The 60,948-nt window shown below is 47.7% G+C and overlaps 5 protein-coding genes and 1 long non-coding RNA gene across 6 annotated transcripts; 5 read left to right on the top strand and 1 right to left on the bottom strand.

The window, feature by feature from the left end:
- Window positions 1–5,502: 5,502 nt before the first annotated feature.
- On the top strand, window positions 5,503–7,070 carry LOC149343258 (domesticated amidase effector 2-like; the record flags this gene model as incomplete). The annotated part of the gene is made up of 2 exons (XM_089546921.1): window positions 5,503–5,784; window positions 6,864–7,070. Coding segments are annotated over 2 exons (390 nt in total), but the record flags the coding sequence as incomplete, so codon positions are not given.
- A 323-nt stretch (window positions 7,071–7,393) lies between these two features.
- On the bottom strand, window positions 7,394–38,543 carry LOC149343259 (uncharacterized). Its single transcript, XM_089542342.1, has 4 exons — window positions 38,171–38,543; window positions 12,010–12,127; window positions 9,576–9,719; window positions 7,394–8,198 (listed from the first exon to the last, which is right to left on the bottom strand). Exons 1-4 carry the CDS (start codon window positions 38,255–38,257, stop codon window positions 7,858–7,860), a joined length of 690 nt encoding a protein of 229 aa, XP_089398468.1. The 5' UTR covers window positions 38,258–38,543; the 3' UTR covers window positions 7,394–7,857.
- On the top strand, window positions 27,132–29,955 carry LOC149343260 (uncharacterized). Its single transcript, XR_016283112.1, has 2 exons — window positions 27,132–27,483; window positions 28,259–29,955. It is a non-coding gene; the product is annotated as an uncharacterized LOC149343260 (long non-coding RNA).
- Window positions 38,544–44,587: 6,044 nt separating the features above from the next.
- LOC149343261 (uncharacterized) lies at window positions 44,588–46,065 on the top strand. Its single transcript, XM_089542343.1, has 2 exons — window positions 44,588–45,013; window positions 45,895–46,065. The coding sequence occupies exons 1-2, from the start codon at window positions 44,588–44,590 to the stop codon at window positions 46,063–46,065; spliced, it is 597 nt and encodes a 198-aa protein (XP_089398469.1).
- Window positions 46,066–52,517: 6,452 nt separating this feature from the next.
- Window positions 52,518–57,870, top strand: LOC149343262 (uncharacterized). Its single transcript, XM_089542344.1, has 3 exons — window positions 52,518–53,054; window positions 55,257–55,469; window positions 57,568–57,870. Exons 1-3 carry the CDS (start codon window positions 52,518–52,520, stop codon window positions 57,868–57,870), a joined length of 1,053 nt encoding a protein of 350 aa, XP_089398470.1.
- A 1,725-nt stretch (window positions 57,871–59,595) lies between these two features.
- On the top strand, window positions 59,596–60,612 carry LOC149343263 (uncharacterized). The gene has a single exon (XM_089546922.1). It carries the CDS (start codon window positions 59,596–59,598, stop codon window positions 60,610–60,612), a length of 1,017 nt encoding a protein of 338 aa, XP_089403048.1.
- The last annotated feature ends 336 nt before the right edge of the window (window positions 60,613–60,948 follow it).

Below are 60,948 nucleotides of genomic sequence, written 5' to 3' on the forward strand. Positions count from 1 at the left end.
GAATATCGCGAAATTCTCAAAAAAGTGCTGCAGTTGCCCTTTACGTCTGTGGGCGGCTGTACCGTAAGCATGCTTCGCCTTTACTGTATCATCAGGATGGGGAAGCCTCTACACTTTTCGCAGGGGAAGAAAGGTAGAAGCAGCAATGTAAAAGCAACGGCATAGGGTCAATGCGAAAAGACCTTTGAATGGGACTGTGGAGGGCTTGAGTAGAACAGTCGACACGATATTGTTTCGTAAGTTAGCTACACCGTTATAAAATTAATGTATGTCATTGTTGACATAAAGATGTGTGCGTGTGTGAGTGCCTGCAGGTGTGGGGATCTATAACGTGCACTGACATCCCACAGCACACGAGCGTGTATTCTGTTTCCCCTCGATAGAAATGCCAGAGATAAATAAAACATCCTCAGGCGCGGAGTGAGAAGGAGGGGACGTCGTTGTTTGTACATATTCATTCCAGGGATTTCTTTTTCCGGAAAGGAACTGATAAGTGGCTGCCAGCATGCCCGTCACTGATAGAAAAAGCGAAAGAAGCTGCAGCGCCCAAGAACGCATATCTCTTTTGTGGTTTTTACCACTTATATAGTCTTCCATGGTTTTCTCTACATTTATCGAAAGTGCCCTAACGAGATACACTACACGCAACAAAAACCATGACTAGATGAAAAAGCCCCCATTTGAAAAACTCGTCCGCAACGTGCGCACTCAGCCTTCCGGGTAACAAAAGCTCAGGCGGATAAGGAAGTCCCGCAGAATTTCCCGGCAGTACTGCCACTCGTTTCAGTCGGTTACACCGTCAGGCCGGCTGCAGCTGCAGGCGGGCACAGGTTATGAATCATTCCGAGCCCTGCGCAGCTTTCCTCATCCTCGGCTTGGCTGTCAATAGAACGGACCTTTTACGGCGATTGCTGCATGTGAAAATACCTCCTGGGAGATAGCGTCCCTATCGTTATGGTGCTCGGCTGCTGACCCGAAAGAGGCGGGTTCGACCCCGGCCGCGGCGGCTCAATATCGATGGAGGCGAAATTCTAGAGGCCCGTGTACTGTGCGATGTCAGTGCACGTTGAAGAACCCCAGGTGGTCGAAATTTCTGGAGCCCTCCACTACGGCGTCTCTCATAGCCTGAGTCGCTTTGGGACGTTAAAAACCCATAAACCAATCCAAACCGTATTCCATCGCTGCAAATTCTGGCTGTCGCCTGTTTTTATAGGCCTATACATTGTTATACGCCTATACGCTAAATGTGAATTTGGGGAATGCGTCATTTGTTGCCAGGTGTTTTTCTTTTTTGTGAATGGATGTCATCGTGAGAATCCGGCTTTTTTTACTAGATGTGGTGCCCTCTGGGGAGTGGCGAAAGTTCGTCTGCTACTGGTTGAAAACGAACGCATGTGGGAGACGCCGGCGTGATCCGGTCCCACAAGGCGCCAGCGGAGAGGCAGGTGTGTGCTTGACGACTGTCGCCATCTGCCGCATGTGCCTGTCACTAACATGAGCTGCGCATGCGCAGTAGGAGCTAGTAGTTTTGTTTGCAACCAGTGGAGCTAATGTAAAACAGGCACGCATGCACAGAGCGGCATGTGAAAAAGGCAAATTATGCTGCAGCCATCGTTGTTACTTCTGCGTCTCGTGTGAAGGTAGGACGGTAAGAAATTAGGACAGGTTTTTGTTATTGCTTTTAGGGAGCGCTTAAATCATCGAAAACAAAGCTGAAACCACGTGGGAACAACCCTAGTAGCAAATTCAGGTTGTGAAAGGCCTCTTATTATGGCATGTAAATAAAACAAAAACACTCTACTTACGCAGTGCTATTGCCAGCCAGACTCTTCTCTATTCCACGTCGTTAGAAAAAATAACGTGTTTAGAAGAGTAGAAAGTTGGGCAAGTTGGTTGAACGGCAGAGTTGAAAAAAAGCGTGAAAGGTAGCACGTGCGGTACTTACGACCAAATGCAAAGGAAACAGTGCACACTGGTGTTTGGTACCACAACCGTCCTTTAGGGTCAAGCTCAAATGTCAAGGTACGGTACCCAATACCTTGGGCCAATACCTCCACGCAGTGATGTTCGGTTTGACCTTGTGAGGCAGTGAAGGTCATCGTCTCAAGCACATCGAAATCGGAAGTTTTACCCCGAGGAGTAGAGCTCTCGCTATAAAACAAAAAAGTTAGTGAAATGTTTAGGGGAATCCCCCAAGGTGGAGTAGATTTCTAATAAGAGAGTAATTACTCATTGACATCCACCCAAGCGCAGCCAAGCGGCTACAAAGGAAAGCTAAACAGCTTTCTCAGAAGCTTCGTAGTTAAATAAAAATTCGTCCTGGTCCGGGGTTCGAACACGGGACCATCGCTTTCCTTTGTGGCCGCTTGGCTGCGCTTGGGTGGATGTCAATGAGTAATTACTCCCTTATTAAAACAAAAAAGTGCGGCGACCTTTTCCATTCTCCCGATTTGCTCGGTAAGTCGATGAAAAGCAGGATGCATTTAATTGCCCAAATTGCTGCAATACATTATTTTATCGCAAGTTTTCAACGCACTACGCTTTTCTTGTTGGTACACTGCACCAGATCCTTCGTTTAAACAGCCGACTTCTTTCGAACCAACTGGCTCGGCTGCTTTTTGCGCTTTTGGTGTATTAGCTCCGTTCTTCCACGGCTGTCATTTCGTGGGACTCGAAACGTTCAATCCTGCGTGTGCACTAGCTTCTGTGACACTGCCTAGGAAAAGATTTGCATGACGAGTTACCGAGTGAATAAATTAGCAGGGAATCAGGAAGCAGCTTGCCAGTTGAAGCCGAAATAAATAAAAAATGTGCCGTTGCCTACTGCTACGCAATAGGAAGAAATGCCGCCGCATTCTCCGTTACCCCGTGATAGATCTCTCCCTGGCTACCTCACCGGCGCACGTGCTGCCAATCTGGTGAGCAAAACACTGGCCGCTGACAGCTTGGGTGCACCAGGTGCGACGTGCAATGTGGCGGCTCATATCGGGGCAATATAGGCAGCGGAGCACAGAGCGACACGTGCAAAACCGCTACAGTTGGCAGGCGATTTTGCCTATCTCGCCTTTGACGTCACGGTGTTCACAACAGGGAGACGCCTATTCAACTCGAAGCGTATCCCATGCTAAAATAAAAATAAATCGCAGTGCCGACGTACCAGAAAAAATCTCCCCATTTAAAAAACTCGGCCGCCCCCTACCCTCTAGAAAAAGCTCAGGCGGATAAGGGAGTCGTATAAAATGACCCCGCAAGACTGACGCACTCATTGGACTCGGTTAAACCGTCTGGGCGACTGCAGCTGCAGGACAGGCGGGCAGCGAATATGAACGGTTCCGTACTCTGCACGGCTTTCCTTATCCTCGGCATGGTCGTCGGTGAGTGTAAAGCGGCCCTTTTACGGCTATTGCTGCCTGCGAAAATACCTCCGGGAGATAGCGTCCCTCTCGAATGCCGGCACTGAAAATTCTGGCTTTCGCCTTTTAGCCTATAACATTGTTATAGGCATATAGGCTATAATCGTAATTTATCCTGAAATGCGTCACCTGTTGCAATGCGTTTGTTTGTGAGTGGATGTTGTCATGAAAATTTCGCTATAGCCATTGCCGTCACTTCCGCGTCTAGGGTGGAGAGGGGGACGGCATAAAAATAAGGCAGGTTTTAGATTTTCTGGCTAAATAACCGAAGGCAAAGCTGAAACCCCGAGTGAACAACCCCAGTAGAGATTTCAATTTCTCACAGGCCTCTTATTACGGCATGTAAATTTTAAAAAAAATCTGTCTACGTACGCAGTTCTTGGCAGCCTGACTCTTCGCTATTCCCCATCGTTAGACACAATGACATGTGCTTAATTTTTTGGAGAGGAAGGGCGTAGTTAAATTAAGTGGCAAAGCAGTTTATTTTTATGTTAACATGCGACACACTTCAGGCTCAATAGACCTCTCTCTGATGTATTAATGGGACGCCAAAGGCAAAACGGGCAAAATCGCCCACCACCTTCACTGGTTTTGTGCATGTCGCTCTTTGCTCCGCTGTCTATCTTATTCCGAATAGAGCAGCCCCGTTACACGTTGCACCTGCTGTATCAAGCTGTCTGAAACCTCATGTTATGCCCACCAGACCGACGGCACGTGCACCGATCACTTGCGCCGAGAGAGGTCTATTACGAGTAAACGGGGAATGTGGCATTTCCTGCTATTGCCGAGTATTATGCAACTGCACTTTGTTTCTTTTTGGCTGCAACTCACAAGCTGCTTCCTGGTACACATTTTTGATCTGTTCACTCAGCCACTTGTAGTGTAAATATTTTTTTAGACAGTGTCACAAAAGCTAGTGCACACGCAGTATGGAACGTTTCGAATATCACGGAATGACGGCCGGGGAAGAACAGAGGTAATGCTGCAAAGGCGCAACAAGCAGCATAGAAAGGAGTCAGGGGTTTAAACGAGGGCTCTGGTGCACTGGACCATCAAGAAAAGCGTAGTGCGTTGAAATCATAAGATAAAATTATATATAGCATCAACTCGGGTAATTAAATATATCCTGTACTTTTCGTCGGCGGTACGATTACGAGAACTGAAGAGGTCGTCGCGCTTTTTTGTTTCTGTTTCTTCTGTGCGAATAACTTTGCGTGATTCGGTGAGCGTGAAGATGCAATACCTACCGATATCTGGTTCAATGTTCAAGAGTATTTATGGTCCGGCCGTGAAGCTCCGAAGATCCGTAGGAGAGAGGAATAGAGTTCTACTCTTCCTTCAGAGATTTGAAGGTCTTAGGAGTACGGCAAGTTCCCTGCTATATTCCTGAACAGCAAATCTTGTGGCCTGACGTCTTTTGCCAGAATCTGTCCAGCCGGCACTTTGCAGGACAGCATGCAGAACAACTTTCCAAAGCGAATGCGCAGCATGAAATGTCTCGTTACATTTTTTTAAGTATTGAGCTGCAATTCCTGATAAAAACGTTTTGAATAACTAGAATAAAAGTTCATCCAATACGCATGTTTCTAGAAAAGCCTCTTTTCAGGGAGAGAGGGGGGTAATGTTTAATTCATTAAATCAGTCATTTTATCAGGCACTTTAAATCAGTCATTTTTATCGGTCATTTTAAATCAGTCTCCTCTGCAGCCTCGCACCAAACCGCGCTCAACCGCGTATGAAAAAACTGCGCCCGCCTCACGAACACCGTGGCTCTTGTCCAAACGGAAAACATTGTTTGGGGACTTCCATGCATGGACAGGACCATATTAGTCCTGCCCATGCCTCAAACATTCACTACGCCCCCTTCCCCGCATACTCCATAGCAGATTATATTCTCTCTTTCTGGGACAGGCAGCACGCTCCGCAAGATGCCATATATAACCATTCTTGGTGGCCCACATCAACTATCTACAAGGGCATCCATCCCACCACCACGATCTCTATTCCTTGTTGATTTGCCTGTTCAATCCCACGACGCAGACGTGCGATTGAGAGTACCGAATAACGTTTTCGATCTCTTCCTCTCTGGCTAACCCTGCTCGCAGTGAGCGATGCCATCAGCTGCGCCGACCCGCGGCCCTTCAAGGGAAACTGGGTGATCGGCGTGGACGGCAAGGAGTGCGTGGCCCTGGTCAAGGAGAAGTGCTCCGGAATGCGCCAGTACACCACGCACAGCTGGCGCCGAGGCAGGCAGGTGCGCAGCAACTGCGCCAACATACCTCGCTGGACGGCCATCGCCACCTTCCTGGACGGCAGCAAGTACCGGGGACACGCGGCCATCTTCGAGTCCTGTGCCCCCGACGGCATCTGGGTGAGCGGAGCCTCTCTTCTCTCCTCATCGTTCGCCTGTCTATACCCTCTTTGTCTGCCCTTCCTCCTTCCGCGGGTCAGAGTGCCAGGTCGACCCTTTCTTTTTCCCTGAGCACGCGGAAAAGAAGCAAAAAAGACGTAACGAGCTCCTTGTGGTGGATAAGATCATACATACGTACAGGAACTTGCGGAGACGAAATTACAAGTCTTCACTTTCATCACCGATTTGTAAGCTTCTTACCGCGTGATGTAACGGGGGCCATTTTGGCGCACAGCGCTCTGCTTCAGCGGTGCAGGCCGGCTCAGGTGACGACAAGCCGATCAGAAGTGCTGTGCTATTTTTGGTCGTGCCCCTTTACGCCAAAATGGCTGCCCCCGCTCCCCCCGCAGTTTGAGCACATAGCCCCCGTAGTATATAGTATACATATTTCTCCACTGGGAAGGCTGCTGAGCTTGCGTCACAGCTTTGCACAGTGGTTAAAAAAAAAAACGTTTTTTTCTTGTTTTCTTCTTTTTTTCCTGCGCAAAACTTTTTATATATTTGTGATTTTTCTACTGCTAATTGATTTGAACCCGTTATACTTAATTGCATGGGTCGGGACACATTTTTTTATCTTTCTGTTAGCCCAGCCATAGTATTTGTGGTTTTTACTCTCTTAAATTACAGCCGAAATTCCTAAGTCCGTTCACAATGTGTGGTTTGCCATTGGTCACTTCAGAAAGAATATAGAAACAATCTCTGACGTTCTACGCTTAAACATTGCGCCGGAGGGCCCAGATCGCTGAAAATAACGGAGTATTTTACTTTTGTTCCTTGCTACAACGTGTCGTCACAAACAGTGTGCCGCGAACGGAGAAAAAAGTAGAGAGGCCATGTTTTGGACTTGCGTTACAGACTCAATGAGCATGTGTGGAGCGAAGCCTTGCCGTCTCTGCTGCGACAATAGAGGCAACCGGAAGAAATTATCAGAATCATTAACACAAAAAAGTTACGTTGTATTCAGCTCCAAGTTAGTTCTTTTCTTAAGACGTTCCTGATGTACAATTTGTTTTTCTTTTATCTCACTTATATGTGCTCAGGTATACGACCAGTGGAACACAGCACCCGTCGACAGACGCAAGATTCGCTACGGAAACACTAATAAGCCCAACTACAACGGCGACAACTTCTACGTTATTGAACTGTGAACAGGCTATAAGGATGTCCAGAAGGGGTCCAGCACTCAGGCCGCTTTAGGCTGACTTTAGGCTATGGACTTACTTGACTGACCTGGATGGAAGCAAGTACTTGGCACATTAGCCCACAATAAATTCTTGCGACTAACCCACCTGTTAAAAGTTTCTGAATTTGCCCACTCTGCAATTGCTTTTCAACTGTTGGTGCATGGTCAGAGGAGAAATTATACGCCAATAAGAGCGGTGATCTTTAGAGACGACTGTGAATGAAGTATATGAATTCGTCAACAAGAAGCTAACTGCTTAAGAGAGCTTTCTGTACAAAAACAACTTTCGCTTCAAAGTGTAGCGTGATGCTTAGACACCGCACGTTACTATACGGTGGCTTGAAAGAGGACGAGAAATATCTTTTATTCAACTTGTTTATTTCTGATTTGCTCAAAACGAGTCTCCTTCAGCTTCTGTAACTCGGAACCAACTCTGCTGGAGAAGACAAAATAGGAGACGTTTTTTTTTTTCTCTCCAGATCTAACAAGAAGCAGACCCTCGCACGCAGTCTGTCAACACTGCGGTGCGAATCCAAACTCCCATACAGTAACACCCACTGTTCAGCGTTAACTCAAAAGATATTCTCAACTTAACTTTGCTCCGGCTTCGCGCACAAAGAAACACTGGAGCACCACGTTGGATTTGGTTAAGCACGTGTTAACGTGAGAAAAGTTGTCGGCAGCGCAGCAAAACGCATTGCATCGTCACAAGCGGCTCCACCGCCTTCTCAAATGCATCTTGCACATATATGTGTTCCCGAGGAGAGTGCGTTGGAGTGGGCAGTCCAGTGGCGTTTCAGCTGGCTTCGCTCCGTGCAGCTTGTGATGGACGATGGAGAAGCGGGCTGCTTTCACGTGGCGTCCGCCCCTTCCTCGTCCTGCTCCTCGATGGAGATCCTCTCCTCGCGTATGGTGCGGCACCCGTGGCTCCCTTCCTCGCTGCTCGGGTTGGTGCCTCCCGAGTGGCTGGCCCCGTCCGCCCTCGAGTCGTCGGCCGAGTTGCTCTCCGAACCGGCCTCGTCTCCGGAAGAGGGCGCCGGGGGAGCAGCGGCCGGCTTCGGCTTGAGCGAGCGGAGCAGCTTCCGCAGCCTCTGGCGCAGCGTCAGGTCCTCGCATTCGGCCAGCGAGTCCCAGGAACCGCGGCTCCGCTTCTCCTGTTCGTGCTCGTAGAGCGCTTTGACTTTGTCTAAGGCTGGTGAGCGGAAATGGGAGGAGAGAAACAAGTATTCTTTAAAATACAAGGAATCCTTGCAAAAGCAGACGAGACACCCTGGAAGACTATTGTTCCTGATTGCAAAGTGAACAAGAAACGAAAGAAAAATTAAAAAAAAAATGACTGGCTGTTTAGCATTGCTAAGCATGAAATACTCCGCGAATTTTTTTTGCAAGTAAACACCACCGCCACGTACTTGAAACCGTGTTTGTGGCCTCCACTGACCCAGGCAGCCAGTTATGTGCGTCTACAACTTTTTCATCGTCAATTCCAATTTACCCAGTGTACGCCGGCGGCCTATGCTCCAGTACCGCGTTTCTGCAGCAATACTGTCAACTCCAAAGCGTATTGTCGGCCACAACGCTCTCCACGCAAGGAATGCAACGCACATCTCTCTGTCACAACCGCCGCATAGCTCAAAGCGCGCATATTAGTTTGATGGTAGTATTGTTTGACGAAGAAGACGATGTGCAATACACTGCGCGAGGGCGTGTTGCAGTTTAACACTTTTTAAATTTATAATTCCATCTTTAATTCCTCTGAATTCTTACCCACAGTTAGGCTTTTCAATCGAAGTTAAACCATTAGCTTGGCACCAATTTACCTCCTTTTGGCTCTCCTCACTGAACCCTGGCCTATCCCCGGTCGTAGGTATGTGCCATGCCACTAAGGCAAGAACAACACGACGCGTGATCGGGTGCGGCGATAGCCTAGTGCTCTCTTGCAGTGGCCAGCTAAGCTGATCTGTTCGCGCCACCGTGGGTTCGAATTGCAGTCGCGGCACTATTTATTTATTTATTTATGGTTTGCCTAAGATAACCCTCAAGGTCACCCTCAAAGTCAAGCTTCATACAAACCGGTGAGCCGGTTTGAACTTGAAAAATGATGCTTTCGCGCTGAAACAAAAACGGCCTCTAGTCACTATCGCTTTGAAGAAAAACTTGTCAGTTGCCCCATGGCCGTTGTTCTAAGGGTTGTTTTTTTTTTGGTCAGTAAATGGAGACAGCAGTGGCTTATGATAGCTGCTTTCAATATTTTCGAAGAAAGTGCTCTTTTAGAAATAGAAAGCAACCATACGTCCTGAAAAATTCACTCAAAAGTGAACGAAAGGTCTCATTTCTCATCAGTGCCATCAGCTTCCAATCAAAGTTAGCAAACCGTGCAGGAAATGAACACGCGTGTGGACGCAGTATGTGCATGACCTATGTTTCACTTCGGCCCTTTAGTTTTGGTGCAGACTAAACGATGATCGCTGCCAGCTCGACCACTTGGTCGCGGTTGTAAAAGAACTACCGTCACTTACAGCACAGCAGACGCTTTCACACAGTGCAGGGGTCAATGTCTGTGCATGCTTACCTATCTGAAATTCTACGTCTTCGACGGGAACTTTGTTCAGATGCTTCCTAAAAACTTGCGTGAGCTTTTTTCTGTGGAAGTCGGCCTCGATCTCTTGCTTCGTTCTTGGAATGCGGCACTTCATAAAGCAGCACATCACCACCACTGGAAGAGAGAAAGGTGACGTCAGGGGAGAAGGCATTCCTCTTTCTTGTTACTCCCAGATTACCAGAGCATAAACCACGGAAAGAACAGTGGTTGATTGGACAATTGCTGGTCATCGCCTCTCTTTCTCGTTCTTTCTCTGATTCATCTTCGTGTCACCTGGTGAAAATCTGAGAGGGGAATATTTTCCCAGCTTCACTTCCCATCAGTCGATTTCTGCCCATTAAGGTTATTTTAGGTCATTTCAGGTTCCCTACAATTTAAGGTCTTTTTATCATATGTGAAATGCAGTGCGATAAACTCCAGACTTTTGCTTAGCTGTGCCGTAAGCATGTTTTGCCGTTAACGAATATTTCAAAGGAGAGGTCACTAGATTTCTCACAGAGGCAAAAAGGCAGAACCAGCAATATAAAACAAATGGTATAGAGATCTATGCAAAACGAATTCTTTACATTCGGAATTTAAAGGAGTACAGTAGAAGAGACGAGGTGACATTCTTATATAGATTGGCTACTCTTTTCTGATATTTACCATATATCCCGCTGTTGCCATAAAGTTGTGTGCGCGTGTGCGTGTAAGAGAGATAGCGCTTAGGAGTTTGCTATCTTTTCTTTTAGTAATTTATTTTGTTTGTTTAATTAACGCACTTTTCTTTAGCGTGGTTAATGCTTGTAAGTGACCTAGTGAGGGTTTCCGTGCGTTGCCACTCGCAAGTGAATGTACGCACAGATGTTTTTTTCTGCAAGTTCAAAGGGCCCTCGGTAATGATTTGTTGGCAGTTCAGCGAAAGCCAGCGAAGGATTTTGTAAGCCACTGATGCTTGTTCCTTCTATCCACTGCCTCTGTACACACGAGGTCAGATCCATCCCTTTTTCATTATAACTTCCGTGCGAAGTCGAACTTACCGCTCCTAAAAGCGAACCAAGTAGTAAAAACTTCCTAAAGAAATTAAGCAAATGATTGATTCGTGCCCTCTGTACCCAATCATGTCTGTCTAATTCCTAGTGTAGCATGTTAATTCCATCAAAAATTGCTTCTTATCAACCTTACTTATTCTAGCCTGCTAAATCGATTTCTTTCGCAATTACTGGTGATGCTCGCAGCATCGCTTCCAGAAAGAAATGAACCATTGCAAAGCCATTTCAAGTGTACTTGCATGATATAAACAGCTAGGTTGTGTGCCTCCAAAACAGCTAGAGCACACTAGGGCACAATTTGTCGTCCTCGTGATCTATACACTCCAATATACTGTAGTGGCTATAGGTGAAATTTTAAGGTAATTTCTTCACTCAATCGACCAACATCTTAGATCAAGACTCTCACCCAGAATTCCTCGTCATCTGTAAACACTTTATCATCGACTTCGTCTGAATGCTGCATATACAAACGGCTTGCGATACCGTTTTGGACAAATGAACAGTCCGCATTGCGACAACTGTGCCTCGATAGAAACTGTGGAACATATCTTGCTTGAGTGCCCTGCGTATGCTAACGAGCGTGCGTACTATGAACATTGCATGCAGAAGCTCTGCCCAGTGCCCCTAACAATGGACAAAGTTTTAGGTCCCTTAGCCTGCCTTAGGCAACAGAGACTTGCAATGAACTTTCTATTTACATATTTAAAAGACATTGGACATCTCGATAAGCTTTAAATTCACTTGCACGTTACCTTCATGCATTCTTCATGCAGTGAACTTCGTCAGCCCATTTATCGGACTAAGCACTCCATCATTCAATAGGTTACATCAATACTCGCCATTGCATCCTTAGTACCCATTTCATGGCCGCATTTTATCTTCGTTTTTTTTTTCCTTTTACCTCTTCCACTCTGCTCTCCTTCTGTCTTTATCTCCCAAATTCCCCTCCCTACGCAGAGTAGCATGCCAGCGGTTTTTAAACGCCGGCTAAATTCTCTGTATTTCATCTTCGTTTTTTTTTTTAACTTCATTAAAGAGTCTGTCTCCCTCTCTCTCTACATTTTAAAGAGCTTGAATGCGCAACACACACTAGATCTTATAGAAAAGAGCCTCTAACAGTAGCGTTTCGAAGTTTTCTGAAGTCAATTCTAAAGCGTGGCATTCCATTACATTTACAAGCGTAGGCTACGGGTTGTGGAGCAGATACAAGCGCGATTGCAATGCACGGCGACATATGGCAGGATTTCTTCTGTTGGCTGCACTGCAAGTGTTGCACCTGCTCGTCACATTCGATGAATAGACTCTGTATACCGCGGTTAAGCGGCTATATGTTAGCAGCGGGGCAGGTGGAGAGGGCGCATTAATTCCCTCACCGACGACGATGAGGCCGCCCAGCGAGAGGAACATGAGCTGCCATACTCGGAAGCCGGCGATGACGTCCTGCTCCAGCCAGTCTGCCGTGTCCTCCACGTGCAAAGCGGGCACGCACTCCTGTGGGGGGAGGAAGACAAATCACCACTCTCGTCACACACGTAGGCAGGACGATGTTTCAAGAGAGGCCCAAGGTAATTTATCCTAACTGGCAGGGGGAGGGGATGGGGGGGGGGGGGGGGTGACCTTGATTTTGGAATTTAGGGTGGAGAGGTCTGGACCCCCTGGGGCCCCTCCCAACACCCTCCCCCCCCCCTACCCCCCTTGGATACTTGCCTGAATCTTAATTGTGAATTCACCCAGATACTGGATAAGGGGATTGAGATAACAGAGGCTAACTCTAGAACATGCAAATCACGGAGCACTTCTCAGCTCCTGAGGAATCAAATGTGACATCAGAAAATTAAAAAAGTGTGAGAGGCGCTTTATTAGAGCAGGAGATGTGGCCCGCATTCCTAAACCTAGTATTTCTTAATCGCAGAAAGCAGAGCTCATTTTGTTTTATGGTGTTACTATTGTGCGTGGCGTTGTGTGTATTTCTTTATTTAGCCTTCCCATGTGCAGCCACGCTGGACCACCTGTCCGCCTCTGCATCAAGCGTGGAGCGAACCTGCGGCGAGTAGGATGCGAAATAAGCAACTGCAATAGGAGCTGAATTGAGCAGACACTCTCAAGTACGTGCCAGGAAAGAAAAAAGGGAGGGGGGAGGGGGGTTATCTCACGTATGCGGAGAAAATTAAAGAAAGGAACCCCGAATGAGATGACGTCACATACTGCGTCATCCTTGTGCGAGCCACTCGCACGAGAAAATAAAAATTCAAATTACGTAGTAGCCAGTGGATCACGAGCAACGCTTTTGTGCACGCCTGACTTGACGGTCTATAAGGCTATACTTCCACGGTAGCTTTGTCTCCAGAACCTTGCGACTGAAGCAACGGAGTCTGTGAGCGGAAGCAATAGATGGGATCGTCCTGCTCTTCGCCTTCATGTGCCGAGTCGCTTCATACAGCCAGTAGAACGTAGTTTCGCCGCTCACATGACCTTAATGGAATGCGGCTTAGCAAAGTTGTCTGCTGCGCCAGTTGGTATAGCATACCGAAATGCGAGTAGCGCCTGTCGCATCCCCTTCTCTTGTCATTTGTGTTTACCTGCGCTATCTAAATTCGGTGTTATGGAATGTGTCGATATTTTATTTAGGCTATTTGTCTGTAGTGCAGTACAACCACCTTCAATTTACCACGGGCGTTATTTCTCTTTTTTAATACATGATGGCTGGCGAGTTTATTGCGCATACTCAGGACTATAGCAGGTCGTACACGGATGAGACAAGAAGTAAGCGGACAACGCAGGCGCTGACTAACAAATACGTTTATTGCTTCGGACTGGCCTGTATACGCACAACGCTCGTGATAACACAAAGAAAACAATTTCACACATTTTTTTTTTTTTTGCTTAGGTGCTCTTTTTCTTTTTTACCATGCCATAAAGCTTCCACGCTAAAACACGTCGGAACGTCGAAATGCAAATGCCATTGGCAAAGAAGTTTAGAAAATGAAAGCTAGGACGGTGTAATCACGTGATATTGGACGCTCTGTAGAAAGCTGCACCATTAGTACTTTCATAGTTTTGTGTACTGACAACTGTACTCTTACACAGCGAGGTTTCTGCAAAGAAATGAGTGCTTATAATTAACCTTTAAAGAGAAATATGGCGCAGAAAAACAATTAAAATCGAGGGTTGGGGTAGCTAATTAGCATTGTTAATCGTCGCGAAATTTAAACCAGCGCGAAAAATTCAAGGGCGACGAAGAAACAACTACATCAATCAACGTTACTAGATTACTGTGTTACTTTTGTAATAATAAGCGCTATACATCAACAGCAATACTGCTGTCGTTTATCTATATCTTTTCATCATCCTCGTATTCTTCACTCTGCTTTATATTTAACAGGAAAACAAGCTACGCAAACATACATACGCTTCCGCACGCAAAGGCAAAACAACACGCGGTATGGCGCAGCTTGCGAGGGAAAACTGGGCAAAGCCCGGTGGCGTTGGGCGGTGGCCATTCTGCTGCACCTTAACGCATCGTGCCTCTCTATCCTTGATCAGCTCGGCGGCGCGGTCACATTCATTTCTATTGGATGTGCCAGGCGCTCTTCCGGATGAAACAGGGACAACGGCCCGGTGGCCTCGGGCGTCCCTCGCCCAAATGGCGGAGGTCAGCGCGCCAGTCGGCCAGCTTAGTTTCAGGGCCGATTGCGTCGATGGGTGTGGCACCCACGCGCTGTACGCTAGCACACATGAGTCTTCACCGAGTCTCACTACACACGATAAGGGGGAAAAAACTGAGCGCAACCCAGAGATAAGAGTGGCGGCGTGTTTAGGAGGGGAAAGCGCGACCTCCAGGGGCTTGGCATTTGCAGTTGGCCGTGTAAAATTGGCAGAGAGGGCGCGAGGTTTTCGGTGTTCCTCGTTAAAGCTGAATGCAGGAGCATGAAGTGGCACTCCACTGATGTGCACGTCGAAGTCGCAGATAAGAGGGATGTCACGAAGGGGAGAAAAGAGGAAGAAGGGGTGCGTTAAATTGTTGAAGACTGGGCGGGAGGCGTGACGTAACCATGCGCATTTCAAACCCCTGACGGTTCATCTTGTGGGCTTTCTTTCCCCATAGGCAAGGTGAGAAATTGGGGAACATTCATTTGTGCAAATTCGTCAGCTTGAAGCAAAAAAAAAAGAAAGCAAAAAAAGCGCCTCGAAACCACCATGAATAATTCTTGTCTCCTTTGCCTTCTTTTTACTATTTTTCTTCATAGTAGTAATCATTGCCATTTCTTCGCACTTTTGTCATTATCTCTTCCTCTCAGAAACACTTGTGCATGTCCCTCCCTTCCATCAACTTCTAATAAGAGCGCCGGTGTTCCGAAAAGATGTCTTTCTTCACCGAGAAGTTAAAACCCCGGTGATTCTTTTCGGGGTTCTTACTTCAATCACGAACCGATTTTCATGAAACCTTCACCCTTCAGCTATATGTTTATGTAGTCAAAGGGTGACGGTACAATAGGCGCTACGAATTTTTCGAGATAAAAAAAAATGGCGAACCGTAAAATATTTTCAGTTTCGCCCACAACGGAGTAGGCTGTCCTCTAGTGCACTTCCTTTTATGAAAGGAAATGCACTACAGGACAGATTGCTCCTTTTTTAATCCCATACAGGCGTATCCGTGTTTAGAGGGTGTAGTTCAGTGAAGTTTCACGCCTCTGAACTGACAGCACCAAAAAATCTTCGTGCGAGGAAGAAAAAGGTTCCCGCGAGTCTACAGCAGACGCTCAAGGCTTTCAGAGTAATTACAAAAAGACTTTAAATCATATAAAGCAATCTCAAGAAAGTGCTCTTACAGGCACCATTGCTGACGGCGAACAAAATAGCAAGCAGACTGCAACAAGTTTATAGTCCGGTCAGGAGCAGGGATAACCTCAAATAGGTGAAACTGGAATCAGAAAGGGGGTGCCCGGACCGTGTTTCTTGCAAGCGAAACAGTCGATAGTTACATAGTCTGTCTTAAAATTTTCTCAATATCCCTCGTATTTCGCCTGATATAACAGTGTGGACAAAAGAAACATCCGCGTCCCGTTGTACAGAACATCCACCACAAATCAGTTACCACTGCGCAGCACCTACCATGCAAAGTCTAATAGAAAGTTTTAGCATAACGCTAGCTTGCACATACGACAGGGTGCAGTGTAGCGTGCGTTGCTAAAACCTCATAATCTGGTGGGTACCCACTCCCAAGAAGTGCATCCTACCTCGTAAATTACTCACGGTGGCATTATTCGTTGCACGGAAATTCCACTGGACACAATAAGGAAAGGGGCGCCTCAAGGAGTGAAGAGGCTCCTTTATAATGCGGACTTCCTAAGCCGCTCTTTCTCTATATGTCGAAACAGTCGTCTCTTGAATTGTGCATCTCAATGCATTTGTGTCTGTATAGTTGTACTTGGCTACATTCCTGTCACATGGACAAATCACCTGTTGTCCGCGCAAGCCCCTGCAACTGACCAAAAACTAGCCCTATTTGTTATTTGCACATTATGCGCGTTGTAATAAACGTCATCTCTAACATTTGCGTATCGAATGAGCACATCAAATCATCATTGTACTGAGGAAAAACATCAAGTTTATGACGTTAGAGGAACAACCTAAAATTTCTTCAAGTTAGCGTACTGAAAATAAATGCATGTGCGCACGGTGAGGTAGGCAGAAAATATGTTTTTTTTTTTTTTTACCAGACAGCGAGTTCGATCCTGGCCGCAGCGGAAGCATTTTTTGCGCAGACCGAATGTGGAAAAATGTTTAGTGAGATTTTGGTGCGTTTTGAAGAATCACAATCGGTGGACATTAACCGTTCGTTCGTTCGTTTATGGGGTTTAATGTCCCAAAGCGACTAATGCTATGAGAGACGCCGTAGTGGAGGGCTCCGGAAATTTCGACCACCTGGGGTTCTTTAACGTGCACTGACATCGCACAGTACACGGGCCTCTAGAATTTCTCCTCCAAAGAAATTCAACCGCCGCGGCCGGGATCGAACCAGCGTCTTTCGGGTCAGCAGCCGAGCACCATAACCACTGAGCCACCGCGGCGTCCTGTGAACATTAACCGCGGCTCCACCACAACAGCTTGTTCATAGTTCTGGTATAAGCTTGTCCCGTGAAAATACTTTGCTTTTGAACAGAAAAACTATCAATTTCAGCGAAGAACGGGAAAGCACCCGCCGCAGTGGCTCAGTGGTAAGGCGCTCGTCTACCGAGCCGGAGTACCCGGGTTCGTTCGAACCCGACCGCGGCGGCCGCGTTCCGATGGATGCGAAACGCAAGAGGCGCCCGTGAGCTGTGCGATGTCAGTGCACGTTAAAGATCCCCAGGTGGTCGAAATTATTCCGGAGACCTCCACTACGGCACCTCTTTCTCTTTTTCTTCTTTCACTCCTACCTTCCTCCCTTCCCTTACGCCGTGGTTCAGGTGTCCGCCGAGGTATGTGAGACAGATACTGAGCCATTTTCTTTCCTCAAAAACCAATTTACCAATTTACCAACGCCAAAGCACCACCTCCTTCTACATCCGAAGAGCGCAACAAAATTGCTAGACGTGTATGTAGTACATGCAATAACAAAGTCAGACTTTGCTCCAGAACACACATGAGCAGGATAATCCGTGTCGGAGGCCGAAAACAAAAATAGAGGTAAGAGGGTGAGTGCACATCAAAGCAGATTGTTACACCGCAGTGGGTCATTACACAGGCGATCGCACGGTACTCCGCCGGAAGACTGCAGGCGGAGGAGTGCGGTTCGAGCGAGTTCCGATGCGGCGACACGCCCACGTTTACGCCGATAGCGGCCGCGTGTCGAAAGGCACGGGCGTGGGGGCACAGCTCGGAGCTCGAAGTCACCCGAGGGCGCCCCGCGTAACGCTGATAGATGCGCTGGGCTTTCCCGCCGTCCACCTAACGAGCCACGTGCATGATTAATAAGGGCCAAAAATTTACGGCGCAGACGTCATGGCATTGAGCATATTCGAACAGCGGACCAGAAGTGCATTGGAGAGCACTATACTCCTATGGACAGTCGTCTACTGGAAATCTTGTTGGTGAAGTAGGTACGGTGGTCTACGATATATGACCAGGCGGACGGGTTCTGTACTTGCTGCTGGTACTCAAGGTTATCCAAGATATACCGAGGTCCCAATAAAAGTGCGTCGCGGAGTTCAGGCATGTCACAGAGCTGCGGCAGCGTGCACACATTTACGATCTACACCGTGGTACACCAGCGGCAAACAGCTAATGCCACTCTGCTATACGGTTGCTCATGCTTCGAGATATGAAGCATGCTAAAGTGTGCCGGAGTTTACACAATCAATGAATTCATAAAGGGAGTATGTCGCGACAATTTGTTTAAGGGAATGCTTAAGCGTTGACACGCCGCCTTGCGTGGGCATGACGACAACTCTATAGAGCCTCCCAACACAGCCTTGGGGCGCTAAACCCTAGACGCCAAATTATGCCTTGTCTATTGGCTTCTAGAAACAGCGTCTCCTTTATCTCACTGACGGCTTTTTATTTCTGTTTTTATTTAACTAATAAAGGTGCCTTCAATGAAGCCGTTAGCATTCCCCGCACACTTCATGGGCGACAGGCGATGATATTTCTTATGTGATAAAGGTATCGTCTTGGCTCCACATCGTAATTGGTTACGTTGGCCAAGCTAACGGCTGTACCAACATGACCAAAATAATCTACAAATGTAATGTCCGCACAGTAGTTTCGTTGTGGCCATTTTAATCGAGACGTGTTCGCTTTACTTAGCATATTCTAAAAAAAAAAAAAGATAGAAATTTTTGAAGCAGGGCTGAGAGGTCAGATTTTTCTCATATACTTCAGTCCCTAACATGACACATGGCCAAAACTGGCATTAATATCACTTTAAGCAAGCAGCTAGCCTGACATCACAGTGATGACATCACAGTGACAGTGATCGAATAATTTAAGCGAGAAACTCGCCTCTGCAGAGAGGGTACACTCGTTAAAAAAGAAAAAAAAAAGGCTTTTACAGAACATGAACTAACCGCACCTGCGTTAATGTTAGGAGAGCTAGTTTAAATGAAGAGCTTTTTATTATAGTGTAGATGCTTTGTTAAAACACACTGTCACAGCTCAAGCAATGGCGGAGCTAGGTCACCGGGGCCAAGTTCCTTCAAACTGCCCGTGCTCTAAAATGACTGCAACTCGCTCGCTCACTCACTCGCACGCTCACTCACTCACTGCACACTCACACATTCGCACTATCACTCACTCGCACACTCGCACGCTCACTCACTCGCACACTCACCCCACTCACCTAGCTCATCTCACTCACTCACTCACTCACTCACTCACTCACTCACTCACTCACTCACTCACTCACTCACTCACTCACTCACTCACTCACTCACTCACTCACCCCATACACTTGCATATCGACCTACCGGTTACTACGGAGCAGCGATGAAGAAAAAAAAATACTAAGACTCATAAGGAATGCCTTTGTCAGCGTTTGGTGGGGATAGCAGGTACAGAACATGAAAGACAGAACGGGTGCACTGTGTACGAATGTTTCCACTGCTGGTCGAAGAGTTTCCGATCTGCCAAAGTTTTTATGTCCCGTGCGACTAATACTACACCGTTCGCCTCCATAAACGTTGGGCCGCTAACCGTGACTTTCTTTTCTGACACATTGAGGACAGGGTGGGAAAGGATTACATGAAGTAGAAAGGAGGCTGTTGTGCGAAAAGCACTGACAAAGTAGTGGCCAGGTGAATCCTCAATCTGTAAAAGTAGAAATGCCCCGTACCTGTGACAGCTTTTAAGGATTCTCTGCATTTCTATGCACTGGAGGACTCGCAGGCAATGGCGTCGCGAGGAACCACCTCTAAATAATGTGTAAGCGACGGAATTAACTCTCGTTATTGATAACTTGGCAGTTGGTCGAATAAGCCTAGAAGTATAGCTCGATAATCTCTCTGCAAACGGGTATTTCACTTCGCATATTACACATTGTGGTCGTAGAGATCGCGAGAGGTTACTACATCAGGGTACGCGAGAAGGTTTTCTAGAAATGCAACCGAATTCACGCCCACGTGGTGATATGCCTGGTGGTATAGAGCGTGGTAATCACCCATACGATTCAGGGTCGGCCGTAAAGAACCAAGAAAACTTTTGCAGCCGTTCCAAGTGCCGAATAGAAGAAAAATTACGCATAATATGTGTCCTTCTTTAAATTTGTTTATGTCTGTAGAACCAGAGTATTGAAGAACTCTGGTATAACGTAGGTTTGGTTGGAGGGCCATTCGTGACTAGATAGTCTTGGAGATTGATTGCACTGAACTCTGAGCTTTGTCTCCTTGCACAGACTGAGGCATGTGCATTTTTTAGATGTGGGTTACCACAATTTCCACTGTATAGTCCGCACCCGGAGGAACTCCACAGGGCCCAGTCTGTGCTGCAAAAAAAAAAAAAATGTCCTAGACTGTCCGCACCCGGCACATAACTTACAAGAGATTGGCGTACAACCAGCGCATAACAATGTATATGCACGCATCGCGCAAGTATCATGAATCATCGCAATAAAATAAGCTTAGGGAAGTTCATGCAATGTTCGGGGATAATGAAAGAGCACTTACATGTTAGCATCCACTCAACCGTAGCGACAGGGCTATTAACAGAAGCTTCGCAGTTCAACAAAAATTCGTCCTGGTCCGGAGTTCGAACCCGGGACCATACGAGGCCGTCGCTCTGCAAGCTGGAAGACGAGCATATGGCAGGACGAAGCCAAACTGATCAACAACTCGAAGCCGGAACGATGTTATATCCGAGCCCGGATATGTTCTAGGTCAATCCCATGATGGAGTAAATTTGTACACGGAAACGCTAATGAGTAATTCCTCCTTTATTATAGACTTACTTAACCTTGAGGTATTTGTGTAAACCGTACTTGATATATTCTGAGACATTGGAAAAAAAATCTATATTTCCCGCAGCCATGGATAGTCCGCAAAGTGATAAATTTCAGCTTTTCAACATGTTTAGTTCGCGATCTGTATGCTGGAATTATACGGTATATGTTTTATCTAAACACATCGAATGACCCACTCGCAGAGGCCCGATAACGCTCCTTGAGGAGGCGTGCACAAGAAGCGCTTTCCTTCATCGTTAGGGACCCTTTACGCAGAAAGAGGTCACTAATGATGAGAGTCGACCCTTTTCGCCGTAACGCTGTCGTGCGCGCCATCTCACGCACGGCGTAAACAACGACCGAAGTTCCCAGAATCTCCCCTTCCCTACCACAGTCAGGGCAGCGCTGCAGATAGTTACTTAGAGGGCTGGCTGTTTACCTCTTTCTAGGAATTTCGAACACCACACACGCCCCGCACATTTTAATAGGCAGGAAAATTATGTTAAAAAATGCAAGAAAACATTGACCTCGTCTTTGTAAGCATTTTTTTTTTACTAACAACAGACTACAAACTTTACGTCGCAGCTAATGACCTGACTGACCAGTCGTCTTAGATCAACATCGTGTTGATAAAGAACAGCTTAGGCGAGAAATAAGGGTTGCACCTTAATAAAAAACAAGTCGCAATATAAACACTAGGCTGTCCGGCCATGAGACACGAAAAAGATTGCCCTTTCAGCTGATCTTAGGTGCGTAAATGCTCCACAGGCGTGCAAACTTTGCTTGCATTTCACCTGACGTCACGTCAAGGTTGTGAAAGAAACACAGCATGAGCGGCTGAATAATACTGGGCCCCAAACAGCGTCATCTGATCGAAAACTGCGAGTTATGTCCACGGTTCCAACTGGAAAGACAGCGGTAGGGGCACATCAGCGCAGGCAGCTGGCTGTGGTTTCCCCATCCCACGAGGGCCGCGTAACCAGCCAAGGCCGTCGATCGATCTCCCCAAGGTTCAGGAGCGGGGCAGTAAGCGGGTCACCGCTCGAAATTTTTACCGTCGCCTTGGCGCGCCTAAAACGCGCGTTCGAGGGGAAATAAATAATTTACATTCCGTTGGTGCCGACGGACTTGCGTTGAAATCTTTCTCGGGGCTTGGAATGCTGAGCAAAGTCCGGTGTATTCTGTTTCAAGCATTATGTACGCTTACCACATGCCTCGTTTGCCACCCAGTATTTGTTCAGTGTGCAGCACGGCAGACGCTGCGAGAGCCAATAAAGAGAAAATAATAGCGTGTATTCTTACGTCCCAGGGGTGCTGCCCGGGCTTTGAGAAGCACTGTCGGTTCAACGTAGCAAATTAATTTTGACCCTGTTAGTTTCTATAACGTGCACTGAAACCTTAGTGCACGGGCATTTCACTCCCTTCTAAATGCGTCCTAGTATCCAGCCCACAATTTTGTGCTCGTCAAGGCAACTCAAGCTCCGATGAACCACTGTCGTGGATTTTAGCACCAAACTACCACAACAGTGCAGGGAATAAAATTAACCCTTTTACTAAGCTAAAGTAAGTACTAATAGTAAGTACGAAATGTAAGGGTTTTTTACGAGATGTTGTGCGAAAGTGCGAGACAGAGAATAACAGAACTTCAGTAAATGTACGCATTAATGTTGTATGTGTTTTCTTCTTTAACCCCCCAAAGTTAAAGACCGAAAGAAATAGTGGGCAACGAAGAAAACGCAAAGCAAGCGCCTACAGAGACGCCTCTGTTGTTCCGCCGGGAGGCAAGAAAAGAGGAGGGGAGGAGCGAGGTACACGGCGAAAGAGAAAGGAGGTCACCACCCCTCATTTCCCGAAAGGAAGAACCCACCGCGCCTCTCCCTCCGCTTCCCCAATGCCCCGGGCTGCATTATTGATGACCCGAGTTTTCCCATCCCACAAATCCGAGACGTTCCGTCTGTTGTAGGTCCAGCCGCCTCTTATCATTATTATCGTCCCTCGCCGGGGCCTCCTCCTTGCTCTCTTTCCTCTCTTTTTTTTCTTTTTTTTCTTCTTTTTCTAATCCACCCCTTTCGCGCGACCTGTCAACCCGGTCTCCGGACTCGTAACGAATGGGCATTCCCCATTACGGCTGCAGGTATGCGGCTGGGCTCGGGGCGTCAGCGGGGCTGGCCACGTGTATCGCGTCGCATGATAGATGTACCCGGGAACCGCGAGCGGTGCTTGTTGGCGTTGGTCCCGGATAGGTCGATCGCTTGTGCTTTTTTGGAGCGGCGCATATTTTTTTTTTCTTTTACTCGTGACCTGTTTCATTCGATGAAAGTTATGGCCAGAGAATTTATGCTTATATTTGCGCGCGATTACTCCCATATTTCCTATATATTGGGCAATACCTGAGCGCTTCAGTCCCGGCTTTTCATTTTGACTTTGATGCATATATGCAGACGCCTAGGCGCATTAATGAAAGCCTGTCTCTATGCGCAAGGCAGACAGCGGGAATTGGGGGTGTCATAGGCTTGCACCTTTCCCTCTTGCGACAGCTTTGGCGAGAGGTCGGCTCGTGGCCATTTATTGCTTTCGTTGGCAAGGTAAAACTCGCAAGCACTCAGTTCAGACAGTTCGTTATGTATCATATTTACCTGTATTTCTTCTTTGAAGTGTTCTTGAGACTAGTAAAATTCCTTATGAACAGCTTTTTTTTTATTTTTCCCCACAGCCTCCTGTACCTTGCTTGTAGAAATAAACTCACTTTATATGCGTGGCATTTACCTATGTCGCTTGTTTCAAGTTCTGTGTTTTTATCACCCGCAGAGATCTCCACAGCCCCAGGCACAAGCCGCAGTACTGTGACACCTGTCTTCCTTTGTGCAACTAACACCACGAAAGACACCAAGGCTGTCAGTGACGGTCCACACAGGCGTGCAATAGGACCGAACAGACAGAGATTGAGGGCCCCTATATGGCTAATGGGCGCAAGCTCTTCCTTACTTGGAGATGCATGCAGCCTCGGATAAAAAGAATGCAGCACTGAGCGTTACTCTATCCTCCTCCCCTTCCCGCCTCTGCACAGATTCATATTCACTAAACACAGGGGCGAACAGTGCGGTGACATATGGCCATGCATACTTGCATGTAGGTACGCGCGAGCTGTACCTGGAACGCTAATTTGCAAGGGCCTGCTTCGCGGAAAGAGCGGAGATATATTATGCAGAACTGCGTAGCGTGGCAAATTTGGTGAATAGCGCGAGTTTTGTCGAAACATTATGCTGATCCAGATGTTTTCTTGGACGACCTCTGCGACAATATCAGCCCAAACGTAGCAGTACGGGCATTTCCAAAATATCGCGCATTCAACTCAAGGGAATGTTTTTGAATATAGAAAGCTCCAATTCGTCTGGCTTCTCAAAGATGCATGAAAAATTGTGGCTGGCATCGAAATAAACAGCTATGGAGGTAGGCAAAAACTTGAAGAATTTGTTTGTATTGTTCATTTTGGCCATCAAACGTTGCAAGCTTAACCAACACCTTATCTCTGAAAGTTAAAAATTTACGTACAGTACTTAACTTTAAAAAGATATTAAGTCAACACCTAAAAGCCGTTAGTTAACTATTAGTTTCTTTTCGTTTTCAAAGTTCGTGTTCAATGTGTCCGATTGTGTGTATTATGTTTCATTTAAGTGTCGGATTTCATTGCAAAAATGCTGGGCATTGTTTTATTCATTAAGGCGGAAACTTGGGCTAGTTGGAAAGCGTTTGGAATCATATTGGCTAGCGTCTGTCCTGTGTATTTGTGTTCTTGTCCCATGTGTTCACTAAGCGCTAGCAAATATGATTCCAATTGTTTTGTTGATCACAAGTTTATTCTGTACAGGAGGTCCCCTTTCATTCATCGACTATGGGACCTCCATCTGCAGATCAATCTGCACTCATCAACTAAATGGCTAATAAATTCTGATTCTGAACCCTTGTATCGTAGTTGTCGCGCTGGTGAAATCCCTATAAGAACGGCACTGGCCGCTTCCTCAGGTTCCCTTGATGATGATGATGATGTCCTCGGGCTGAATGGCCCTTCGTTTCCTGCCAAACGCTTTGTCCTTTTCACAACCTTACGTTCAAGCTCGTGCCTGAAGAAACGACTGTTATGTAGAGGAGGAGCCTCACAACGTAATATTTTTTTATCCTACTTCGACCGCTTTTCCTTGCAGTCATTTTGCGAATATCAGTGTGTATACACTTCTGTGGTCTCACCTCATTATACACACACAATGCTGATACGCGTGATCGTCTCTTTTCTCTTTACTACCACGACCAATATTCTGAAGAAGTTAGCGCAAAAAACGAACAAGGGACAGAAAGGGGTCACGTGAAGCGACTTGTGTACATTATGCGCTCAGAACTGTGGCGACAGATCCGTCTTACGTGAATGGCTTTTGTGTCCTTTCTTTCTGTCCCTTGTTCGTTTTTTGTGCTAACTTCTTCAGAAAATGCATCACAAATAAGCCCAGCAGCTTGCTCTCCTGGGCCAATATTCTCGGACAAAATTTTTGAAAATTAGAAAATATAAGATACTCTTATGGAAATATTGATGGTAATGGCTCTTTCTTCGGATATGTAGCAAAATATTTCTTTTAAAATGTTTGCATCGATCGCATAGAACAGTTAAGACAGCCATAGAAAACCAATAGGGAACGCTTTTGACGATAGCAAAAGCGCGAATAGAAAAAAAAATCCAAGACTGCCGTCGGGTGATATGCAGATATATGGCCGCAACTGGCAAAAGACAGGGCAATTTGGAGAGGCATGGGAGAGGCCTTTGCAGTAACTCCAGTGGGCGCAGTCAGGCTGATAATGATGATGGTGGCGGGGGTGAAATCTATGAAAAAAAATTGCGTTCATAGACGGTTTCCCGTTCAAAAATAATTTTGTCCAGATTTGTTAGGTAAGATTAGGTCACTTTATAGAGTTTCTCGCTTGAAGAGCTCTCTGAGCCAAACGTTTTATTAGGTGCAAGCTTGTTCTGGCAGCTTTTGGTGCCAGGGGTGGCCTTGGAGACGAGAACTATAGGACCGAAACAAACAAGACGGCAGAGAGTGAAACTGACAAGACGAAAACGAGCTCTTGGAGTACTTATTGCTGACCCAGAAAAACCAAGCAACAAACATATTACATTGCAGCCTCAAGTTAGCTTATATTCATAGAAGAAACATGGCAACTACAGGACGAAAAAGTACGGAACAAGAATCCTGAACGTCGGAACTCTCAAAAAGCCGACGCCTATACAGCCAACTAGAGATATCTTCTTCCCTTTTTTGCATTATAGTAGCTTTCTGCGCACAACGGAGACCTCACATGGCTTCCGCCGCCACCCAGAAAAGAAATTAATAAGCCATAACTCTGCCAGCTTGTAGTACTACAAACCAAGTTTCAATCATGCTTTATCCTCAATTAACCAAGTTGAATTGAATTGAATTGAATTGAATCCAAACTTTATTTCACAAATGTGCACATTTTTTAGAATGAGCCACAGGCCAAAAGCTAAAGAAAATAGCTTGAAAATGTCTGTGGCTCATCTAAGAGCCATTACAAAATAATAAATAAGATGAACACATACATACAACGGTGGCAGGTCGCATACGAGCACACTATAGAAAGAATTTATAATATTTCGATAAACCCTTGACCGTTTTCGCACTCTTGGCGCACCAACATATGTGCGGTCTTCCAGCGTGTTTGGGTTTGTCAATTAGAACTTAAATACTTGCTCGATGGACCATGACGATTTGTGTTGTTTTCACTGAGCTTCAAAAGATATGAAGGTATGTCTCTAAATTTGCTTTTATGGAGGCTAAAGCGACAGTAAACCTTCAAGCCAGTAACAACACTAAGCAATAACAAATCTAGTTTAGCGCGAAGACTCGGTGCAGGAGGCTTTGCGGACCGAGTATTCTCCCCGAAACCGGAAAACACCTGGAGGCTAAATGACTACAGTGCGACATCGTAGTTCTTCCCTTGAGAACCGCTGAGGGCAACCTCTTCTAGGAGCAAGTTTTTGTGGATGTTTTTGTGGATATATGCGACAATTCCCGGAATGTGTCATAAATTATGACGCTGAGTCGCAATGAATGTATACAGACTAGCTTTCACGCGGCAGTTCTCAGGGTTTTTTGTAAAGAGCCGGCACCTAAATCTCATTTTTCTGCCGATAAACCTAACAAGAGACAGATAGCGATTGTGTCTTGAAGCTTCGAAAATAAATATTTTATTTCTCGAGAGTATGGACGTTTTGTTGTCCTACAAAGTGATGCGTTATTAATCAAGGTGTTGTATCTATGAAGCAATGCGTCCACGTGTGCTTAGCGCGAGAAAAGATGTGGAGTAATTAATTTTCTGGTCAGTGGGCTAGCAGGGGTCTGCTGGCATAGAACTCACCTCTCCTTGACTTTCAAAGTTCAAAGACTACAAAAAGCCTGTACAGGTGACGCAATGCTTTGTATTTTAAATAATGTACAGCCTACTGTAGAGGGCGCTGGTTCGGCTCTATAAATAGAGACGCTGGCAAGAACAAAGGGTCTTTGGCTTCCGGCCTTGAGAGCGTTCACTGCTGCGGCTCCGTCCGCTAGCATGGGTCCAGGCTAGGCCTAGTAGCCGGCCCAACTCTGCAACCCTGCCATCTCGGCAATCTCTACATGGTGTCAGAAGTGTTTGGATTCTGATTTTTCCTTTTTTTTTTAAATCTTTAGGCTATCTCAAGACCAAGACCATCTGCAGCGCCATGGACGCGTCGCCTTCGACTGAGACGCAACCTCGATTCGCGGGTTTGTCTGGCCTAGCGCCGCCACCAGCGTTCGACTTCGATGACCCGGCCTCCTGGTCATCGTGGGTGGATCAATTTGAAGATTTTGCTGTCGCCACGGGTGCGTCTTCAGCAACGGATGAAGTAAGGATTCGCACACTTCTTTATTGCATGGGTGTTCAAGCGCGCCGCATCCTCTCTTCTCTTGGGCTCACCGAGCTGGAAAGCGCGTCGTATGCAGAAGTTAAACAACGTTTCACGGCTCACTTCATACATCCTGTGAACGAAGTTCATGAAAGCTTTCGCTTCCATAAGCGTGTACAACAACCATCCGAGAGCGTGGACGCGTTCTATTCCACCCTGCGTTCGATGGTAAAGAAATGCAATTACGGCTCTTCCAGCGTCGAAGACAGGCTGGTTCGTGACCGCTTCGTTGTTGGCCTGTTCGACACTAAGCTTTCGGAACAGCTTTGCCGAACGCCGGATTTGACTCTCGAGAAGGCGCTTTTACATGCACGCATGTATGAGGACGCGCAGAAGGAAAGCCAGGAACGAGCGCACAACGGTACTTTGCCTGTGCATGTGGACGCCACCGCGCGTCGCAAATCCATAAGGAGAGACGCTCGTCGAAACGCTTCGGAAAAACCCTGCAACTTCTGCGGACGCGAAGCTCATACACGTGATAATTGCCCTGCGCGGAACGCTGCATGCAGATTCTGCAAAAAGGGTCATTTTGAGAGCGTCTGCGTCTCCAAGCAACGCTCATCCGCAAGACACTCGCACTCCATTTCTGTGCATCCTATCAAGAAGGAGAAGACGGAGAACGCCAAGTTCGTGTGTGTCAAGGTCAACGGACTTCCTCTTGAATTTAAAGTGGACTCTGGTGCAGAAGTGACTGTGGTTCCCGCCACTTTTCCAGGTATTCCGTCGCGGCTGGACGCGCCGGAGGGTCGCCTCACCGGTCCAGACAACCGGCAGTTGAGGGTTGCTGGTCAATTTTTAGCTACCCTCGAATGGAAAGGTCGCACTTCGCAGCAGATAGTCTACGTCCTGCCATCGCAGTCGACGCCACTTCTGGGTTATCCAGCCATCACAGCTCTTGGAGTTGTTCATTTCGTTGATGCGCTGGCACGTTCGCAAGTAAGTCGGGCTCCTCCTTCTCATTCTCCTGGTCAGTTGCCGACGCAGGAAATTTTTGAAGGCTTAGGGACTTTTGGTGCGGAGTACACTATCCGACTTAAACCGAACGCTGTACCTTTTGCTCTGAGCGTCCCACGTAGGATTCCCCTGCCCCTCCATAACGTGGTTAAAGATGAACTTGACTCGCTTGAAAGACAGGGAGTTATTAGGCGTATTGACAAGCCAACGGCATGGTGTGCAGGCTTGGTGGTAGTTCCAAAAGTTTCAGGTGGATACCGCCTCTGTGTGGATCTGACTAAACTTAACAAGGAAGTTCTCAGGGAAAGGCACGTTTTACCTACGGTTGAATGGGTGTTAGGACAACTAGGTGATGCCAAAGTTTTCTCAAAGCTGGACGCTACTGCCGGATTTCATCAAATCCGTCTTTCGGAAGATTGTCAGGAATTCACTACATTCATCACGCCTTTTGGTCGTTACTGCTACTGTCGTTTACCGTTTGGAATAACATCTGCTCCCGAATTCTTTCAAAGGGAAATGGCTAGAATCTTGGAAGGCCAATCTAATGTTGTTAATATGGTTGATGACATTCTTGTTTTTGGGAAAGATAAAGAGGAACACGACCAGAAGTTATCTGAAGTTCTGGATCGTCTAAGCAAAGCAGGTGTAAAGCTTAACAAAAACAAATGTTGTTTTGGCCAACGGCAAATAGAGTTCCTAGGCGTAGTTGTAAGTGAAAATGGTATTTCTCCCAGTCCTGACAAGCTTGAAGCTATCCGTTCTTTACCAACTCCGACAGATGTTCATAGTGTTCGCCGGTTTCTTGGTATGGTGAATCACATTGGTAGCTTCCTTCCAAATCTGTCACAGGCTACAGCACCGATTAGAGAACTTCTAAATAAGCATAGCGACTGGTACTGGGGTCCTATGCAAGAGTCAGCTTTCAACAAGGTCAAGTCAATGCTCACGTCTTCACTGTGTGTAGCTAAGTATCATCCAAGCTACAACACCACTCTGTCATGTGATGCCAGCTCTTTTGGCATTGGCACAGTTCTTTTGCAAGAACAGCCCACTGGTGAGCTACGTCCTGTAGCATTTGCGTCTCGTGCACTGTCAGAGGCAGAAAAACGCTACAGCCAGACCGTAAAAGAGGCTCTAGCAGTGACATGGGCAATTTACCGGTTTGACCAGTTCATTCGTGGTATCTCCTTTATTGTGGAAACGGATCATCAACCTCTAGTAACTCTTCTAGGGAAATCAGATCTTGACATGATGCCACCTAGGATTCAGAGGTTCCGCATCAAACTGATGCGATATCAGTTCCGAGTTGTGTATGTGCCTGGCAAGCAGCTTGCTACTGCAGACACGCTGTCTCGCACTCCAGTAGCTTCACCTCCCCAACAAGTGGATATGGTCGAAAAATTCTTACAGCTGCATATTTCAGCAATCACTGAGACTCGTCTAATCAGTCCTGATGATGTTCGCTGCCATCAACAGCAGGATGGAGAATGTACCCTTTTAACTCAATACTGTACTCAGGGTTGGCCGCGTAAGGAAAGGCTTTCACAATATATGAAAAAGTATTGGGAGTATAGAGGTGATTTGTCCCTCATAGATAAAATTCTCTTTAAGGTCCATAGACTTGTCATCCCTGCTTCTCTCCAAAAAGTGACATTAGAACTTCTCCACGAAGGTCACCAGGGTATCAATAGAACTCGCCAACGGGCGCAAGAAGCTGTTTGGTGGTTTGGCATGTCTCAACAGATCCGTGACAAGGTACTCATGTGCCGACAATGTGCTTCAACATGAATCCCTCGTCAGGAGCCACTTATGGTTACAAAAACTCCTTTGATGCCATGGGAGGAGGTTGGTATAGATTTGTTCAAGCACATAGGTCATGATTATCTGTTGGTAGTCGACTATTACTCGAGATATCCAGATGTCATTCACCTGAAGAATACAACTTCTGTTGATGTTATAAATGCCATCAAAAGCATATTTGCTCGATTCGGCATACCCAAGCTAGTAAGAAGTGACAATGGACCTCAGTTCTCTTCAAAGCTCTTTTCCTCCTTTGCGGGTCAGTATGGTTTCGAACATACAACGTCAAGCCCTAATTACCCGCAATCGAACGGTGAAGTTGAGCGAATGGTTCGCACCATCAAAGACATCTTCACCAAGTCTTCAGATCCATTTCTGGGATTGTTGGCCTATCGTAATACTCCGGGTGTCACTGGTTACAGCCCAGCGCAGCTATTGTTAGGCAGAAGATTGAGAACAAGGTTGCCAATGGCTAAGTGCCAGTTGAGACTCAAATGGCCGTCATCTACGACATTCCACTCCAGGGATCGGCAGGCTCGCCAGCTTCAGAAGAAGCATTACGACAAAAGGCATGCAGCCAGTCGTCAGAGAGATCTAGAAGCTGGGGATCGTGTTTGGGTCTGAGACGTAAAAACTCCTGCGGTGGTACTTAGTCCAGCAGCCCGACCGCGCTGCTATGTGGTGGAGACGCCGACTAAGGTTCTAGTCCGCAACAGGATTCATTTGATGCCTTTTGTCAATGACATTTCTGTTCCGCAGTCGACAGAGCTTGTGTGGAATGAGAACGGGCACTCGACCTTGCCTACTCAAACTCAAGCAGCATCAGAGGAGTCCTCGGGCGCAAGCACTGAACCTCAGGGTTCAAGCACGCTGTCGTCTCCGACAAATGCACTTGACAGCAGCCCTGTTTCTACACCACCTCGAGGGTTGCACGGTCCCTCACCTCATCGTGAAATGCTTCAGTCTTAGCCAGAAGAAGTTCTGGACGCTCTCCCCTCTTCGTCACCACCTGGGCGCACTACAAGATCCGGCCGACGTGTGAGGACACCTCGCAGACTGAACCTGTGAACCTGTGTGACTGAACCTCGCAGACTGTGTGACAGTGAGCTGTGTCGTGTGCGTGATGGGGGTCAATGTGTCGGGAAGGGGAGATGTAGAGGGCGCTGGTTCGGCTCTATAAATAGAGACGCTGGCAAGAATAAAGGGTCTTTGGCTTCCGGTCTTGAGAGCGTTCACTGCTGCGGCTCCGTCCGCTAGCATGGGTCCAGGCTAGGCCTAGTAGCCGGCCCAACTCTGCAACCCTGCCAACAAAATGTCATACGTGTTTTTATTCGTGCATTTTAAACGCAAGCTCTAATAGCTTCTGTGCTCGATGACACTAAGCCACAACTTTAGAATACTTGCCATATTTCTCGTATGTAACTTTTCTCATAATAAGAGAGTAATACTTCTTTTCACATCAGTGCGAGCTTTCGCATCCATCTAAGTCGCTATGATGCAGGCAGCAGAATTCCTCAAGCTTTAACGGAAGCAAAGGATGCAAGCCGCATTCGGTCGTATCTTCTCTAGCTGCAAAGTGTTTGCCAAGAGCGAGTAAAAAAATAGCTTATTGGAAATGACATCTCATTTCCGTGGTCCCATCTTACTGATCCCATATTTAATGAAAATTAATTTACCCAGTGCAAGAAACGCAAATGTGCTCAACTACGACAGGCTTTGGCGAAAAGCTTATCGTAAGACTTTTGGGAAGCTTTACCCTCCAGACGCCGGAGGTGATTATTTTCGGACATTAGATTTGTTCAAAAACGTTTCCTGTAATCGCAATTTAAGTGGCACCTAATTGCGACAAGTGAGAATTATAGGCTAACCAAAACATGACCATGGCGATGCACCAGATGCACCATAGCGAATGCTATGGAAGATTTTTAATAGCTTATTCATGAACATCCAGAAGACCTTCTAAATAACTACACTGCCTTCTACTGAAGTAAAGCTGGCCCGGCGGGCAGTCCTAAGTAGGGACATGAAAAACCCTTCGTCTCGAATACGTCTGTTTTACCAGCCGCAACTTACGCTATCGCGTGTGAATTACATACCTCCAAGTAAAAGTCAAGTCAAATACGGAGATGCATTACAACTCAGCAAGACACAGCACGATAGAAATAGAATAATACATATGTATTCTGTTCAGAAAACTCCAAATACACAGGTTAGTTGAGACTGCTGCCTCTTATCTCACAGAATATATGAGCACGTTTTAATAAGAAGAATAAAAGAAGGCAAAAGAAAAGAGAGCACGTTCATGCGCTCCGGCAAGTCAGCGCCTTCAGCCAACCGCGGGCCAGGCGGCAAGGCACGCAGTGGTGCCACTCAGTAGCGGCGGGCACCTAAAGACTCGTCGCCGTTCGATATGTTGGTGCGGCCCGAATAGGCGACCGTGTAGCCGTACTCGTCGAGCAGGTAGTAGGCCAGGCCGCCGATCGCGTAGAAGAACACGTACAGGCCAGCCACGAGGAACACCACGAGCCAGCGGTCGTTCTCCTGCTGCACGCTGAACACAATCTCGTGGGGCGGGGATTCAGCGTGCTGCGCTTGGCGGAGCCTCTCGAACACGTCGCCCAGCTCGTGCCGGCCGCCGGCGGAAGCGGGGGCCGCCTCGGTGGACTTCTGGGCGGCCTCCGTCGAGCCGACGTCATCCTTGGAGGCGCTCAGCAGCTGGTCGTCCTCTGCGGATGCGACACCACCGCCGTCGGCACCGCTGCCTTCGCCCTCGACGTCCTCGTCCTCTTTGTCGTCCGGCGGCGGCTCGTCATTGCCGTCGACGTCCCCTCGTTCCGCCGTGTCGTCGATGTCGGGTAGCTGCCTCTCAGGAGACTGGCGTCTTGACACCTCAGTGCCTGACGCCCTGTGCACGAGCCCTCGGTGGCGGCCGGCTGGACTTGCAGAGTCACTGGCCTTCCTAGAAGGCTGGAAGTCGGTCCAATCGTCGTCGTCTTCTGTGCTGGACCCAAGACCGAGAACGACCGGAGGGAGGTCTCCTTGATTGCGCTCCTGACGGGACGAGACTGTTCTGCGGCTGCTACTGTCGCTTGCGCTCTTCCTGTTTGTGCTGCCGCTGCTGCTGCTGGCTCCTGTGCTCGAGAGATCGCGCTTCGCGAGACGCTCGTGCCTCGGATGGGCTTCGAAAGACATGGTGCGCTCCGACAGCGCGGCCTTCACCGCCGCTGTGTCTTCTTCCTCTCGTCACAGCTACCTACACTAAATTATATCACTCATTATGATAAGCTGGCTTCCTGTACAACTTCCTGGTTTCGTACAAACGAACGAGACTAAGATCTCTGCGTCGCTGTCGAAAGCGGCCTTTTTGAGCTGTGATACTCGGAAATGACGACTTGAACCTTAGCAGTGTCGTCATGGAACGAAGAAAAGCCATCCAAGGCGCCTTACTTACTTTTCGCGGAAAGTGGCACTTTTTCGAATTGCTTGAACTCACAAGCCGTAAACTTAACCAACAGGCCGACTCTTCGTTGTCTTCGTACCTGTCGTTACTGCAGACGCGCCGCAGGCTGATTTTTCGTGCGAACTCGGAAGACGGTGCTGCAAGCGTGCACAAAGCAGCAGTCCGCTCGGGCGAACCGATAAGAAGCTCTACGAGCGCACTCACACATATGCAACAAGATAAGACCCTCGAAAGAGCGGCACTCCGCCCATATCATGTCACTTTCATTCGAGCTTGCTCGACGTCTGTTTACTTCCCTGCGCAACGATATGAGGCCACGACAAAAGAGAGATCGCTTTGCCTTATACCTCAGGAGAAACTTTTATTTGTGACATCTATGTGATAGCGCCGAGATGCGGCCGCAAACTATAACGTTCCTCTTCCTACATGAGCCTGCACCGTTGGGGAAGACCTAGCGCAATAATTATACTGGAGGCCTCTGATTAACACTTTATTTTACATATTATGTCATTCTTAGGGCGTTCATACACTGCTTAAACTTTTCAAGAATGTACAAACACGTAATACTGTGCTTGAGTGCACCATGATATCCTAGAAAACGGTACTCAGTGTGTTGTACAGAACGCTTCGATAAGCTTGGACGGAATGTCTAGGTTCTAGGCAATTCCGTCATTGCAAGTCCGTCACTGGTAGCACAAGCTACCTCGGTGTAAGCACGCTCCGTATCTATGTTGCGTCCGTCAACAAGCGTCGTAATATTTATTGTCTTCTAGAAGATATTTATCGAGCAAGGAATCGGTAATCAAATTTTTTTGAAGAGGAGCTAAAACGTCCCTATAAATATTTTATAACGGAAGCGCCACTGTCTGTCAAACGGTAGCCTGCGTCGATGACTTATACCAGCCTTGAGAATCCAGCAAAGTGCTCCATCGATATTAAATATCTATCAGACTATGCCTTGCTTAGCCCATGCTCTGACATCTTCGGATGGCGTTTTGCATGATAGCGGATGACTGTCTATTCGGAAAACGACAAGGCAGTAGCAGTGGTTCTCTACCGCCTAAACTAATAGCCTGCGCATTGCTAGCGAGCTGTAACGCTCACATTGCAGAAGCAGCTACTATCGCCCTCGCTGTCACCCATAGGGAATCGACCGGACGATTCCCAACAACTAACTGTATCAGACTCTACGCAAGCCTGCCGAGACTTCGCAAACAGCAGAATCCCGAATGTGTAGGCAGCCCTGCCCTCTAGAGGAGGGTCGTCCCCTCTTCTTTATGAAGAATATCAAGTCATTTGGACTCCTAGACATAATGACCTAGAGGGAAACGAGGCGGCGAACGGTCTAGCTCAAGCACTAACCAACCGAGCGAACCACATTGTTCGCCTCATAGACCTGCCCTTGAACTACAGAGACCGCTTAGAAACCATTAAACTAAGCAGGAGAATGTACTTCCCACATCATAAACACCTCAACACGGGAGAAGCCATACCTTTCTGGCAGATCCAGACGAACTAATATTCCAGCGCGTACTCATACAGTTCGATTTTCTATAACGATTACCGTAACACATGCCCCCGGTGTGGCCACTTCTAGATCTCATAGAGATGTAGTGGTAAAGCAGCACACCTAAAAAACACCATGCGCATTATTCGAGTAGTGGAAGGCAGTGTTGTCCAGCAATTATCCGGAAGATTGGCGGAAGCCCATCGACAGAGGCAAGGCGGCAGTGGTAGCCACCGGCGTTCTGAAATAAGGTACCGGCCGCCTACTCTTCATGCCATCTGTTTCGCTCCATAAAAGTTTCAATCAATCGACCGATCTAGTCAATAAATCATTGAATAAATCAATTACTCAGTAATCAATCATGGCAGTGCTTTTTTTTGTATCTGATGATCACGCGTGACTTCAACACATTTAAAGATGCAGATGCGCCGAGAGCGTAGACCTTAACCAGACCGAAGAGAGTATTGTTTATTTATTTCCAGGAGGCGCTGCTAGAATAATTGGCCCTGTTTTTTTTCTTTAAGGAGCACTCTCAAGCCGCGCTGGTATTGCTGTCGCGGATTCACGAATGAGAGCATCATGGCGTATGTGATGTAAATGATCTCAGTGTACACTTACACGCCACCACATTTCAAAAAGGTTCTTATAGAATAGTTTAACAGCGTGTTAGCACCTTCGTAAGCACCACAGTGCGACTAGCTATCAGCAGCCATATGGTTAGTCTTCTGCTTTCTGCACAAACATGGTCACTTAGCACACCTGTTCGGTGCAGTTCCGTGCTGGAGATCGCCAGTAATAATAAAAATAAAAAAGCTACTTTTCCGTCTTCCGGTAAAATTATTAGTTTGTACAAACGTGTGATACTTGTTTATTCATTCGTGCATTTGGTACCTGTATGGTTTCGTCAGACATTAGAGGATGGGGAGATTTCCCGTACAATGAGAAACATAGTTTCCGCACCTAAGGCACAGAAAAAAAAAAAATCGCTGCGCGAAATGTAACCATCACGCGCAAAAGCGATACAGTGCTGCACTGTCTGGACAAAAAGAATTGAAAAAAAAAACAGTACGATAAAAAACGCAGATCTTTAGCTGGTCGTCTCTTCGTTGCGACAGATAATAGGCAGCTTAATGTGAATGTCACGAAGAACTCCAATTCTACCGTTACACGTTTTACTGACCAAAAATTGAACCTCGGATTCTTTCTACTAACTTTTTGTTCAGCCGATGCTGAACCGGGTTGCTCGGTATTCAATTCTATAAAGTTCATTAAACTGTTCAGCAGTCACTTAAATTGTGTATGGCATCATTTAATGCACTGAAATGAAACTAAAAAGTTGACCCAGAAATCACAAGATTATTGAAACAGGAAACGAACATGCACTTACTGAAGGTACTTTACTAGGTTACATGGTTAGTGAATGCAATTGCGAAGGAGGAAATTGAGAAGAGACATAACCTTGTCAGTGACGAAGTTAACATGCTTAACCTGCCATAGGTCCAAACTAGAGAAACCACCTATATTATTTGTCTCCGCGTAAAGTGACACTGTTAGTTTTGCCCTTTTTTCATGACATAATGTGAGCCGATTCTTTTAGCATTTGGCGTCATCTCTCGGACTGTAATCAGCTACTACATCTAACTCGTTCTGAAATATTTCGAAGTCAGGTTGAATGTTGATTGCACAGTACAGTATGTAGTCATCTGCAGACTTTCTTATTGTTAACGTAATACTGCATGTAGCGTCAGTGTGAGCCACGAAAGTGGATCAAAAAGCGAACCTTGGTTTATGTGAGATATGAAAAGAGCACACCATTATTAAATCCGTTAACCATCACACACTGCCACGTTGGTGATAAATAATTCGTTATGCATAGTAAATATATTTTCGCTCATTTTGTAGCCACATAACTTAAAAGAGTACAACTGCGCGAAAAACGGCAAATTATTTCTCATAATTCTGAAATGTGCAGTCTAATTCGAGTCGTTTATTTATGCTCGTTGCCAAAAAAGCGTAGATTCAGCCAACTGGGTTGAATACGAAGAAGCGTGACGAAACACTTGCTGTCAACGAGAGTGTTATTACTTTGCTGATATAGGATGCAACTACTCAGCACATGTGCCGTAACTAAACATACCATGCAATTTAAAGACGCTAGTCAGTAATCCGGGACGCAGTTCCTCAGACCACCCTCGTAAATCGCTGCAACCGGCGCCAGTTTTCAGACAGTAAGGAAATTGTCTCCAACAAGGATTTGCGCCGGTGCGCAAACTCCGCAGAGAATTTTGGCTGGTGATAGCATGAACGAATAACGTTTACAGAGGTTCTTAATTCTTCAGCTAGGAATTTTCTGCTATAGGCTGAGCTAGTATTTCAGCCGCCTTCGTTACTGAAGCAGCAATTGTCTTTCTTTGGCTGATGTGCATTCTTATTTTGTCCGACAAAATTCGAGATCCGATCAACAAAGATGCACTCAGCGCTTTTCATGTAGAGCGAAAAGCCTGCCTCACGCAGGCTTAAAATCGTGTTTACAGTACTCTTCATTGATACGGATTCGTCAGCGCGAAGAGTTCACGCGGAAACCTGTCATGCTTCCTGCCAGCGTGAATAGAAAAAAAATTAATCCCTCCCTCCTATAGATATGTAAATGTAGGGCTCTCACGTGTCCGCAAACATTGTGTGGACAGAGTTGTTTTTGTTTCAGTTCGTTAAACGATCAGCCAGACAAGTTTATTCGTCATAGTTATTCTTTCAACCAGTCAGTATACTCTGTTTGCTGCGAGCGGCTTAATATCATAACATTTTCTGTTCACTACTCAACAATGTAGTGCCGTGGAAAGACAGACGATAATAGTAGCGAATATTTCTAATTACATCCCAAGAAACTGTCTGATCCACACGCTCACCATTGTCTTGGTTAGGTCCTCTCTGGACTGCAGTGGCGGCGAGTGACTGGCTTCCTGGACGGCGGCGGTGCGTCGGGCATAGTTCATCTGTGCCGTTCGGTCCTCTCGACGTACTCCGGCCTCCGCCGCCCCTCATGACCTCGCGGTGGATACGCGCGCGTCGCTACAGCGGCGCCCACGGTCAGGACACCCGAACAACGCGTTCTCAAGGCAGCAGAAGGAGACAGCCTCGAAAACCGAGCACCGACTCTCACAGCAGGAGGGCGCCTCTGAAAACGCAATTTCTCGCAGAGCGAATAAAGTGAGCTCAGCCTGCATGCCTCGTGTGAGGAGCTGCGTCGCCTCCTTTGCACAGGCTCGAAACCTCGAGTCTGGCTGAGTGCCCTGAGTGATGTAGTACGCACGTACGCTCGGCCCGATGCGGCCTGCACACCTTTCCTTTCCCTTCTTCTCTCTTTCCCACTCCTCCCGCTCGTCGCGGTGGTCCTCGGAAGAAGAGAGGTGAGAGGCATTTCAAAAGACGCCGCCCCGCCATTGGCTGAAGGGGTCGTGACGTAACGAGATGGCGCGTTCATTGGGTGTGGTGACCCTTTAAGAGGGGCGACGGCGAAAAGTGGAACCGCGATCAATGTAGTACGCGCGCCGTAGACTGCTCTGTTGGGACCCGGTCGAGAGCCCTCCGGCAGAGCGCACTGGTTCGACAGCGGGCGAAAGCAGCCTCTTCGCGAAAGCGCGCCCGACTCTTGACGGCTAAGTTTTCGCTTTCTTTTATCTCGTATTACCGCGCCGTATTTATGCTTTGCTTCAGCTTGTAAATTTGGTTCATGAGCTCGAAGATGTATAAAAATGGTTTTATATTAAAATATAAAACACGTTATAAGTGGCCACTTTATGTGCAGGGTCACTTGCAATGGAATGACACACCTGTACAGATATGTACTCATCGCTTCTACTGCAAAATAACATGCCCCGAATGGATTAGAAAAATGAATGCGAAGAAAGCAACCAAACGGTGCACCAACCATTCTAGCATCCTGTCCCGCCGCCCTTCAACAAACAATAAAAAAATCTCATCACTTTCCCGTCAATATCGTCTAAGGAAGAATCTTGGTTACAAGGTTAAAACATGAGCTAATATAGCTTCTTGCAGAGACAAACAAAAGACACTTTTAATGCTGAACGACCAGAACTTGCGCCCGCAGTCAGCAACGATGTTATGCCGCTGACAGAAGTAGCAGCACGAATCATTCCCAACAATTCTGGACAAAAGCATTTTTGAGCGCGAAACCGTCTATGAACGCAGTTTTTTCATATAATGCAAGATTTCACTATAACAATCAATATATCCTCAAATCATCCGACGGCAGTCGTCAATTTCTTTTCTATTAGCGTGTTTGCTATCGTCAAAAGCGTTCCATATTGGTTTTCTATAGCAGTCTGAACTGTTCGATGCGATCGATGGAAACACTTTATACCTTGAGCTTGGCGCATGATAGCCTTAGCTGCTTATGCGCCATTAAACCCAACACAACACAACACTTTAAAAGGAAGATTTTGCTACAGATCAGAAGAATGGGCCATTGCCTTTAATATTTTCGCAGCACTATCTTACAATTTTTCAATTTTTGAAATTTTTTTCGGAGAATGTTGGTAATGAGATAACACGAAAGAAGGAAGTTGTCAAAGGGTCAATTACGAAGGGTCAATATCTTCAGCATAGGCGCTGAGAACATAACTAGCTTTTTCGGGAAAAAAAAAATGGGGACAACGGATTTAGAAGCAACGACGCATCAGGACATTTCTATTACCTCTTAAGGCGAAAGCCTTTAATGGCTTATACTGCCGTCCGTAAACAAAGCGTGTCACACGTGTTTAACTCGGGAGCTAATAAAGATAGAAGAAAACCAATGGCTGTTTCAGATAGAGGAGGAAAAAATTAACCTCGAAGCCAAGTTTGATGGCTGCAGATTAATTAATTAATTATAGGCAAAATGTCGAAATTGCGTCGAAATAGCGCAGACGTCGACATAGCCACGAGAACGGTGTGACGTCACATCCACCGGAAGTCGTCACGGCGCAGAGAAAATTGTCTCAGAATGGTCGGGAAAACGACGGATTTGTGCCAAATTAAATGGAAAAATGTGTAATTAAGCGTACTTAACACTTAAAAATGTATAATTTGGGTATCGATATAGCCTCGGGAACCGACGTTACTAGATTACCTAGTAATCTAGTACCGGTGACGGGTACGGTGTGACGTCACATTCACAGAAATTCGTCGCGGCATAGTGTCCTCGGCTTTCGCCTCTCAACACTTTAGATGCCAAAGTGCCCTCGCAATTTTTACTTTACTTAGAGAGGTTAGCGAGCTTTCCTAAAGCGCTCTAGCGGTGAGCTGCGGAACAAATGGGGGAAAAGGAAAAAAAAACGTAGAAGATGACGATGAGCGGGCAGTGCCGCCGGACAGAGCAGATGGAAGTTGATGAAGACGACGCTCTGCAAACAAAAGTCATCACAAAAACTCTCTAATGTGCCATTCAGCCCGAGGACATCATCATCATCATCATCAAAAACTCTCTATGCACTCCTCTTCTTGGCCGATCCCCCTGAGTATGTATGCGCCATTCTACGAGGTGAACAACAACAACTATTTCACATCCAAACTCTTATCCCTTTTCAGACCATGCGCTGTTTGAGGTAGAACCCACCGGTGTTGCTCTCCAGCGTCCTTTTCTTTTGCCTTTATTATGTACAGGTGTATAGCAACCTCGGCCTCCCGATTTTCGGTCGAACCCCTAGTGTGGGTATGTGCCACCTTTTGAAAGGCTAATAACAACAACAACGTAACACGATGCGTGTCCCATAGCAGCGAACACTTAAGAAGGACATCAAAATCACACCCTATACCGTATCCGTTTTTTGCCTGTCGACGAAAATTGTGTTGTGTCATGTTATCTATTTATGTTGATGGAATCATGGGGCTATTTAGTATTTGGAAGAGCCGTATGATGGACCACCATGCGAATCACCGCGGTCATAGCAATCCTTGTTCCGTGAGCAGTGCGCTTTGGTTCGGGTAGTACATGCTGCATTGGAGGAGCCGCCTAGCTGTCTCCCTATCTAGACGGATGTGTGTGCGGCCTAGAATTATTGAGGACTGGAAATGTGGGGACGTGCGGTGGTATGGTGGGCTTGTATTGCGCACCCGGGTGTGGCATCAGCATACTTATATTCTCCATTTCGGCAATATTTGCATGCAATGAAGAAAACAGGAAAAAGCTGCGGAGATAGCCTAGTGATCGCACAGCGAACATTGAAGCTGATCTGTTCATCCGCCGCTGGTTCGACTCCCAGTAGTGGGTATTGATGTGATTCCTCTGTCGTCACAGCTTTTTTTCTATGCGGATAGATATCGGCAATAGACGATTTTAAGGCGAAAGCCTTTAATGGCTTATACTGCCGTCCGTTAACAAAGCGTGCCACACGCGTTTAACTCGGGAACTAAAAAATATAGAAGAAATCCAATGGTTGTTTCAGATAGAGAAGGAAAAAATGAACCTAAAAGCCAACTTAGATGACTGTAGATTAATTAGTTAATTAATTATAGGCAAAAATGTCGAAATTGCGCCGAAACAGCGCGGACGTCGATATAGCAACAGGAACGGTGTGACGTCACATCCACCGCAAGTTGTCACGGCATAGTGAAAATTGTCACAGAATGGTCGGAAAAACGTCGAATTTGTGTCAAATTGGATAGAAAAATGGTTAATTAAGCGTAATTAACACTTAACATCCCCTAAATATGCATAATTTGGGTATCAATATAGCCACGGGAACGGTGTGACGTCACATTCGCCGGAAGTCGTCACAGCATAGTGTCCTCGTCTTTCGCCTCTCAAAACTTTAGTTGTGAAAGTGTCGTCGCAATTTTTTTGCTAGCTCTGAATCTCTGGCCTAGTCCTCTCGCACTATTATTAACATAGCTGCTTTGCTAGGAGCAAAAGTGCTTTGCCTGCGTGGTTTGTATGCCTCATCCAGCTGCACTCGAGTCCAAGTATTGTGCGTGAAACTCGGCACCTGTTTTAGAATTTCGTTTCCTTTCCCTGCAGAGCTCTCTACAGACAGGTGTGCTCACATCTGTACATGAGAAAGTACTAGTTACTGCTCTGAGGTCTCGCGTCTTTAAAGGCAATGACTGGAAGCGATTTATGTGGTATTATAGAAGTCTTGCTGGAGTGAAAACCCGGAGATTGGTCGTGCGGTGTCCTGCACTAATGATACCGGCCATGCAGTGGGGTCTTCTGATCCCAAAACTCTCTTTATGAGTACTAAAAAGTTTTTTACCACCACCATCGTCACTTCTGTAAGGTGGCCACACCTGCATCCGGAGAACTGTATCCCTCTCCTTAAAAACCGCCTCTTTGCTTCCACCCCCTCTCGCCCCTTCCTGGCAAGTGGCCACACCTGCCATCTGCCAAGAAGCGGTCAGAATCAAAATGTAATCAGAATCGGAATAGAATCGAGAGTGGAATAGAATTGAATTGGTATATAATCAGAGTTGCAATACATTGGCGACTGAAAAGAAAAATGCTTTCGCCTTTCCTCCGCATCAAACCGAGAGGTCATCCCTAATTCTTTTTTTTTTTTTGAGTCAATATTGAATTATCGCCGGTATGCTCCAATTCTTCTTCGCCTGCCTTCTAGTGGCGCGTGCCCGAGGCAGACACGTCAGAGGAAGCGCGGGAACCGTGTACACCTTTTCTTTTACTTGCAACGAAGATTTACAGACCTCTTTTTCCTGCCTTGCTTTGTTTATTGATTTCAAAGGAATGTCACAATGACCCCGATGTTTCTGCAAGTCATTATGCTACAATTATATATTTAAACGTCTTCGTTCACAAAGCGCAACAAAACGATTAATTCATTTTTTTTTTTTTTGCCAAATAAAGCGGTGTCTCCGCATCAGATAGGCACTCAACCACAGTGCGCCATTTTTATGAGGGCGACAACAACAACACAGTTCGTATCGCGGCTGGTACGGCGGCAGCACACTTTGCAGGCCCGTGGGACATGCTGCTGCCCGTCCGAAAGACAGTGAAGACAACCGCAACCGCTACGGCACTCTCAGGTAAAACTGCGCTATTGCATACCTCGCAATAATCGGAGTACTACGGCTTTCGTGTCGAGGTACGAGTTTTCACGAGGAAACTGCGTTCCGCACTATCACTATTGATGATTAGCTATTACATAGGCACTTTGACTCCGTAACTGCAGCTGTGGTTTAAATATGCCTATAACGCTATGTAATTTCCATCACAGTCGCGCATGTGACGCTGATGAGTACCGGAGTGATGCTTACCCAGGCCCTAGATGATTAGCTACCACATAGGCACGTTGACTCCGTAACTGTAGCGGTGCTAAACGCTGCGACATATGCAGTAACCTAAGTGGATCTATACTTTTAAGCAGACGCCCGAGGGATTGTGTTTAAATATGCCTATAACGCTGCGTAATTTCTACCACAGTCGCGTATCTGGCGCTGATGACTACGGGAGTGGTGATTACCCAGGCCCTAGAAATTGTGTAACGTACCACACAGTGTTCTGCTTTGGCGCCTTTTGATAAAACAACCAGGCTCCTCGTACAAATGAAATCTGCTACTCTGTGTAAAGCATGCATCTTCGACGCGCTTCTCACCAGATCTCCTGAGGAGACGAGATGTAGGCTCTATAAAAAGAAGCTGCTTTTCTGTTTGAGAATGAAGAGCGACTTCCAGCCACCCCAAAGCAGTTATGAGTCGTTGATTTTTTTTTTAGTCCTCAAAATTAAGCTACGGTGGTGGTGGTGGAAACGTTTATTGCCAATGACGTAAATCGTGAGGGCGAAGCCCCCTACATGGCACTTGGATGCCTCCTCAATGTGAGGAGGAGGCACCCTTACAACGCGAAGGATAGCCCCTGGAGCGCAATCCTTCGGTGTGCGCTGGAGATGATCTGGCGCTGGTCTTGAGCGGACGTGCTGGTCAGAAGAGACTCCCAGTAAGACTCCGCCGCGGTTGGTGATGGGGGTTGAGGGAAGGTGGGGCATGTGAGGAGGGTGTGTAAGAAGTCTCCTGGTTTGCCACTACGGTTCTTAACTCTGTTTGTATTGAACTATCGCGATTTACCTGTGCGCATTCTTTTTCCATATGCAGCGAACAGCGGAAAAACGTAGACTATCTTCGCGGGAATGCATCCGCCGGGGTAACTATAGCACACGCCACGCTTTATACCCCTCCGCCGCCTGCTTGGATCGTCATGGCAGTGGAAACTCCTAAAACTAGCGTTTGAAATTGACCCTTCCCTACCGGCTCGATTGTGTCATGAGCGAACAGTTCCCGGAGGATCTTCGAACCAGCGCTTAGAGGACACTGGCGACATGTTGACGACATGGTGCCTACTGGGCCTGCTACTTGCCGAAGGTTCGTCGACAGCCACCGTCTTCAGCAGCTCGGAAAGGCCAGCTGAAACAGGTCTCCTACAGCAGCAGCTGCAGCAACAACAGGGGGAGCAGCGGCCGCAGAAGGAACATAGACCAAGGACCAATTACGGGCTTTTGAAGTCCGAACCGTGCAGCTCGGACGAGACGTGCAAGATACGAGACCCGGACTCCCGCTGCCTGGAGCAATTCTGCGTGTGTCAGCACGGATTCACGGACCAGTTTGGTGACCGCTGCAAGAAGCTCGTCCAGCTGGGGGACACCTGCTCCGAAAACTTTGTCTGCGGTGGCGATGCTGTGCAATGCGTCGAAGAGCGATGCGTCTGCGAGCGGGGATTCGCAGAAGACGAGGGCTCCTGCATCAAGGTACGTAGCGAAGAACTGAAAGTGCTCATGGCATAACCATGCAAGGTCGCTGCTTTACGAAGCTCTGATGAACCTGCAGTAATCTGATGAAAAAATGCATCCGCAAAACACATTAAGCCGATCTGACACACCGATTTAATCCACTGTTGACACGGTGTGAACCGGTTTAGTAGACATTTGGGTAAGCTAGGATTGATCATTACGCAGTTCTTGTGGTATATTCAACGTTTGCAGCTTAACAGCTATGTTTTCCTAGTGTTCTATTGGCTGCAATCAGCTCATAGCAGACTGTATAGCATAAGACAGCGTTAAGTGAAGCTTTTTTGGGACCACTGATTGTACCACGACGCTTAAACCAGTGATCGAAGTTGATTCTTCCCACCTAGCAAGATAACTGTGGGGCTCAAGAAATCCAAGTTAAAGTGTAATAATGCCCACGTGCGGAAGAAGAAACGACTAGCTCCTTAAGACAGTCATAGGAGCCCCTGAACGAAGTCGCATTTGAAAAGCAAGGCTTGTTAGTGGCAGATAAGCTCATGGCTATGCGCTGTAAAATACTTGGATCCTGCTAGAACAATGATTATACTGCGGCAGCTATGCATGCGATTGTTAAAAACCATCTGAAAAATCAGTTACGTCCTTTATTCAATTTCAATGGTATTCTGCTATTTTATTTGTAATTCAAATTGTCAACTGGCACGAATCTCATGCATAAAGTAGACCCTACCCTCTCCTCGCCAGCAGTCCGAAGACCACTTCGGGGATTTTCCTCTGAACTGGACACCCCGTGCAGATTCCAGGTCTATTCTAATACCACGTGGCCATGCATCGCAGTTAATCGTCAGTTGCATCACAGCCATCGACTCAATCACTTATCGCAGGTGGACCCATCGCGTGCATCCAGCCGCATACTGCTATACGTGGTGTGCGCGGCAACGGTGCTGTTCGTGGTGGGCGGCGTGTCATCCATGCTGTACACGCAAGTCCGCCAACGTCACATCAAGGACGAGGCCTGCGACAACTGCTTCCTCGCCCAGTGCACCATCCTCTGAACGGGGGCTCTTGCTTAAAAGCTGCGCTGTTACGGAGGCCCTGACTGCTTGCTGGGAGTGATCTGCTCGCAGACATCTGGCTGCGCTATGATGCCAGTCGAACGCAGTCTTGTCAGTGTGTTGGGGAGCTGGATGACGTGCTCCTTTTTTAAAGTTCAGTGCAACTAACGAAGTATCCTGTATATAAAACAATGTATTAGACTACAGCGACACAGAACGGGAACTGCATATTCCATTCAAGTGGAGGCAAAGCTGGGCTGGCTTTTCTAGTTTTTTTTTTTTTTCAGAAGGAACTGACGTCACATGACATGCTTGGATATGTAGGTAGAAAATAGAATAAAGTCGCTCTAGTGGCTTCGTACACTGTTAAGATCAGCATCACTGCTTTTTTAGTGTGTTTCCATTCCTTGCGTGTCCCGTGTGTTTCAGCTCTTGTCATATTGTTTCCACGGGCCTCAAGACGTAATACCTTAAAAAAAAACGTAAATTTGGAAGGTATGGTGTGCATGTATGATTGTACAAGCATACAGGCTGCGTGTGAGCCACGTCGTTCGACCAGGCGGTTAATTTCAACAACGTAATTGGTTTGTAAACATTTACTTTCATCTCTATTCAGCTTACAGGCTCCAATATCTTGCCCAAAGCCGCTGCCTACTACACGGCGCACTTGACATACAACCAAAGCGAAGCTGTTGGTCGAACAAGCATTTACTCAGATCAATCAGTCAATCAATCAATCAATCAATCAATCAATCAATCAATCAATCAATAAATCAATCAATCAATCGATCAATCAATCAATCAATCAGTCAATCAATCAATCAATCACTGAGTCTTTATTTTGCCCGGAAAAAAGCCAGAGGACAGAAGAAAAAGCTCTGATGAGCTTAACTGGCTTCTAGGCCCAATGTAAGGGCTCAATTGCAACGGCTCAAATAGAAAATTATCTGCTTAAGTGGGCGGGCATCATATATACAGATTCCAAAGTTTATGTATTATTTAAGCCCCTCCTACATAACGATAGCCAACGTTGCTGTAACGAATGCAACAAATGTGACTAGTTTGTTTACGTTCATTTTGCACTGTGCACAGCGTTCACAAAACAGACACCAAAAAGACGACACGGACGAGGCGCGCGCTTCGTGCAATCTTCGTTTTGTGCGTGCGTCTTCGTCTGTGAACACAGCGCACAGTGCAAAATGAGCTTGTTAGGAAGTCTGGCTGAAATGTAGCTCTCACTGTCAACGTTTGACAAGAAAAAAACACGAGGTGGGATACTTAAGTTAATTTTCTACACTCTACATTCTTAGACACAGCGCTTCAAGAATGAGACGAATTTCAGAGCCCACAGAAGGTGATCAAGAGACATAGATAAATTGCAACAAAACTTTTATGAAAAAAGGCACGAAGACAAAGGCTATTCAATCGCAAAGACTGGCCAAGTTTTCGCAACTATGACGGGGCTCGCCCCAAAATGTTCTTCGAAAGCAGGCGTCGATACGTAACTAGAGATGGCAGTCAAGTCCAAGAAGCACGTCCGCAGTCTACAGGATGACGCAGGTGATGATAAACGCTCCCTCCAGCTGGTCATCAAGGTCATATCGCTTCTGACAGAAGGCGTAAAACAGGACGAAGCCCGCGGCAAAGAGCGCGATGCTGATGGCCGTGTAGATCATGACCGTGGTTAGCGTACTGGGGCCAGTTTTGGCGCGGCAGTCGATGTCGTGCACGTCGTCCTTGAAGCACTCGCAGATGCCCTCGTTGCAGGACATGCTGTTGCCGCGGCACATGACCTGCGCTCCGCAGCGCTGGTATCGGCCCACCCTCTTGATGCAGAGCTTGCCCTCCAGCGTGAATGTGGGCGCGCAGATGCACTGGCCACCCTCGCACATCGACACCGGGTCGGACTCGGCGCACAGCTCGTCGTTGTCGCACGCCTGTCCCACAAGCGCGCTAGCGTAGCTCCACCATTGTCTGGGCGCCAGGGAGTGGCGAGATCCTGCGCAAAGCGTCCACGTTCAGCGTTGAAAAAGGCCTTCATCATCATCATCATCATCATCATCATCATCATCAGCCTGACTACTCTCTTCACTAGACCCTGGACAATCCCCCGCCGTGGGTATGTGCCATGCCACCAAGGCAACAACGCCCACTGCAGGGCAAACGTCTCTCCCATGTCTCTCCTACTAACCCTCTCATTTGCCAGTAGCGGCCACCCTATACCCGCAAAACTTCTTAATCTCATCCGCCCACCTAACTTTCTGCGGCCTCCTTCTACGCTTGCCTTCTCTTGGAGTCCACTCCGTTACTCGCAAGGATCAGCGGTTATCCTGCCTTCGCATTACATGCCCTGCCCAAGCCCAATTCTTCCTCTTGATTTCGACTAGGATGTCATTAGCCCGTGTTTGAACCCTGATCCAATCACCCCCTTCCTGTCTATTAACGTTACACCGTTAATTTTCACGCTGCGCTGTCCTCATTTTAAGTTGGCACCTTTTCGTTAGCCTTCATGTTTCTGCCCCATATGGCGAGTAGCGGTAGGATACAGATTAGTGCGCTGTTTATGAGTACACGTTTGTGTTTGGGCGTTCAGTCAAGGATCGTTCAGGCAGAAACTCGCGTCGACTCTAGGGGAGCCTTGACTGCTGATTCTACGGTCATAATCTAGCAATCTCGAAATAATGGGCGCTGCGGAAGAATGTTCGTCGTATGAGCATAGCCACCGAAACGGTAGAATAAGTGAATGGCTCACCTCCAGACAACAGTGCCGCCGAGGCATGCCCGAAGCACGTCCCCGTGTCCTCCCTAGTGTCTACTTGCAACGTGGCCCTTTTGCGACTGCCGCTCCTCACGTCCACATCAAAGCGATGCTCCTTCACGACCGCACCGTCCACGATGATCTGGCAGGTGTAGATGCCAGCGTGCTCACTGCGGCAGGGCCCCATTTCCAGGGTGCTGCTGTGAGACGTCGCGTGTGGCTGGCGGCTCGCTTGTTCGGTGACGACACTGTAGCGATAGAGGCCTGGGGGAGGATTCGGTGGTATGGCGAAGCCGTTGAATAACCAGGCGAAGGTGGCGTTGGACCGTGAGGCAGTACTCTGGCTACACTGTAAGCGGAGCTCGTCGCCAGCTTCCAGCGACAGTTTACGAAACGCATGACTCCCCGGAATTGCCCTGGTCGACGTGCGGCTGTTTCCAGCGACATCGATTCCGGTCGCTAGAAACCAGGTCGCGTTCACGACGGCAAGCCAAGGAAGGTGCGTCATGAACCGATCTTCTTCTTCTTCTTCTGGCTGTCTTCTTCGTTGAAACAGCGCGCTGACACGAGGCCATTATATGAAAGGCGACAAAACAAAACTAATTCTAGATTCCAGATATTTCTTTCTTTCAAAATTGCATACATTGTTCCATATATCACTGATTCCACTTAGTGGGGATCACGTGCCACTTTAAAAAAGATCGACAACGACAACTAGGTCCCGAAAATTTACACATGCTCTAAAGAGGAGGCTCATCATTCAAGAAGGCATTAAATTATACATGAGAATAGCTTATCTTGCTAGAAACAAGTGACAAATAAATAAAAATGGATTGAGAAAGCGAGCCGGAGGAGCGAGTCGTTGATTAGCCGACATAATTGGAGGCAGAAGCCGATAATCCGCCTGTACAACAATAAACAAAGACGACGACATTTTTTGAGACGTTATGCGCATTCCTTGTCCTTTATTTTGTACCAATTCTAGCTTTAAGTCCCAAAATTATCCATATACTCCACTCCTTGTACATGAGTGCGTTTGTATCCACTATGAATCCTGGCCGATCCCCCGCCGTGAGTATGTGCCATTAAGCCTGAGGATATCATCATCATCATCATTCCTTGTCCACGAGATAAGTGCATGTAGTATGTAAACATGTCCACATGACGGACAATCGACGCTTCCAGCTTGACTCGTGTTCAGCCTATACATAGCTGCGCTCATACAAATTCTAACACAACCAGTTGATGTACACCTATCATTCAGACAAGCTTTGATGTCCGCGGTATGGAGGCACATTCAGACTGAATTCCGAAGGGGTAGAACAGCGTTCTACATCTAGTTAACACTAGTTTTGCGCAGCCCCGAAGACATCCAAGTGCATTTCCTGTAAAAATATTGGGACAACAAACACTAACTGTGACTCCCTCGGGGTCAAACTTATTAACATGCACTACACGCGCGCCATGCCATATGCTAAGTTTATTCCTAACTATCAACATTTCCGTTCAGGTTGTTCGCATTTTCACAATATCGAAAGGGAGGGGGTAGATAATGACAGAGTGTCACTAGTGACCCGACATAGATGCTTCAGCATGGGCGAACTGTTATCGATCAGAAGCTAATTCCAAAGCCACTCTTTCCAGCGCCGAAGTGGGAACTAGCTACATCTCCATCTCTGAACGTTTGTCGCCCAGCACACTAAGAACGAGATGTGCTAGGAATGGTTGCAGCGAGCACCGATGCTGATGTCAATAAAACGTATTCTCTCTCCCCTCTCTTTCCCTCCCCACTCTCAGCCGTCGCCTGCCATGCCACAAAAAGAATCGTAAAGCGTTAGTGCAAACTCGCGAGTGTTGTGGGAACCTGCGCCTGTTCTGGTCGCGGACACTGTCAACTAGGTCAAGCACTGCAACCTCCGCTGTTAGTCTAATCAAGGATCCGCTGCACTGGCGATGGCACACCTTTTTTTTTTCTGCCTTTGGAGAATCCTTGGGGGCCCTCTTGCCTCAAGCAAGAAACGTAGGACTACGAACTGTGTTACTGAGCTACCTTTCTGTACTTTTTGCAGCCGGGTAACTTCACCGCTCAGTTCTGGCATATTTCTGCAGGCTCATTCCCATGTATTCTCACATCCTCTAGCCTTTCACCACATATGACAGTAACGTGACACATGACAGTGCCATTTGCGGTGAAAGGTGACACGATGTGACACCATGGCGCCAACAGGACAACCAATATAGCTTTGCAGCGGCATGCTGTGGACATTCTTGGCGCTTAGTATGCTTCAGAAATAAAGAGGTTGCTCGTCCTCTGGCAGTAAGGATGAGGCCGAAACGAAGGAGGTAAAGTCATTAGAACAATCTTGGCAGCAGATAAGAAAAATTAGGTTCCAAAGAGAGGAACGGCACGATAACAGTCTCACGCGTGTGCTTTTTTCCTGCTTTTTGTTTGTTCCAAGATATTTAATCGCTGACTACTGTCTTTCGCCACCCTAGGCGTCCCTGGCCTTGAGCGAAAAATCCACGAACTCCTCCCCAGAGAGGCAACCTAGGTGGGCCGCCTAGGTCACGTGACCTTGTGGCGTCATTACAACCTGCCCCCCGGACTCTGAGCAAATTGTTCACTCTGGCAGGTGGCAGTTAAATCAGTGATCTGTGGCAAGAGTTTGCTCAGGGAGGGTCTCACAAGCCCCACCGGTGGCAGCACCTGCCATCGCAGGGCAGTGGCGCATCGCTTAACCGCTGCACCACTGCGCCAGGTGTGGTATGAGGACTCCGAGGGATCTGTGAATGTAAAGTATAGAATGACATTCCGCATATATGGAAATTAACCCACTACGCTATTGCGTCGTCATATATTTAAGGCGAAGCTTAAGTGTCCCCTCAATTTTTCACTTGTATTTCTTATTTTCATCTCTCTACTTGCATTTCTTTGTGGACAAGGTTTGCATTACTAAGCCTTTGTTCTCTTTTGCCAATTTTTGTTACTATCGGTATCCTTTATTAGAAGTTATTTCTGAGCGAGTTGGTTCATTATAAACTTAAGAAAAATAACAGCGTTAGCACATGCACCGTACTGTGGTCACCGCCATTTCTAAATGTTTTTAACTAAGATTTTGTCGCCTTATTTGCAACAATTCTGTGATAAGAACTGTGCGACGTTCTGTGCCTACCTTCTGTGTTTTATATTCCCCATTATATAATGCCTTTTTAGGCTCTTGGATACATTAAATTTTTATTTTGATGATGATGATGATTTCGCGACCATATTGTTCTCTAAAGAAAATAAGAGCCGAATCAGGCGACCAGCCACATCATGCGGTCTGCATTACTCTACAAGAGTTCCTGGTTTCCCAAAAATAACAAGGAGCGCTTACTCAGCGCTGTGCTCTTTGCCTTCTTCATTTAAATAATCACCGACGAGTGATGAAAAAGCGGCACCTGGAATTTGAGGTTCGCGCTGCATATGAGGAGAAGAAAAGAAAGATGAAACGGTAGAGGTTTCTTTCGAGTATTGCTCCGTCGTTTTCCGAGCTTTGGCCAATCCACCGCAGTGGGTACGTAGTACCATTTCCATTCCATATTGAAGGCAACAACAGGCACCTCTCGCCACGTGTAATAATTTTCAGGCCAACGGAGACGACTACTATCCCGCTGCGCACCACCATCTGCAGTCATCGGCGGCGACCGTCCCATGCGAGCCGAAAACCCTGTTCACGGACTGTGTCTGGTCTACTTGGTTGTCCCAATGATTAATCACCACTGTTCGGCCGCCGACACCACGTCAACCGGGGCTCCCGGCGCCGCATGGTTCACGGCGTCGAGCCCGCATGCGACTCGGGGCTCGGTCATGCGGTTCACGTGTTCCGTACCCGTGGCCTGGCCAGCTTCCTTCCAGTGGTTCGCGGACGGCGCCCGCGTCGAGGCCGACCAGTTCTCACCCGACCAGTCGTTCCGCATCGCCGTGCACCACGGAGAGGACCGCTCGGTGCGCTCCGAGGAGCTGGCGTACACCGTGCTCGAGGTGCGAGCCGAGCGACTGAAGATCGGACGCGTGAGCTGCCTCGTCTCCGTCAACGGCACCGGGGAGCAGCGTCGTCTGCGGCTGTCCTCGCCCTACGTGAGCTCGGACGGCGCCGGCCTGCTCCACTTTTCGCACAACGCCAGCTGCACCCGCCAGAGCCAGTGCGTGGAGGGAAATACGAGCTGCTACGCCGACCTCACCACGCAGGTGGGGTAAGGCGTGGATATCCTGTGGATGAATTCAGGAAGTGAACACAGCTGGGACACGGATAGCGGAGGGCAGATAACTGATGGCTCATACAGGTTAGGATGTGGATTTCAAGATAAGGCGAACGTGGCAGGGTGCCGCCGCGGTAGCTCAGCGGTTATGGTGCTCGGCTGCTGACCCGAAAGACGCGGGTTTTCGATCCCGGCCGCGGCGGCTAGAATTTCTTTGGAGGAGAAATTCTAGAGGCCCGTGTACTGTGCGATGCCAGTGCACGTTAAAGAACCCCAGGTGGTCGAAATTTCCGGAGCCCTCCACTACGGCGTCTCTCATAGCCTTAGTCGCTTTGGGACGTTAAACCCCAATAAACCAAACCAAACGAACGTGGCAGGAGGGGGTAGAGAGTCAGGTGGAAAGATTGAGATAAAGATATTTGAGGGGATATGGTGGCTGCAGCAGGTTCACGACATGGCGATTGGGGATCAATGGGCGAGGCCTTTGCTCAGCAGCGGGCGCTACCGGGCTGATATTGATGATAATAATAGAAAGACAATGTCAATGCCGTTTACTCGAAATTCCCCAATACAAATAATGCTGTGAAAGGTAAAGGCTTAGGTAAAAAATGCAGATTTTTCTCCGCTTTCCGATTCTTATGGCTACAGATCTCTAATTGAAATCAGTCGCCTAACAGTAATAGGTAAAAGTTAACCATTTGAATTTAGTTAACAACTTGACTGGTTAGCATGGTTTGCCTGTTTCTTGACGTCCGCCAACACTGGCATTACTATGCCGCAAAAAGCTTCTCTGTACCTCTATAACCCTTTTTTTTAGGGCTTCTAGAAAGAAAAAAAACACCCGGTATACAACACTAAAAACAGCAACTTCACCGTCAACAAGGGCTTTCTAGAACCCTTTAATATGTAACAAATTTATCTGTGCCAAAGTAACAAGTGCCTCTACGCGCTGCGGACGAAACAAATACCGACAGTGGAGGACTACACCGTGGCGATATGGGCGTTAAATGCCTGTAACAGAGACGTTTAACATAGCGTGTAGCTTAACCGCTACAGTCTTTCGCGCGCCGCCACTGCGCATGCGCAGATTGCTTTAAAGGTGCCCTGCGACGTAGATAAAGCATGGGGTCTTTATTCTTTGTATGCAGAGTAAGGGACATTGTGAGTCCCGAACGCGCAATGAGATCACCGAAATCATAATATTTGATATTTTAATCTTCGCTAGAAATGCTTGTTTCAAGCCGATGGTGTCGCAACGCGGCGGCCATTTGCGGCAGCGGAAATGAAGCGGCATCCAGATAGGGCGCTGCCTTTCTCATTGGTTGGGCGTCCAGTTTGCATATTGTTCCTTTATACTTGCGAAATGAATCCAAAATATTATGTCTCTGAGTACTGAAAGCTTTTCGCATGCCACAAAAACTGGAAAGATGCAGGGAAAGCGAATGAAAACTAACAAGAATACAGCTAGGGGCGACACTTTCCATTCCGCTTCAAACCTTCGTGGTAGCCAGCGCTGTTCAAAAAACCTTGGCTCAAACCAGAAAGCGCGCGCGTCGAGATCGGCCGTGACCATACCAAGACGGCAGCGAAAAAAAAAAGCCAGTTGACAGGAAAGGCCGGACAGGAGACCGCAGTCGAGTTTGGGGGGGAGGAGGGCTACTGCCCACCGCCTTCCAGTCCGACTAAAAAAGAAACTTCGGGGAGCTTCCTTTGTTGTTAGTCACCCCTGCCCTGAGTACGGCGTCGCGTACACGGGGGGAAGACGCCGTCAAAATGAGCGGATGTCTACAGCCCCGACAAAGCAACAACTGCATGCACGCTTCCGCTGCGTGTGCGCCAGGCGCGGTTCTGATTGGTAGCGCCCAATCTCGGTACTGGGTGAGTGAAATGGGCGAGTGAAGTGCGTTTTCGTCTGAGCTTTTCATTTCGAATTTTCAGAGTGGAATAACTTTCGTTTGCATGCTCCGATTTCAATAATTCTTTTTGCTCTGGTCTCTGGAAAGCATGATGAATCTATTTAATGATATTAACTGGTACCGAGGAAATCATCGCGGTGCCCCTTTAAGGGCGCCAGATGGCGCCAGCTGCGTGCACGCCAACTGCGTCGTGACCAATTAGCGCGGACGCACTGGCGGCGCGCGGTAAGCGATATGCTAAAGTCAACACATGTTACGCCAAAATCCTCACACAGGTTCGCCACTGCCTGTGCACGCGAGGCTACCCGTTCTACTCGACTTCGCGGGCATCCTGCCTGAAGCACTACGCGGGCCTCGGCGCTCGCTGCGTCACCGACGTCGACTGTCGTGCAGGCGGTGAACCGAACGCCGTGTGTGGCGGTGCGGGCCGCTGCGTGTGCCGGCCATCGTACAGCTCCGAGTACCGGCTGGGGCAGTGCGTGCACGAGGTGGGAACGTACGGATACGCCTTAACGCAGCAGTGCACTTCACGTTTTTACTTTGCCTTGTCCGCTCTCGCATATCCGCATTTTGCACATCCGAGTTTCCGAGGACGTATATTTCAGCTGCTTAGACAAAAGGCGGCGCACATCTTTATCAGAACACCGTGTTTACATGACTATGCATAGCCTACAAAACATACAGGTCGATAGTTTGTCAGATGATCTTGAAAGAAGGAGATGGAAAAAAATGGCTGACGACGTAGCGTGGTTGAGCCAAATGCGAATTAGGTTCGCTACCACGTCGGTTTCGGTTCGAAATCGGACTTAGCTCTGCATTGAGGGTGCGGCGCGATATCGTTAATGGGTTAATGGCCATATATGCGGAGTTGGTCATTTTCTACTCAACATTCATAGATCGCTGGGAGTCTTCATACCCCTCCTGGCGTAGTGGCAGAGCGTTCCAGCAAAGCGCTCCAGAACCGTCTCGGCCATCTCAAACGCAGCAAAGTCCTGGTACGCGAGTACTCTGCTATGCTGCCTTCATCAGGATGCGGGCGCCCTGGCACGGAATGCAACCCGCCAAGGTGGCTCAGTGGCTTTGGCTGCTGATCCTACGGTCACGGGTTCGACTCAGGCCATGGCGACCATAGGTCGATAGATGCGAAATACAAGAACGCCTGTGTGCTGTGCAATGTCAGTGCACGTTACCCAGGTGGTCTAAATTATCCGGAGATCTCCTCTACGGCGTCCCTCATGGCACATAGGACGCTTCGGGACATTAAACCCCGCAGTTTAAAATTTTCTGCGGCTGGGGATGAAGCCTACACACTCGGGCTCAGCCCCGAAAAAGCCACGGAGACAGGTTTTCGCACGTCGGCTAAACTCCGAACATTTTTTTCTGTGAAGTAGTTGAGTACGACGTTACGACAATGTGTCCTAAACTCTCTCGGGAACCACGACGAAATTGCTGCTTGTCAGTTAAGAACAGTACAAGGCAAAACACGGGGACACGAGACGGGTGGACGCAGACAAGCGCCGTCTCGTGGCTCTGTGTTTTTCCCCGCTGCTCTTCTTAATTAAGAAATCCTCAACCAACAAACTCAAACTGGAGCCTTACTGACACTGCCACTGAAATCCTGAGGGCAGCAGAACATCATATCGCGTGTGTATGCACAGACTTATGCACAGACGTATGCACAGACTTCTATAATCTGCATTTTGTGTATGTGTTCATTTTCTCATTCGAATGAGTATCGCAGCGGCATGACAGTTGACTCAATAAACGCTTAGAGTCATAACCGAGACGCATCAGGCACTAATGTTACACGTCTCATGATGCAGCATAAACACGTAAATAACTAACAGTGGCGTTGCTCAAAAGCAGACGAGCCCAGCTGATACATGCAACGCGTCATCACTGGGCAAACTATACTTTGTTTGTAAAAGAAGGGTTAAAAGGGGCTCCAGACGAGTATGGACCGGTTAAGGGATTACAAACAATACATCTTTGTTTTTGTGTTTTCTTCTTTCGAACGATGCGTTGGACATTGGGGTGCATGGAGTACCCCCTGGTAATCATTTACGACCACTAAATAATTTATAATTGAATTTCTTCTTGACGCTGTTTCGGATTCGGTTTCATCGACTGAACGATAGGCGTGACCTGTAGTTTAACCTTAGTTCTCATGAGGTACCATGTGAGGCACAAAAATCTGCAGTATAACTTCTCAATATAACTGCTGATACGTCGTTTGTTGTAATTGGAACTTTGAAGCAGGCTTAAAGTTCTATGGTGAGTTAAAATTATGTATCAGCGTTTATATTGCAGTTTTTCCGTGCCTCGTGTGACCAGGCTTAAAGTTTTATGGTGAGTTAAAATTATGCATCAGCGTTTATATTGCAGTTTTTCCGTGCCTCATGTGACCTGAAGTTCAAGCGGACGTCGTAGCCATCGTTCAGTTGATGAAACCTAAACAGCATGAGAAAAGAAATCCATTTATAAATTATTTAGCGGTCATAGAAGAAAATGTGCAATAAAATTAATTGTATATTGTCCTTCGAAGTTCTCTCAGCGACTGTACGCGTACCGCGCTCTCCCACGCAGGCGGCCTACATGGGTGCCTGCAGCTCGGAGAGCGTGTGCAGCGTGGAGCACTCGCGCTGCACCAACCGCACTTGCCACTGCTACGAGGGCCGGCGCTACGACGGCTCCAAGTGCGTGCCGGAGGTTCGCAGCGAGGGCCTCCGCCTGCGCGGCATCTTCTTCACGCTCGCCGGGGCCTTCTTCGTCATCTCGCTGCTGGTGCTGGTCGGCACAGCTGTCACGCGCGCCCTCTGCCAGTTGGTGCCGCTCAGGCACGGTTCCCACCACGGCCACCACCGCCGGCTGGTCGTCAGGCTGCTCTGACCACGATGTCAGCATTGCTGAACGGAGCAAAATGACAAAGATCCAGAGAGCCAGGATGTCAAGGACAACAGTGACAAAGGCACCGGACAAAAGTACACAAGTGCAGAAGACAGTGACAGCAGGAGGACAGGTCTTGCGTTCCTGCTGTCCAGCACCTATTCTTCTGGTAACGGTTTTCTAGTCCGATCTTCCTGATGCTGCCATATTCGTTCTTTTGGTGTTATTCAACTATCCTCTGAACGGACACCTTATAGCAATCGTGACCATCGCCCATATTCGAATGCCTGCTTCTTTGACAAAGTCACCAATCACTTCGCCTTGGTCGCTGGCACTGTCTTGTGCTTTGACTGTATGTTCGCGTCAATAAAAGTCACGGAATACTGCCGCAGGTTTCTCGTGAAGTCATCCTGGAGACGCTGCCAGCATTATTTGTTTGAACCGTTATTGAGAGATTCCGCTTGGTTTCGGTGCTTGCGGACATTTCGCCAAGGCAGTTATCGTGATTCGTAATTTGTCACCGCAAGTGATTAAACTGCTGAATTTTTGTTGTTCTGTTTACCAGTGCTCAGATTTTCGGCTACCTACCTGCTTCGCGCGTGAATAACTGAAGAGCAGAAAAAAAATCAAGAAAGTAGTAAGCACGTTAAAACTAACAGGCGAATTTTTAATTCACGCACGCACACACGCGCACGCACGCACACACAGCGCTTGAATAAACTATGATGACAATGCTGATCATGAAAAGTACTAGGAAGTGAGCTACGTATTTGGTTTACCAGTCTTCAAGGCGTACCCCTACGAAACTAAGGCCGCGCCGCCATTCAGCTAATGATATTGTTACGCGGCGGCCAGCTGAAGAATGGGGCGCGATGAACTATGGCAAAGAGATGATGATGATGAGATGATTTAATGAACGCTGGCCTAGCACGAGCGCTCCGTCCGCGCCACTGCCAGCTTCGCCTTCTTCGTCACAATATACTTCAAAAGGTTAAAATTCAGAGTAGTATTCTTAGTCGCAAAGACTAAATATTCTCGCTTGTTTCTGATTTTTATTGAAAGGAAAGGAACAGTGTTAGCAGTGTTTGCTGCTTAAATTGCTTAAAATCGCACTTTTTTATTCCTTAATTTCATGCAAATAGATGATGAAACTTTGCAGACTGACCCCGAGAAAAACTGACTTTCTACAGCTCTAACCCACTTTTTCGGCCAAATACACAAGCCGAGCCAAAAACGACGTTCATACTATCTGTCGTTTACGTGATGCGCGAACGATCGCAGCGCCAATTGCCTCCCTTGGTGACTGCGTAAAAGTCAGTGCTTTTTAATAATATTTCCTTTTTTGCTTTCTGTTTCTCATCTGTGCTTGTTTCAACCATACAGCAACTCATCTGCTTCCTAACAGCCTCCTCACTCCTCCGTCTTTAGTTCATGTATTCTTCGCTGCAAATAAAGCAAATCCTGCTCTAGCAACCAAGCGTGACTTCACAAACCTTTCACAAAATTTGTCTTTTTGCGTCACCTGACCTCAGCCGTGAACCATCGTAACAAGTGCGCCACATTTGAGCTGTACCAATCGGTATGCCTTACTCAATCGTCATGTCACCTTTATATTGTCGGTAAATTTCTGTCTTCTGTGTTTCGACTTAATGTCACGAAATGTCAACATATTGATGCGTTGGTGCGAAACTAACCCCATTGTCGCGAGCACACGCGCAAAGCTACACAATGGTAGAGAAAGAAGAAGCGGCTGCCATTGAAGCCCCCGTATCATACAGCGGAGCTAAGAGAATGAATTTCTCGCCCCGACCTTGCGCGGCATGGCTTGCTCTCCTGCTAGTGCTGACCAGCGGCCAGCGCGGCACCTCCGACCAGGAGACCGAGGTGCACATCTCGGCGCAAGAGGACGTGGCGTACGTGGGCGACGACGTCTCCTTCGTGTGCACCGTGCGCGCCGACGCCAAGCCGGTCGTCAGCTGGTTCATGTACGAGCAGGACCTGACCGGGGAGCCGTTCGCCGTCGTCAAGACCTCGGAGAGCTCCAGCGCCGGCGGCGCCAGCGTGGCCCACAGCAGCACGCTGACCATCAAGAACGCGCAGTTCAACTACACCAGCATCGTGCGCTGCAAGGTTCGCCTGGGCGAGGACCGCATCTTCCACCTGAGCACGCCCATGACCATCTCGCAGAAGCTGGACGGCAAGAAGCTCATCGGCGAACCGTGCGCGGCGAGCACCGAGTGCGAGCTCGAGCACAGTGTGTGCCGGGAGTTGTCCCAAGGGGGCGGAGCTCCCGGCTCGCGTATCTGCCAGTGCGACGACGCGCACCCTGTCTACTCGAGCCTGGAACTGCGCTGCCTGGAGCTGGCCAAGATGGACCAGGCGTGCGTGGACAGCGCGCAGTGCGCCAGCGCCGACAACGGCTCTCAGTGCGAGGAGCATGTGTGCCGCTGCCGAACGGGCTTCAGCGCCGAGTCCGGCCGGTGCGTGGCCAAGGCGGACACGTCGACGTGCCAGTCGACCAGCGCCTGCCTGGACAGCAACGCCGAGTGCGTCGAAGGGCGCTGCGTGTGCAAGGCGGGCTACGTGCTCAACCCGGGCAGCCACCACTGCGAGGAGAGTGGCGAGCAGGAGTTCCAGCTCGCTATCATCGGCGTCTCGGCCGTGGCCATCCTGCTTGTGCTGAGCGGAGTCACGGCGGCCTGCTATATCATCAATCGGCGCAAGGAGGCCGGCACCCGCTACTGACCTCTGTTCCGCTCTGTTTGGTTGTTGTGTTTGTTCACCTTTTACAATACAGGACGATTGATTTCTCAGTTACATTGCCATTCCAGTTTCTTGCACACTTTCCATGTCGGTGTGCCGTCGTCTGTATCATGCAGTGCCGGAGTTTATTACGTAGAATGAGGGTGAGTTGAACTCAAACCCAAATAATTAAACTCGGTTTACTACAGTGTAGACTGTAGCTGTTCGTTTGAGTTTTATTCCGCCGCTAGGGTTTTTCATAAACTATGTCCCTGAACCTGTTGAGAGCCAACTGCGGGTTATCAAACATGATAGAGAGAAGGAAATGGAAAATTACAC

This window comes from Amblyomma mixtum, chromosome 5 (genome assembly GCF_055824585.1).
Source record: "Amblyomma mixtum isolate Tamu chromosome 5, ASM5582458v1, whole genome shotgun sequence".
Classification (NCBI taxonomy): domain Eukaryota; kingdom Metazoa; phylum Arthropoda; class Arachnida; order Ixodida; family Ixodidae; genus Amblyomma; species Amblyomma mixtum.

Excerpts from the sequence above, each read along its gene's own strand:
- LOC149343259 (XM_089542342.1), bottom strand. The coding sequence starts at position 38,257 with ATGAACTATGCCCGACGCACCGCCGCCGTCCAGGAAGCCAGTCACTCG. Across the intron at positions 9,720-12,009 it reads GGGCGGCCTCATCGTCGTCG|TGGTGGTGATGTGCTGCTTT; the intron begins GTGAGGGAATTA and ends TCTCTCTTCCAG. Across the intron at positions 8,199-9,575 it reads AGACGTAGAATTTCAGATAG|CCTTAGACAAAGTCAAAGCG; the intron begins GTAAGCATGCAC and ends TCCGCTCACCAG.
- LOC149343261 (XM_089542343.1), top strand. The coding sequence starts at position 44,588 with ATGTTGACGACATGGTGCCTACTGGGCCTGCTACTTGCCGAAGGTTCG. Across the intron at positions 45,014-45,894 it reads ACGAGGGCTCCTGCATCAAG|GTGGACCCATCGCGTGCATC; the intron begins GTACGTAGCGAA and ends CACTTATCGCAG.
- LOC149343262 (XM_089542344.1), top strand. The coding sequence starts at position 52,518 with ATGCGAGCCGAAAACCCTGTTCACGGACTGTGTCTGGTCTACTTGGTT. Across the intron at positions 53,055-55,256 it reads ACGCCGACCTCACCACGCAG|GTTCGCCACTGCCTGTGCAC; the intron begins GTGGGGTAAGGC and ends ATCCTCACACAG. Across the intron at positions 55,470-57,567 it reads TGGGGCAGTGCGTGCACGAG|GCGGCCTACATGGGTGCCTG; the intron begins GTGGGAACGTAC and ends TCTCCCACGCAG.
- LOC149343263 (XM_089546922.1), top strand. The coding sequence starts at position 59,596 with ATGGTAGAGAAAGAAGAAGCGGCTGCCATTGAAGCCCCCGTATCATAC.